Consider the following 72,089-nt stretch of genomic DNA (forward strand, 5'->3'; position numbering starts at 1 on the left):
TAACCATGACCATGATCCATTGAACAGCATATGTACCTGGGTTAGGAAAGCTACAATCTATCAAATCTTCCGTTATGATAACTCCAAATGAGAGGGCCATGGTAATGTTGCTTCGCAGACCGTCACACACAAGAGCAATACACTTGGCACCCGTTTTGTGAATTTTGATTAAACACTCAGTTACGAGATTTTTCAGGAGTGTACTAGGTGTTCCATGGAGGAGGAAATAGCCAACGTGCACTTTCCAGTGACCATTTATAGCTGTTGCTATAAAGGCCAGGGCTGATCTAGCGATTTGGTCCGAGTCTGGGTATTATGGCCTAAACCCAAGTTTACATATCCGAAAAATTGCTTTGTAGTCCACTCGGTGTGCTTTTTAATCGACATTTCATCGAAAGACAGTGCTAATAAAAGCGGGTGTTCCAATTTTTTGACCTCGTCTATAATAAAAGAGAAGCTTTCGGCAGTAAAGCTAGACTGACCGTCAATTTGATTCATTCACTTGCGTAGTGTGTTTGAGTGAGGAAGACACAAAAAGAGAGTGTTTGAAACATCCTCAATCACAGGCTTTAGATTTAAAATTAATAAATTACATTTTTGACATTGTATTTACTAAGTTCGTTTTTTTTTTAAATTTTTTGGGGTACATATTTACTTCGGTGTTTTCATTATCAGTTGTCATTACTTTTAGTTCAGCACCATAAAAATATTCGTCCTGGATGGGGAATGCAACCGACGCGGGTTGATTGAAAATGTTGGAACTAGCTGATGTTTCTAATTTGCTATAAGACCGTTTTTATGTACCAACAACGCTAAACTTTAATAAAATTTTATTGTATCGTACTTTTGTCCTGGTTTTATTTAATTCTGAGAGAGCGGTAGTTCTCTTAGATAGATTTCATAATGCCCTTAATTTATAAGGGTGGTTTTTTCATTGGACGTAACTTTTTTTGTATTAGATTTACTGTTTTGAAAATATTCCACAGATTTACAATTTGGGTCTTTAATGTGTGGTTAAAATTTCTAAAAGATCCATTCATTAGATTATTTTATAAAAATTAAAGTTTCTAAGAATGGGTTTCATTTCCATAAAATTAATCACACCTTTTTATGAAAAACAGGAATTTTTCCCATAGAAATAACATGGGAAAGTTTTTGAAAAAAACAATCCGGTTATTCGGATTTTAGAAAAACTATCCGTTTGTTAGTTTTGGGAACGGTCTTAAAAGAAAGGTACAGTATTTCTCATTCCGCTAAGCGATTTCCATGGACAATAATTAAGTTTAAGTATTAATTTTGATAATATTTACACCATAACTCGATTTGCTATATTATACCATGGATACACTAGTTTACTAGAAAAAAATTCGCTAGCTCCGCAAAGTTTTAAGTTAAATATTCAAAAGGACGATTTAAATGCAATTGTTTAGTTATTTGGAATAGAGAGCTTTCAGTTGGAGGAGGAGCATAGTCTCGTGACATAATTTACGCTGCCATATTGGTGGATTTAAAGCAGGAATGAAGGTGAGGCCAACCAATATGGCTACCAGAACAGCGGTACGACTTGGGAGGGTGTGACGTGCTACTATCCCATCTGAAAGCTCTCTATAATGACAATTGGGCCTAAACATGTTACGAAATAAAAGTCGGACAAAATCTGAAAAAGTCAGGGAATTTGAATCTTAAAATTTCGTGGTAACCCTGAAGAAGTCCAATTTCTAAAGTACCTGACTTTTAAAATAATTAAAAAATCTAAGGTAGTTAACCATAAAAATTTCACGTTAAATAATTTAGTTGCTACACTATTAACTACTCGTCCAAAGTTGATTAACTATTGATTATATTTTTATAAATATGTTTAAAAGTTCGTCTACTCTCGAGTATAAAATACTTCCTGTTAAACTCCAATAATTTGTAATTTTAAACGTACAAAATTTACATAACATATGTTTGAACCTATAAATTGAAAATTTTGGACCTATAAATATCCTATAATTTTGGCGTTTCAGACCTATAATATCTATTTTTTTTGTGCACTAAGCGCTGGGAGCCCTGATATGTGCCTTCACTTTTTCTTTTACGCTACAAACCTATAAAGATCGTTTTGTTTGAAAGTACCATTGCTTTAAAAATAAATATCAGATTGCCCACTGCTTTTGCTAAGTGCAGAATTGTAAATCTTAACACCTTCTCAACAAACTTAATGAAAATGAAGACTGAAGGAACAGATATTAATAAAAAAAACTGTCAGTGGTCAAAGACTATAAAAAGTAAACGATAAAAGAAGAAAATGGAATGACCGAAGTCGGTTACCGCTACCGTTATCGCACACCGCAACGCCGGTACCAGAAGAGTACGTGTTTGCAGTTCAAGATCTCACCAACAATAGTCCTTTCACCTCTCTCGAGCTCGATGCAGCCACTAAACAAGATATTACCGGAGCCTCCGAAATGAACTAGGCCCATTCATGTAAAATTTTATGTGGGGAATATCCAGTTTGTTAAGGAAAATATTTTCACCATAGATGGCGCATAATTGACCGTTGTGACAGGGGTCTTCCTTAAATTATCGTTGATATTTTAGGGGTCAGTTATAAAATTTTTATGATAGAGCAAAGTTTCATTCTAAAATTAACGTAAATGTTTTTAGTGCTATTAATTTTTTATTGCATCTTTGGTTAGATTGTATGGATGACAACAAAATTAAGTATTTTATTTTAGAATTGCTATTTTTAATAAAACGAAACTTGTTGAAGTTGAAAAATCAGTTTTATTTTCATACTTTCACAACCTTTCTACATAAAGGTTTACCTTTTGTTTTTTAACCTTTTCTTTTCGATCTGTTACATCTTTAGCATGGTTGTTTAATAAGGGTCTTAGGAACTTTTCTAAGATGACTTTGGGTAATTTAGGATTTAGACATTCATTTCATTTTAATGAATTTGAAAAACACGGATATATAATATCCATGTAAGTTTGTAAAGTTTTATGACGAGGGACTAGATTTCGGGATAGTTCAACAAAATCTAAAACTAGCCCCATCAAACAAACTAAAAAATGACTAGGGTATTGTAGACCACCCCGATCTTGCGCTTCGATAAGGGCGTGAAGATTTGATTTGCGCTCACAATCATCCAAAACTAATTTTCCCAAACATTCATGGCAGGTTGTATTTTCCTGGGCAATCTTTACTAAATAACCATTAACTTGAGCAAGAGTGCAGTTTCTTATCGATAATGGAAATTTATCTGTAGGAATACTCATTCCATTATGAAGTAGAATTACGTCATTTACAGTATTTATAGTACTATTTGTGGACAAGCGTTCTATACGGTTTAGAATTCTTTTCGAAAAACCTGGCAGGGCGATAGTGTTTTGAATAACTGATGGACTTCTGGATAATGTTCCAAGCCTTTGTTGGCGACTAGGAGCTGTCAAAGAACACATATACCGCTCATTATTTAAACACTTCTACCTGTACTTAAAACTTGAAGTCCTTCACAATCACCATCTTTTCCCACGCTTACGTTTGAGTTTCCTGAAGCTTTTATAATCCCTATTTTTAGCGAATGTTCAATGGCTAGAATACAGGATCGTATATACAGGATAGTTATATCCACCTAAACCTCTCATGTGACTAAATGTGGCCTCAACAATATCGCTAGAGAACTTCCTCGTTAGAACGTAGTGAAAACCCATGTTTAAGAGATGTTTGATGCAATCAACGGTTGACCTAGTGGTAATTCGGAGAGCGTTGTACGTTTCAAGCGTAAAGCAATCAGTTATATTTGTAGCATTAGTTTGAATTAATTCTATGAACGGCAGGAATTCTTTTCGACTGTGTATTTCCGATGTTTGATTTGAAATGGCATGAATTTCGTACCATTTATGAATCATTTCCATGAAATATTTAGTAGCCATGAGATTTTCAATGTCGTCGGTGTCACACATGTTCAAAGTTACAATGGTTTTTAAAGCTGCTTTCACTTCAAGAGAAAAGACATATACCGCTCTCAAAACATTCATCTTTTCAAAACTAGTAGGGAACAGGTGTTTTCTGGTCAAGAACCTTACTGGCTTAATCAAGTTTCCTTTCTGGAGATCGTACAACTTTTTTATGTATTTACTAGATATAACCAAAGCTATATATTTCATTCCCCGACTAAGGAATTGCGATCTAAGATTTTTAATGATGTGACTTTGGTCAAAAGCTACAAATAGTGTTCACGATTGATCTTGTGGATGGTTAACCACGTGCTCCAAATTTGCGAAAGGCAGCTGTGTTTATTTGGGCATTATCCGACACCAATCTGGAATTTGGCTCTATGGATGTGCGTCGCTGTGAGGTGGATCCTCCCGTGGCCATAGACGCCGTGTATTCGCATGGGACTTTCGCGAGTAGACTAGATTCAGGCGCTGATGCATGTTTTATCAGCTTATATCAGTGGCGAGAGAGTAGTACGCCAGTATAGCGTACGACAATGGCGGCTACTGTTAATGCGGGGGAGCCGAGTTTTTATGTTCTCTCTTCTTTTTTTGGAGGAACACCCCCCCCCCACCTGTCAATATTTGACTGATTTTGTATGCTTACTGTTTATAAAGACCAGAATATAAAGTAAAAAGTTATTTTCTTTAAAAGTGTATGTTCTAATATTAAAGATAAGTTTTCATAATATTAAAGATAAGTTTTCAATTTGCAGGCTTATAAATGAGGACCATAATATAAAGACAAAAAGTTATTTATTTTCTTTAAAAGTATAGGTTCTTATATTAAAAATACTTTTTCAATTTTCATTTTAAAATGCATTTGATTTATTCTAAAATAATTTCTTCTGTCTTCGTAAGGAAGAAGATAAATTTTAACGTAAGTCATTAAGTTTTTCTTTGATATACAAAGCGTTAAGTTGTTTCCAGGCGTAGAGTTCCAGGACTAATCTTTCGAGATCTTTAGTTTTGACTTTAAAGGTATGATAAAGTTCTTCGGTGTTTTTTAGGGGTTTTTCTGATGTTTTTTCCTCGTTCTTGATTTCGTTATTTATATTTTTGGTGTACGTCTCTGTTTCATCAAAACTGATGGGTATATTTTTTGCATTTAGGGAAATGATTTAAATGTTCTTTGTAGGGATTATCGGTAGGTTTCCATGCTAAAAAAATTCCCTCGCATTCGAAGCATTGTACTAGATCGTCGGTATGTTAGGAATAAAATCCCGCTCTGCTTAAAGATTTTTTATAGTGTCCATCTTGAGACCAGGAGTATAAAGTACGATATCTTTGCAGCTCTGAGAAATATCAGATTTATATATCCGCCAAACTTTCCTACCCCCCGCCTCCACATTCCTTAACATATGAAATAAAAGAAAACAGTATTAAGAAAAGGCGACACATTTTTTTTAAAAAATACAAAAGAGATTGCAAAGAGTATTTCTTAACAAAAGGATTAAGTCAGTCTTTACGGGCGCGTTTCAACATGTTTGTAAGAATGATGTCATTTTTCAAACCATCTCGTCCAAACTGCTTCATGAATGATTTGTGTCTCTTTCTTTTTGTTCTCTGTATTATATAAGCAATACAATATAGTCCGCATGTCGAACTTGACAAGTTTTGTAGTCTTCTATTGTTAAACAACCATTTTCTTGAATTTATTTTAACAAATTCTTTAATCGAGGGGAGAAAGTTTCCTAAAGCCATTGAGTCAAAGTAATAACCCCTTCTGTTTCCATCAAAGTAATCGCAAACCCAGTGCGAGCCGTCTTTATGGCGTTCATTATTTTTTAACAAACGATTGACACGTTTCTATTTTTATCTATTTGTAACAAAGCCTGGAATTCGGCTAATACGACACAACTAAGAAGAGTGGGTGTGGGTTTTTCAAATCCCAATTCTAATCTTAATTGCCTTTGCTTCGTGGGACTCCAATGATTGGAATTACTCGCGTAACCGTCAGGTGTCAAGTCTAAACAGTATATGGCGTAACCCAAGGCAAAGTAATCCATAGAGATATTGTTCCCCTTTTCTTTGTAGTGGCAGTTTGACCCCGAAAATAAAGTGTAATAGCTTCGGACAAATTGATTTCTACTGTAGTGGGGTTTTAAGGCTTTGAATGGGTATTGTTGGGAATAGACGAAAGCTCCTAGATAATTAAGATTAGAATGTTCAAAGACGAAGGGGTTACTATCCAAAGCTCCATTTTAAGCGGTATGCTTTACAAGAGCTACTGTAATTCTTGAGGGCTGGGTACCCAAGTAGATGTTTTCGATTGATTTGTTTAAGATATTAGGCGAAATTTTAAATATTTTAGTTTCCGTTCTAGTGTAAATATATTGGGCTGGTTTATTACTTAAAGCTTGTTGATGAGAAATTAGAATTTTAGGGGCTAATTGCAGCTTTAAGACCTATGAAAGGCTTCCACGATGACTGGTTTATAACCATTGCCTGACGTGGAAAGCTTACCCATAAGACAAAAACTAGCTTTGTTCCTTTGTAATTTTAATTTCATAGAAACGCCGTTTGTCAGGTATCGAGGGATATTAAACATGTCTACGTAAAGGCTGGAATACATTTCATTTTCCTCGGATAATGCTGTGAGTTTCTGTCGTTTAACAAAACCCATATTTCCTGTAAGCGATTCCATGCTTCTGCTTGTATCTTTGTAAAACAAAGAAGCCCCAAATGATATTCTTTAGCTGCAAGACCGTATGACGTCAGGGCCGAGAGCAAAGCCGTGTATGCGTAGTTACTAGCAGCGGGTGTTGTTGCGCAATCGCTCAACTCAAATCAACACGCTCAAATTGACTGAGTTAGAAATTATTTATGGGTCCAACCTTTTCAGTGGCTGTTAAAGGGATTCCATAATCATTTACAATTTTAGTTCTGGTGTACAGCTTTGTTAAGGCTGTATCCACGTTACTTCAAATTCAAGAGGTTGGTCGCCTTTAAAGGAGATCAAAGGTTGACACGGAACCCACTTGGAATTTTCGATGGCTGTTTGAAGGGGAGGGCCGACGAAAATATCGAAACCAGTACTGCAAGCTTCAGTCATTGTTTAGGGAGAGAAAATATCGCGAACCGTTTTGAACGAAAGTTTACGTTTATCTGATTTAAATTTGTTTGTGTTGTTTTGTTTTATAGATTTCTTTCTCTTTGGTATTTTTTTTCTTTTTAGCTAGTCTTTTCTTTTGTTTGGCACCCCCTCTACCGTATTGTTGTTGCACGTCATCCAACGTTTCGATGAACCTTCTTTTAGCGGAAGTTTTCAGATCCTTTCCAGAGGCGACATCGTTTATAATCTCTGAAGACATGCCCAGAAGCTGTATACCAAGTAACTTTGTCCCTTTAATTAAGAAAGGTGATACGTATCTTCCGAAAGATTTCAGGAAGGAACCATTTCCGTGACCGTTTTGTCGTTGGCCGTGTTGTCCTTGTTTCCCGACATAAAATGTTAGACCACCCGGCCCTGACTGGGCTTGTTGGGTATAATAATCCGTGTAGACACATCTTTTGCTATCTAACGCGTTGGACTTGCGCATCTTAAATGAACTATACAGTGCAACAGTCCAAACTGAAATAAAGCCGATTCACCCATGTGATCCTTTATATAAATGCCAACCTCGCTAATATAATGTTTTGAAAAAGGGATGTAATGTGGCGGAACAAACGTAAGGCACAAGGTATTCCCGTGTTTCTTTTCTTCGATAGGTATAATACGTAAGAGGGGGGGGCGTGGATGTTACCGACAATTTGCCCTTCGACCAGGTCGCAATGAATATATAATTTAGATGGTACGTGATAGTTTAACCTGGCTTGTCTATCGCTCAACCCTTGTATATTGAGATGGTCTTTGTACCCCAAAATAGCGGCTAATGATTCGTGTGTTGAAGATAATTTTGGTATCTCCAGAAGCATCGGTTTTTAGTTTTACATGCCCCGTCGTTTCATTAATATGAAAAAAACAAGTTGTTTTTTTTCGCATACTTTGGAAGTATTGATAGTTTCCACAATGGGGTTTAGTGATTTGTAAGAAAGACTTCCTAGAGAGGAGCTGTGTTAAGAAAGGGGGAAAAATTTAACCCCTATCCATGGAGCTAGAAGGAGTTTTTATCCCAGCAGAGACGTACGCTATACCAGCCATTGTAATTGTTCACTTCCTAGGCTAATTTAATGGACTTCTGATTATGATTATTTATCTGTTAACCTAATCAATTTCTAGTGGATTGAAGAGGATTTTTTAAAGTATCTTGATGATTGGGAGACAGAAGTGCGAAAACGAGTGGGAACGTACTCCGATGCAGATAGAACAAGCTGCCCCAGCAGAAAGGACACTCGTGCGGGATATGTAAGATAATAAAAATTTAAACAATAGGGGCTAAAAAAGCGAGAATTAGATAAAAAATTCTTTGCTAGACGCCATACCTCCAGTTGTGAACTTGTGAGAGTCTAATAAATATTAACAGTAGAACTCGCAGCAGACAACTCCTTCTAAAGACTTAAGCTATCCACTAGCACCATCGCGCGCCACCATCCTTAACCCACCGCACCAACGCGTGCTTCGGAGGAGGCGGAGTCTATTTATCCTTTTTTGCGGTTTCAGCTAGAGTGCGTTCTGGTGGAGTCACCAAATAAGTGTTTACTTTAAAAAATCCAAATCGCAATGATGAGGATGAAAAGCCCGAACACACGGTATTCCTGTCGCCATGCATTGCCAAAGCTACGGTAGAGAGACCTTGAAAACCGGGACCAATACCTCGTGTGAGGGGGATTCTCCCCCGCACGATTAAAAATGATGCTATTAAGCGCAGAGACTCTAGAAGGTCTGCGATTGACAAGTGAGTCTTAAGGAAAAGTGAAAGGCATCCCATAGAAATAACTCTTAATTTTAAAAAATAATTAGGTCGGTCAGTTGTGAGCATCATCAAGTTTATGCTAAATAAAGGAGCAAAATATATATTTACTATCCATCTCAACCAGGATTTTCTAGAACAGCATTTCAGTAAAATTCCAGGGATTCTAGATGCTTTAGAGGGATTCGAAGGGAGAGGGAAATTGTGGAAGCGTTATCGGCGTGTCATGCGCAGTACGGTCTACCGGATTTTTTAGTTTTTAGTTCCATTCAAGGCCAAATATTAGGTCGTCTGCTTACGTGCTCAAGTCACGAACCAAAGGATTGAAAGTATGTTTCAGAGAGAGAATTTCCATTAAGATGGCTCGAGTTTTAAATTCGGAAAAAGTTAAAACAGTTGCATATTTATTGTCGATCAGTTTGATCTACTAGGGTACTTCCATTTTTTGGTTCTTTTATCAAGAAATCAATTCTTTTAATTTTATCAACCCCTAACCCAAATTGGAATGAATTAGGAGCTTCATTGCTACCAAAAGCCCGTATTTGCTTTCCAAATTCTTGTTCAAGGCAGTCTTGGTTTAGACGATTGGTTAAAACAAATTTAGCTCCTTTACTTAACAAAAATCTCACTATATCAGGTATAGATTTGGCGGTCGTTAAAAGGCCTTCTACCGTTTCACGGCTTAACTTCATCATATTTCTTTGGGCTGTCGTGAAATTTCCAGGTTTCTTGGCTACTTCTTCTTCCCAATCCAAAAAGTAATTCACAAAATCTTTCTCAAGCCACTATTAAATACAATTTATTGTGATATTAAGGTTGGAGAGATCTTAAAATAGTTTTACCTGTAATCTTGGATCGTTAACAGATCTGTAAGGATTCAGATTTGGGTTGCGTTTGTAAATGCCCTCATTTAGATTTCGTGTGATCATCAAATCAAAGAATTTGTTCATCAGCCTGATGAATTTAACAGTTTCTGGGTAATCGTTTCCAAACTCTTCCTCAAGAGCATTAGCAACAGTGGAACTAAAAATCTGGGAAGCCAGACGAACCCGCATTCGTGAAAATGAATTGAGATTAATATGGTCGCTGGAAATTTTTGGCATCAATTTTATCACTTTGTTGAAATCCCGTTCAAAAAGTGTTACTAGCTGAGTCCAGAGAATATGGTGACCATTCTTCCACAAGTACCGCGTCTTTGAGTGAAAGTTACTATTTGAGAAGCAATTTCTCGCTGTCTTGATTAGATCTGGTGGATCACACACAAAATACACATAACGTTCTTCATCCATAGCGTAAATATTTTTCCATTTAAAGCCATTTTCTCCAGTAAAGTTTTTCATAACTTTTCTATTAGTACTGGCGCCATCGAATACGACAGATAATATTTTGATACCATTCATTTCCAGTTTGCTTATTGATTCGGAAATTATACTGTGTAGGGAATCACTGGACATGTTAAGGCATGGAAAATATGCTACGGTGTATTTCATTTCACCTGTTATACTCCTTATCATTACTTGCAGTACGTGAGTAGCCACACGAGCCTCACTTTGACGAATCCTCATTTCTTCTATTTCATTTCCTATGTTGTTTAAGTTAATGTAACCTACCAGTTCCCCCGTATTGGATTTGTATACTATGTCCTCCTTAATTTTCATCTCATCAAACATTAGGCTAAAATATTTCTGATGATTCTGTTTGCATGCAGTTTCTAATTTTCCTCGTAAATCCTTGAAAACTTCGGGGCTGAATCCTGGTGTACTGCCAATATGTGAAGCGTAGTTGTACAAGGTACGCTTTGACGGCAAATGAAATGCACCTGATGTTAGTAAAATATCATAAGCTGCAGTCGATTTCTGTTTTAAATGCAGGCACTACTGTATTATTTTTGGATGCCATCTACGATTGCATTTGTTCTTCACTTTGAGCGCCGCTAACTGCTGCTCGACAAACAAACTAGCGAAAGATTCTTTGGGCAGACAATCCTTGTTTTTCTTTAAAATGTCCATCAGATATGCGCCATCTACATCACTCATATTTTGGCCCATTTTCACCAAATCAGCTGAAAACTTTAGTCGCATCCGTTTCAATTTCTTAGTCAAGTCTTGATACTTGGATTTTCTTGATTTTATTTTCATTTGAAGTTCGGCACGTGACAAATAGTGGTTTCTTTTTTCCTTGATCTTGGATTTGGTTCTTCGGTATATTTGTTTTTGAAGCGCTACTTTAAATCTGGAACATTTTCCACATATTTGTTTCCCTCGTTTTAGCTTTTTCTTGATAAAATCACATCTTGTTGAGTGAACGTTATGTGTGAAAAATGATATATTTCCATTTTTCTTATTAAACTCTTTGGCTTCAAAAAGGGTTTTGTGTTGGACAGTTTCAATTCCACGGCACAGGGACCAATGATTAAAAGTTTTAACTGCTTCATGAATGGCGTTGACACAAGTAAAGTCTGGTAACTCTTTAACAATTTGATGATTATCGGGAAGAGATTGTCCATATACCTTCACCACTGGTTTTAAACTTTCTTGGGAAACCGTTAAGGAGATTATTATTGAAGACGTTTGCATATCACATGTAAAAACTGTAACATTATTCTTTTTTAATTAAAAACTTCCACTTGTTAGGCAGATTTATTTGTGCGGTAATAAAAGCTAATTTTAAATCTTCCAAATCAAAGAGTTGTTCTTGATTTATAGTTTGAGTAAATTTAGACTCTGCATCAGTCTTAGTCGATTCAAAATCAGATACATCCATCATGTGAATTTCATGAATTTCAGTTTGAGTAAACTTAGAGTTAGTTTCCAAATCAAAGAGTTGTTCTTGATTTATAGTTTGAGTAAATTTAGACTCTGCATCAGTCTTAGTCGGTTCAAAATGAGATACGTCCATCGTGTGAATTTCATGAATTTCGGTTTGAGGTAACTTAGAGTGTGTTTCCAAATGAGCAAGGTTGGAAGCTGATTCTTCCTTCGTTGTCTCCAAAAAAGTATTTTCCTATTATACACGAAGGAAAATAAATATTTTGAAGCTGTTCTGCATGAATATCACTTACAATTGACGATAAATCGCTAAAATTCGATGCGTGAGAACTGTTTTTATTGACTGTTTCCATAAAACTGCTTTCCTGCATATGAGGCAAAAACATTATAAATAATATATAAACAATTTTGACTTTACTTTACCAGGCATAGCGAGTGATCTCCACTGTTTGAAATAGAGTCAAAACTATTGTAACCCTGTTAATATTTATTACATTAAAGAGCTTATTAGCAATAAACTGGCCGTCAAGTTGCCGCCTAAAATCCAAAATTCCAAATATTACTAACCATCAGCTTCAGCGAGTCAGATGTTTCTTTAAATGGTATTGGGTCTGGTTGAATATCTATTGGTCCCTTTCCTCCAACAAAATGTGAAGAACAAATGTACAAAGTACATTTTTCTAGTTTTTTTAGCAATAAATCCGAATCGTAACGTCCGCAAGCTGCTATCCATTTTTTGCACTTTTGCAAGTCTTTTCTAGGCCTTGGAAACGTAACGAAGAAAATCTCGCCCCTATCTCTATCATAACTTTCGGCACTATTCGTGCATAATGAATACATACAACGCTTATTTTTACCCATTTTTGGTTGAATTATCAATAACAAAGTAATATGACTTCCTAATTTTATATTACTGAACCAGGGATAAAATTCTAACTTGCCTTGAAGCCGAGCGCCATTTCTAAATAAGCAGACTACTAATTCAATTTGTCCTTGAAAGGGGAAAAACAAGACGGCGCGCGTTTCAGACTCCCGTTAAAATAACCCTCTGCCGCAGGCGAGTAAGGTTGTACGTGAAAAGGCTAGCGCTGCTCATCCCTCTTAAAGCATCTAGAATCCCTGAAAATTCGAAGTATGGGAGGTGCAAGCTTTAATCCAAATACCCAAGAGTATGGAGAGCGAAATAGGAAAATTCATGATTTGCGTCAATACATCAAACCTCCAATTAATGGAAACTCTGGCTCTCTTGTGTCACCAGAACCAAACTGGAGTCCAAAAAAAATTACAAGACGGAGCGCAAAAAGTTACATGGCCCCCAAAATACTATTTTAAATTTCTAATAATTATATTAAAACAAGGCATAAATTATGAAACTTAAAAAATGAATGTTTTTATTAAATGACTAATACTTACAATTATTGCACCTTTCAGTATCACAAATTAGGTTTTCATATAAAGACTAGTGGATGTTATTTTTCTGAGAATTCATCGATGATAATTTGGATCGGAGTTTCTTTTCTTTTGTTAATTTCTTAGTTTCAATTTGTAGTTTTTGCATTAAGAAAGTCCTCAAACCATTTGCTTGAGTATTAAGGAACTTATCTATCACAATTTTTAAGCTTGAATACTTTTTCTCAGTTGGCAAATCTTTCCAAATATTATCCCATTGCTTTAAAACCTCTTAATTTTTTGTAATTTCTTGCGTTATTTTCTGTTTTGTCCCCGAGGGAAAACGACGATTTTTTGGAGAAATATACTTATCCGAGATGGATAAAAGAAGTGTGAAAAAATTTGTAACGGTGTCATTTACATCTATTAGCCCTCCTCTGTTTTTAATTCTCGTCCAGTCTCCATATCTAGACTTCGTTACGGTGGATTCCATCTTTTCTTTCACAATTTTCTTAATTTCCAAGGGAAGCGACTTTATTAATCCATGTATCACCGATCCAGCAACATAATGAACAGCCTCGGGATCATAATTTTCTCGTAAGTCTGGACCGTAAGGGTCAGAAGTTAACTCATCATGCTCCACTTCGTATATGTCGTTGTCTTCTTTGGTGGCAGAAGCTAGAATTTCCTCTAGTATTCGAATTAAAATAGATTGAGCCAAATGCCTCACATTATATTTTGTAGTGGATTGCGGAACAATACCCTATCAAAATATTTTCATCTCAAATTCCATTTACAAAACCCATTTTCCAGATATCATACCTGAATAATACCAATTAGAATTTGTTCGATATCATTCCCATTCAGTATTGTCTTAGTTTCTGTTCTATAGTTGTTTTTTGTAAGATTGGTGAGAAGAGAAAAATGTTCAGATAGCTTGCACTTAGCCGGAAGGAATAAGTCAAAATTTGGGGTAAACACCAAATCTTTAAGGACTGAAGCCATTACAGCGTCATAGTTTATTTCTGTAAGCTTTCTCAAATGGAAGAGACCATTCTTAACAATATTTAAATATTTGGATTCATTTGATATTGTATAAATTAAAATTTTTTTTAGTAAAACAAGCAAAAAAGCTTAGTAGAATTTTTCGCTACCTTCAACAATTTCCCAAAAACATTTGTTTGGCCTAATAGGCGCAATGAGAGTCTCCTTTTCTATTCTATAATTTATTAAACACATTATAATAAATCACAAATAAGCCACCCTCCCCAAAGAAAAGGAAACTAGCATGAGCTTAAATAATAAGAAACAATTTTTGGCAAATGCTTAATATTATATTCGTCTTATAAAGTAACCCAGAGTTATATTTCCTAAACTATTTTAAATATGACGTTTATAAATCATTAATGAGATGAACTAAAAATAAACGAATGATAAAGGTTTACTCTTTTAGTCACATTTATAAAATTTTTGGCCACTGTTCTCGACGGAGCAGGAAAGAATTAATATTTTTCACGACACGTGAGTCTGTTTGAGGAGATGAATTTCCAGTAGCCGCCACCGCGGCGCTTTAGTCACGCGTTACACTTTCCTAACCTAGCTCCCTATCCGCATGCCTGTCCATGGGTAAGTGGTCTGAGGTATATGTATAGTGTACGAAACGAACAAACATTTTTATTCTATATTTCAAATATTGTAATTTTTAAACTTCTTTCATAAACATTTTTATTCTATATTTCAAATATTGTAATTTTTAAACTTCTTTCATAAATAAAGTACAACCAGGGATAGATGTAGTTTTAGAAGTAGGAATGGAGAATGGTTAGTATTTTCTTCAGTCCGACTCATAGCCCAGTATAGAGCCCCTCTCTCCAACACGTATCGAAAAGTTTAAATTATCTTATTGGCTGCTCACTTAAACTACGTTTGATGGCGTTGCTGACAGAGACGACGAAAAACACGTAATTTCTTTTTACCTCTGACGCTATGACCCGCCTCTTCTTTCATACCACTCCGTCCCGGGGAGGGGGGTCCGGGACTTTGACGCGCGCCCTCATTACTCTGTTCTCCATTCCTACTTTTAAAATTAATCTATCCTTGGTACAACATTATATGCTTATCGAAATCTATGTTTTTTATATAAGTTAAATGTAACTAACAATACATAAGTACTTCTTTCAACCCCAGATGTATGACGGTAAAACAAACATAAACAAACATAAAATTATCCAAATTTTAATTACATTAAGACTGAAGTTACAGATAGTATATAAAAACGTCTTGATTTTGGACCAAGGCTGAAAAAACAAACGATATGTGTAAGGTTTATCAATTGACTGAAGTTCAGATATTGGAATTTTTTTTAGTTATTTTTATCCATTTAATCCTTAATCAGTATTAAATTCAATCCACTGATTTTACTGTTAATCGATCTATTCCCTCTAAATTAATTTAAAAAAATTACATATCTACGCTTTTTCAAGAACAATTACATTTTCCGAAAACATTTTATCATGAAATTAATTATTTTGAAGGGATTTCGTGTAAGCCCCTTGACGGACATAGTTTTAATTGTTGCTGGCTTGACAAAGTTTCTAGTTTGCACCATAAGAAGTTTAGATCTGTTGTAAGTTGCTGAGAAGACTGATGTTCAAGAAAACACGACAAGGAATTTACCCCCCCCCCCTTTCTCCATTTTCTCAATATATGAAAATTTACAATCACCAGTGGTTCCAGTGTATGGGTCATCTGAGCCGCCGCAACACACCCAGCCAATATTACCCTATAGGTCGAAACCTTTTCACATTAGTGAACGATACATGACTATCCGGACTTCCCGCCAACCTTAATAACCTAAAACTATAAAACATTCGTGTACATACATGAATGATTATGGTTGTGGCTTGACACTGGACTAATCGCTCAGTGTAATCGGTGTACATTTGTAAGTGGGTAGACCATTGTAGAAATCGCATACACAGAATTAAAACACAGGTGTGATGCAGCCATTGGGGTCTTCTGTCTCGCCTAGAAGAACCGCGCTATAGGTAGTGCGAGTCGACTAGCTTCCTCAGCCCTCCTGCCTGTAGTCAACTTTGTTACCGTTTGGCGGTGACCCTTGGTGGAAGGGAGAATACTGAATAGTGCGTTTTCCGAAAAGGTCTTTACGAGTGCTAAAATGATTACACTTAAAATTTTACCGTTGTACAAGTAACGCCAACAATGTAGAAAGGGGTGGTGACGTTTCAAATGAAGACTGAGATATGACCAAGAAATTCTAAAGTACGAACAAGGAAATTGCAGTGCAACTTTCCTTCATAGTCGCGACATTAGAAATGTAGCATTTCGATATACGAAATTAAATATATGAACTCCACTTTTAAATATTTACATTTTCCTTTCGAATTATGTCAAAGTTCGCTTGGTCTTTTTAGACAGAGTATTTCAAAAATACATTATTGATTCCTTAGCACGTACTCCCTTCAAAATAATTAATTTCATGTTAAAATGTTTTCAGAAAATGTTATTGTTCTTGGAAAAGCGTAGATATGTAATTTTTTCAATTAATTTAGAGGGAATAGATCGACTAACAGTAAAATCAGTTGATTGAATTTAATATTTCCAGAAGTGAGATGAGATTAGAAGTAAAGTGCTCTAGCATTGGTAATAGATCCTGGCACTAGTGAACAAATTTGAGGATTTTATGCCGCTTCCCACGCGCTTACACTACTGAGAAAAAAATTGGTCGAGTTCCAAAAACATTTCCTATCCCCTTCCCCTCAACCTAAAGCGGCCGAACACGGACGCGGCTCCTTGAATCTAGTTCGGCCGTCTACCACCGCTTGCGTCTCACGTTTTGGAGGGAAAATTCAGAAACCGCTACTAGAGGGCCAACCGTTTTTGTGTTATCAAGAATATTCACTTTCGCCGAGTGAAGAATTTGGTTAGCTCAGTACTTCTGGTCTCATTTCACTTCTGATATTTCTTAAGGATTAAATGGATAAAATAACTAAAAAAATAGCAATATCTGAACTTCAGCCAATTGATAAACCTCACACATATCGTTTGTTTTTTCGGTCTTGGTCTAAACCAAGGCGTATTTTTATAATTAATTATGGCACAGATAGCTAACGACATATCTATTGCTGTTGTTTTCGATGACGAGCAATATCTCCGACCAAGGCGTAATGCGTTCTTGTTACCTGAGGAGTTATTTCATTCACAGTATCGTTTTGATATTATAAAAGTGCGCGCCTTATGCCTAGCTCTTAGGCCGCAATTGGAAAAAGACCACGACCGTGGTGTGGATGTTATTGGGGTGGAGAATCAAGTGCTCGTAACACTGCTGTTTTATGGCTCGGGGACCTTTCAGCACGCTCTGGCCAGCAACTACGAACACGGCATGTGTCAGGCGTCAGTCAGTCGTAGCATTGAACGGGTCACTTAAAAAACCGGGATAAGGGATATCTCAAAGCTTGTTCAAAAAATAAAGATAAGAATACATTTTGAACCTTTGCCCTTTCTCTCCTGCCCTAAATCATTTAAATAGAGAAGGCTGAATGATACGCAATTCGTTCAGATCTCTCTAGCTTCGCTGCAAACTCAATTAAAAAATCACTCTAACATGCTTAAGGGTATTGATCTCTAAAAGATTCAACACTCAATTGATATCTTAACGACTATCTCTGTCTCTTGCACTACTCGCCTTGAAGCCTTAGAATCGAACAATATCCCTTCTCACTTTCTTCATTCAAATGATAAACTTGACAGAATTTCCCCCAAGATATCTGACCTTGACAAGCGTTTGTCAACGCTTGAGAAGGCTGACCTCCTACCTCACTCCACTCAGCTGCCACTATAACAAACGATTCCTCCCAGTCAAAGTTCCCTCCGGAGAGTAACACACAAGTGCATTCAAACATTTCTACTTCAAGAGAAATTAAAAGCACTCGTGGCCAAACTATAGACACATATAGTGTGGATTACCGCAAATATAACGTTAAGGTCCCTGACAAAAGCTCTAAATGTACTGATCAATCTTTAAATTATAACTTGCTCCAGCAACTCGACTTCTCCCTTGCTGACTGCAATAACGTGTTTTTGACCGGATAGGCCAATTTCATCAAGACGCTACTCCCCCGCGGCCGCTTAGGCTAAGATTCCGTTCAGTCTCCGATCGCTTTTTTTTCGTGAAGCGGCTACCCTCCGTCGCCAACAAGATTCAGACTTCTCCTACCCTGTCTCTCCTGACCGTTCACACCAGCAAAGACACCACCACCGTCATTTGATCCGAGAGCTTGAAGCGCCTAAAGAAGCTGGTGAATCCAACATATTCGTCAGACAGGGAAAAAGAGTTCACTTAAAGGCCTCTGCCATACCAACCTGCTCTTTGAGGCTGAACTCACAACCAGTTCTGCCCACACCATTTCCTGCCCCACCTTTCTCTCCTGTTCCTTTTGTAACGAATATATACTTATATTCTTAATCAAATATATGTTGTTTGAAACTATCTGAAAATATAAAATAGCGCATATTCTCGTGGCCAAAAGTGTCCTATTATTGTTTATTTTTCATTTACGATAGGGTAAGGGAAATAGTAGCTCTACGAGTTCTAGGGCGCGGGAAAGCGTCATTCTTTAACTCTTTTTAAGATTTCGTAAAGAAAACCTTGATGGGTAAAGGTGCGGCGACCTGCTGGTTGGGGGTCGCGTCTAAGCCCATTAGGCGGCGACGAGTGTTCTTTTTATGAGACTGAACTCGTATCTTAGAGGGGCACTTAAGGGCACGAGGGATTGCAATAAGGGTAACTGTGTTGTCAAGCCAATGCTAATTTTAGTTATATACCAATACCAATACCAATACCAATACCAGAGTCTTAAATCTCTTAATGTATAATTGTGACACTTTTATTGAACCTTGACCGTGAACTATGTATAACCATAGTAGGTATCTTTTAAGAAAACCTTTCTTATTGAACCTTTGCTTCACTTTTCAAGTAGAAGCAACCCGCTAATTAAACCCAGGTGTGCGCGATGGCCACTCGGCCATAAAAGTTTAAAGCTTGTGCGCGATGGAAATCGTGGGCATTAAAATCTAATTAAGCCCAAAGGTGCGCGGTGGTGACTTTACCATGTAGGATGTGCGGATCCAACGGGGTGCATGGGAAACTTGAATACATCCAATCATGGATGGCTTTGGGTCACGTGACCAGCGATAGCATGACCCTCGTGATCATGCTAGAACCATGCCCCTTGAATTCTATTGGGCCTATCTTTGGTATCCACAAGAGGTCAGGTATAAAACCAAAGGACAAGGACCTAAGAGTTATACATTTCTTGATTCCTGACCGACTGATCAGACTTGGAGCCACCACTGAAGTTGGAGAAAAACCGCTAACCTTCAAGAGTTCCTGAACTCTGGCATCCCGCTCTCTTCAAGACCGACTCACGGTAATGTGAAAACTTTAACTATCGGAACTTGCTAACGCGGCTCGAAATGAACGCGCTCTCAAACCTTAAAGGCCTTATGAGCCAATTTAATATCTAAAGGCCTCATGCGCCTGTTTAATTTTTAAAGGCCTTATGCGCCTGTTTAATTTTTAAAGGCCTTATGCGCCTGTTTAATTAATAAAGGCCTAATGCGCCTATTATTTTAACAGGCCTAATGCGCCTAATTATTATCAAAGGCCTAATGTGCCTACTAATTTCAAAGGCCTAATGCGCCTATTATTTCCAAAGGCCTAATGCGCCTATTATTTTCAAAGGCCTAATGTGCCAATTATTTTACACGGCCTAATGTGCCTATTATTTTATACGGCCTAATGTGCCTGTTATTTTATTATTGTCATATCAATTTGTTGGTTCAAATCATTTAATAATATTGACTCTGGTAATTAAATATATTGGTTAATTGGCAACACAATTTTAGTTCCCTTGTCTTAACCTAAGCTTACACATCTAATGCATGAAAACCCCTAGACAACTGCCGTTACTTGTTTTAGTTTTTTATCTCGCTCAACCCAATAGTGCAATTGATGCGAGCTACCCGGACCACCTAGTTTAACATTAAACGTAGCACCCGTTAAACTAAGCTTAAATATAAAGCTGAAGTAATATTGTTATTTAAAGTAAATTAAACTTAATTAAATTCGCTACACCTTGCCACATTTTACCTCCTCATCTCGCGGCTTTTTCTTATCATCCCGCTTCCCATCCTAATTCTGGGTCTCTGGCCCTACAACCCTTCCACCCATCAAATAAGTATTTCCATAAGCCTATAAATTTTACCGTAAGTTAGAAACGAGAGTCGTTTTAGCGTTAACCAAATGAATGGTCAAAATTGCGATTCAAATCCCTCTAGTGGCGATACCTTGCATATTCGCGAAAAGCATGCTGGAACTAACTACGTCATTGATTGCAAGTATAGATAGGTTACACATTTGTGTATTCTAGGTCATTACTACCATTAATACTTGTGATCGTCTGCGACGTTGTAATTTGTATTTTGTAACGGCAATGGGCATGGTAAGAGTAAGTTATGTTTGTTCCTTTTTACATAATTAGCATAGAGTTTTAAGAATTGTATCAAATTATTAAATAGTATTTATTTATTTAGTCTAAGATAAAAAAAATTGGAATGTGCGATATATTAAGGAATTACTAGACAATGATTCATAATAATATTGGTTGCTAAGCCTTGTGCTTGTCCCAGGCTTAGTTACACCCTGTATTATTATACTATATTAGATTAGACTATATTAGGATTAGACTTGTTATTTTTATAAAGTCTGGGGCTCTAGGAATAAATTAACACTGGGAATTAATATGGTCTGGGGCATACAAAGCAATTCAATTTGCAATAAATAGGTTCTAAACCCACAGAGCTACAAACAACGACAAACATGGCAGAGGAAGTTACGGTGGAGCATGTAAATGAGTCTTACTTGAGAAAATTATCCACATTCATTCAAGAAAAATCAAAGGAGGAGGAACATCTTCAAAAACATGCTGAACGAAGTGAATACTTATCAAGTATATGCAAATCAGGCATGCTCCAAAATTATCTTAGAGAACTGCTGTCATATTACATTTCATCTGCCAATGAAGAATTGGACAAAGCTACTAAACTTCAAGACAGTAAAAGAAAAAAAATGGACTGCGCTTTACCAAAAGAAATGACAGAACACATCATTGATTCCATAGAAAGTGTAATTAGAGATAGTGTCTTAAGATTCGAAGAAGAAGGTGGCCCTATATTTAGAAAGGATAGAACTGAATCCATGAAAGTAAAGCATCTACCACCGCTAATATCCCACGCAACCATGCTCAACTTTAAATTGGAATTTTTAAATTACGCTAAAGGACTCAAATCCAAACTCATTGAAAATAATGCGGCATCTTCATTGGCATTTGGAGAGGTAGAGAAGGTTTTCAATTTTTTGGCGAGAACTACATATGAATTTGGAAATTTACTTTTAAGTGGTAAAATTCAAGATCAGGAATTTGAAGCCCAAAGCTCTCTTGATGAAAAATTTAATGAGATGATAAATGAGTTTGAAAATTTTGATTTTCCAATCCCTTCTGAAGAAGAACTTTTAGATAAAGCGATACCTTTGAAAAAACCTGAATTTACAGATGAAAATTTATTTTCCCTCGATTTTGAAATTATGAAAGAAGAAACTCCAAGCATGCTTTATAGAATTGGTGGAGGGACAATGAGACAAATAGTAAACGTTTCTAAGATAGCAAAAGATAACAACCACTATCCCATAGAAAGGAGAATTAAAGAAAGAAATTTATATATTTTGGGTATAAAGTTGAGTTGCCATGGTAAAGAAAAAATGACACTGCCAATTGATTTAAGAATCCGAGACAATGGAAATATGTCTTTCCCTAAAACGTGCTTTTTAGAGTTTCTTAGAAGGGTGAACAATGAAGTAAGAAAATATGCCTGTGAAAATGGTTTCCGCAAGTTTGGCTCTAATATGATAAAGGAATGCAAAAAGAACATCTTACAACAAATGCCAAAAATTTGGTGGTTGTTTTGCAAATGTTTACCCGCCGAACATAACCAGGAAGATCCAGCAGTCAAAGAATTCTTCAAAATATGGGTTCGTAAGTTGATAAATTCCCGGATCCAAGAGTTTCTTTCAAACCACAACGATTTAATTTCAAAAGAAATGAAACAGCTAACCAAAGGAGGCCAAACACTCCGTGACGAGTTGTATGCCAGAGTGTCCAAAACAAATAAAACTCAAGACCAAGGGAAGGGAGAAAAGGGAAAAATGTATGATAGTGATTTTCTGCCGAAGGAGTTTGAAAGTAAAAAACACCCTCATGTTCAAAACATTACCGAGTCTAATGTTCCTAAAGCTCCAAAGAGGTGCAAGCTTCAAAAGAGTAATTTATTAATTCCTGGTCCCTCTACTGGGTGTATTAACATAAATTGTAGCCCGACTAGGGCTGTCAAAATAAGGCCAAAGATCCTAATACTTGAAGAGGAGAAAAAAAAAATTCCTAGTCAAACTCTGGATTGTGATAACCTTACAACGATGTCATCAAAATCCAAACCCCAAAAAAATGAAACCCGAGGAAAGGGACCAAAGCGAAGCCTATGTGATAGTGAAATATTGCCAAAGAAGGTTGAAATCAAAGAAATTAAAGTTCAAAAACACTGTGATGTTCAAAAAAATACTTATGAGTCTAGTTTTGAAATAAATGTTCCTAATGACATTTTAAAGAAGCCCAAAAACAAATCACCCGGACTTCTGAGAAGAAGTGATAGAAAAAGAGTTCCTAAAATAAAAAAAGACTATCAGTATTAATTGCAATAAAATATTTGTTGTGTAAAACCATTTTTAAATTTTACGTAAAGTGTTTCTATTGTTAATAGTAGAATTGATGAATTCAAAGTTTTGAATAAACAATGGCTACTTTATTAATGAGTTACATATTTATTGTACAATAAGTGGTCTGGTCTTTAATCTTTTATTATCTTAACAATAGCTACAAAAGAGTGTAACTAAATTTACAATGAAAAACATTTAAATACCATCTCTTATATAAAGAAACGTGTCCCGGTAATTACGGTTAGTTGGGTTCTTTCCATGAATGTTAGCTCTAGCAATAATTGCTTTTCGTGCAGTAGAGAAATTTATACTAGAAAGTTTGCTTCCAGTTGCAAATTTCATTTGTGAGAATACACTGTTATTGAAAAAGGTTCAATTGAGGTTCAAATATGTACCAGAAGAGGTTCAATGTTCAAAAAGGTTTAAAAATTAACCCATAAAGGTTCATTTTTTAAAGAAGGTTCAATGATGCTTCAATAATGAACCATCGGAGGTTCATTTTTTTAAGAAGGTTCAATGATGGTTCTATAATAAACCATCGGTGGTTCATTTCTTTAAGAAGGTTCAATGATGGTTCTATAATAAACCATCGGTGGTTCATTTTTTTAAGAAGGTTCAATGATGGTTCTAAAATAAACCATCGGTGGTTCATTTTTTTAAGAAGGTTCAATGATGGTTCTAAAATAAACCATCGGTGGTTCATTTTTTTAAGAAGGTTCAATGATGGTTCTAAAATAAACCATCGGTGTTTCATTTCTTTAAGAAGGTTCAATGATGGTTCTATAATAAACCATCGGTGGTTCATTTTTTTAAGAAGGTTCAATGATGGTTCTATAATAAACCATCGGTGGTTCATTTCTTTAAGAAGGTTCAATGATGGTTCTATAATAAACCATCGGTGGTTCATTTTTTTAAGAAGGTTCAATGATGGTTCTATAATAAACCATCGTTGGTTAATTTTTTTAAGAAGGTTCAATGATGGTTCTATAATAAACCATCGGTGGTTCATTTTTTTTAAGAAGGTTCAATGATGGTTCTATAATAAACCATCGGTGGTTCATTTTTTTAAGAAGGTTCAATGATGGTTCTAAAATAAACCATCGGTGGTTCATTTCTTTAAGAAGGTTCAATGATGGTTCTATAATAAACCATCGGTGGTTCATTTCTTTAAGAAGGTTCAATGATGGTTCTATAATAAACCATCGGTGGTTCATTTTTTAAGAAGGTTCAATGATGTTTCAAGAATGAACCATCGGTGGTCCATTTTTCAGAGAACCTTCAATGATGGTTCTATTTCAAATAAAAAAGATATCAATTAAAAAGCCATTTATTTTTCATAAGTAGACTCATCAGTCTAGCTTCGCTACTAAAGTTCCGGTAAAGTTTGATAAATAACAACAAACTATATAGATTTTTTCCAGCATTGGTGACAAGGTCAAGGGAATACGTCCATTCAAAATCTTGAATTCCTTGACTCTCCCAATAGCCCTTTCAACGTGAATTCGTGCCATGGCAACACTACGGTTCTCAGAAAGTTGAGATGAAGTATACTGATCCTGTTGTTTCAGAAACTCGGGAATGATGAGTGTAATATTTTTAGAAGCCACATCAAAACCGCGGTCTACCATTACAGCGTCGCCTTCATCCAGCATGTCTAAAAGACCACAATGCATAAATAGCTTCTTGTCAGAAATTCTTCCTGCGTAGAGATTGGAACAGAAAGTTATGTGGCCCGAGGTTGCCATTCCAATGAGCGCCTTCGCTGTATTAACATGTTTATAAGCGCTAAACGATTCTCTTTGTGCTTCAGATGCTGAAGGCTTTTCTAGTTCGAATTCTGTACAATCGACGATAAGTCTCAATCCAGGATATTTTTCTTTCATTTTCTTAGTTGCCAGCTCATTTGTTCTTTCCAGCGATGGCCATACGGGTAAATGAGGAGCACACTCGAAAAGGAACAAAATCCACGTATTTACGATTTTAGAAACATAACCTTGTGATAGATTGTACAAATAGGCTAAATATTTCTTTGGGGTTCCTTGTCTCAGGCGTATAAGTGTCATGAAAAATTCCTCCATTGGATTTAGTTTCCTTGGTGGTCCCGGTTTCACAACTTGAATTAACTCTTTATCTGAAGTTTCAGTCACATAATTAAGTTTAGTACATTCGGGTAGCAAGAGTTGATAGAATGCCCAAAATACTTCGTACGAAGGAAAGCCAGTGAAATATTTGATAGCTTTATCGTCATTTACGAACTTTGTTAATGTAAAATTTTCTTTACTCCGAAGTGTAAGTAGTTCAATTTCTTTTCTTATAAGTTCAACTTTACGTGGTCTATTTTGAGTATTTGGGGATTTCAATGATATCCCACTGCTTGCTTGAGAGTGAGACGATGATGACGAGGGTAAATCAGATTGGCTCTGTTCCTCTACAAAATCTGGTAATGGATCTTCGGGATTCAGGTCTGCTGGATGAATAGGCAGTACGTTAAGCTCCTCTGGATTAACATGCAATGCTCCCATTTCTTCCATTTGTTCGATTCGCTCTTTCGGGCTCATTTGAGAAAAAGCACCTTTCGGAAGCGTTTGGCTGGTGTTAGATTCAATTATTTCATCAATCATTTCATCAGTCACTTTCGTGTTTTGAAATATGGAAGGTATTGCAAATGGTTTAAGGTGCTTGCGGTGTAATGCTCCAGTGGGTAAATAGTCGCTTTTTAAAAAGTGTTTGGAGCATATAAGTGAGATTTTGAGATCGGGTGGCTTATTTCCTATTGCCGTTATTATGACATGAAACCATTTTCGTTTCAGCTCCTTATCTTTCGGCAAAGTATGATAAGTAAGCGACGGATTGTTGTTTCGACAATTTTCTATAATGCAAGATCCTTTTCCCATGTCTGAAAATGTAAACAAATACGTTGTTGTAAAATTTTCATAATCAGAATACTTATATACTTTAATTAATAATTAAAATCATTTACTGAAAGATTATTTTCAATTTTAACCAAAGCAGCATGCCAAGGCTTAGCGAGTTGCACTACTTTAAAAGCATCAAAAACGTTATAAAATAAGTTCTTACCTTTAGGTAAGTGTTGAATATCGTCGATAAAGAAGTTTGGAGCCCGATTTAGTCCTATTTTATTATTTAATTCTAATAATAATGCTGAAATTAACTTCAACGAGCTTCAAACCGGGCTAATTTTTGGTCAGATTCCCGAGAGTCAATGACGGATAGACGTCACCAGATTTTAGCGACATTTGGTTGGCTCACCGATTACAGTAGTTCTCTAAGTCGCCGCTATGGAGGTGGCGCTGATCAGGAATAAGGCTAACTGCACCCTCGCCAACGCCCTGACAATTTTCAAAAAACAGTTTCTTCTCGTCACTCTCGTGTCCCATCATCCCTTTGTGTAGTTTTCGTACCGTAGTGGTTTTCCCCTACTTTTTTCGCGGATTCTCGAGTTTTCGATTGCAAGCAACGCGCGGTCGTGCATAGTAGGAGTCCGCCATTTTTGGTCCAATTGATTTGATACAAAATAGAAAAGCGCAATTGGAAATAAATACCCAAGATTTGGATAAATGGACATTTGAAGGTAACTAATCTTCCAGTTAAACAAATATGACAATAAATAGTAAATTATGGGACTAATATTAATTTTTTTCTCCAACATGTGGTACTGCATTGTAGAATCCCGCCATTTTTTGGTCCTCTAAAATTTCGCTAAGAAGAAAACAGCCGAACCGGAAAGAAACACGCAAGATTTGGAACCGGGGACATTTCAAGGTAGAAAAATTATAATAAATTATTTTAATTTTTTTAGGTAATATGAGAATAAGTAGTTAATTGTAGAGTTGTGCTTTGTATAGAGTGATTTCGGAAGAGAGGGAAAAAGACAGTTATCTCCCTCCCACTGGGCGGGTTTTTGTAAGAGGGAATGCTGTTTCCCCCGAGTAGCGGGAGGACGCTGAGCTAAGAGTTAAAAGCGTATGACGTTCTCACACGGGTAGACAAATGACTCTATAGTGTGTTACCACGAACTTTGTAGTGACGTCACATGCTTTTATCTTCTTACCTTATTTTCAGGCGACCATATTGGCAGTCGCGAGACGTCGTCAGCTTGGGCAATACAAATTCGGGACCCAATATTAACGTCACAGTTTCCTCCCCCCCCCAGCTTCGCGGTAGCACACTATAGGGAGAGGGTGTTTGTAAGGGAGGGAAACATCGGGGAGCGTTTGTAGGCGCGATACTGAAATTCCCTCGTTTTGGGAGATGACACCGAAGTAAGAGATATAAGCCTGCGACGTGCCAAAAAAGGGTCTGCCCTCTCCTTCGAGGGGCAGTTCACATCCTTGTTTAGGTTGCACCCTGGCCTGATTAAATCTGCTTTCCACAGTACATTGATTTAAAAATGAATAAATATTTCGATTAATTAAATCTTGTTTAACGAAGCACCCTGCAGTGAAGTGAATTGTCCCTCGCTCTCACTATTGGAAGCTAACAACTGCCTAGGGGGAAGAGATAGTCTGGCGTCACGCAGCCCCACTCTGGTTGGCATTTTTGCGTGTAGAATACAGTTTCCAACCGTTAAGGGGGATGAAACTCTAGTAAGAGATAGAAGGGTGTGACGTTTCAGGGTCAGAACTGTTAGCTCCCTATTGTGGTATGTGTAGTTAGATCTTAATTTAAATAAATTCCTGGTTTGAAGTTGGTTAGGCTTTAGCAAGTAGGGGTCTTTCCCTATCCTTTGCTGTTTTATGTAATTGCTAATTTGTTGAGAGGCTATTATACCATAGATACTTTTCGTTATTGGGTGTTTAATAGTTGTTTATTCTGCTTAAACGTGTGGTGGACGTAAATCCCTCTGCATCCTTCACTAATTATGGAACAGACCATATTCAAATGCTCAAAGTGTGGAAGCAAAAGATCTTCACTTCAAACATTTTTATCCCACATAAGAAATCTTCATAGCCATGAAGCCAACTTAAGAATACAGTGTTGCATGTCCAATACAAATTGCCCTAATGTTTACAAAACGTATTCTGGTTTGAAAACGCATATATATAGTGTTCACAAAAATGAGTTTAGAAAGAGAAACGCTCTATGTTTAGAACATAGGCAAGATATGCTGCAAGGTGGTGGTGATTGTGAAAATCACGATCCAGAATATGAATTTCCATTGTCCAAGGAAGAGCTATATGCGAGGGGTTAGTCATTCTCCAAAATTTTGTACACCTGATTTCTGATTTATGAATTTTTATGTGAATTCCGTTGATTACTGAATGAATTTCTTGATTTCCGTGATTACGATTATTTTAGGTGATTTCCATAATCTTTACAATGATTTCCCGTTATTGCCGCAGATTACTCGTGATTACTATTTGAATTCCACTGATTACTCGTGATTACTATTTGAATTCCACTGATTACTCGTGATTACTATTTGAATTCCACTGATTACTCGTGATTACTATTTGAATTCCACTGATTACTCGTGATTACAATTTGAATTCCACTGATTACTCGTGATTACTATTTGAATTCCACTGATTACTCGTGATTACTATTTGAATTCCACTGATTACTCGTGATTACAATTTGAATTCCACTGATTACTCGTGATTACTATTTGAATTCCACTGATTACTCGTGATTACTATTTGAATTCCACTGATTACTCCATTTCAACTGATTACGATTTTTATTTTGGATTTTTGAATTCCTCGATTGATTATGCGTGATTATTTGACGAAATATGTGATTACCGAGATGATTACAAAAGATTACTAGGAAATCATGTGATTATTTCTGATTATCTCAATATTCCATGTGATTTCCAGTGATTATCGGAGATTACTGATTACTCACAAAATTGATTATGATTACTTATGATTTTCTTAGAATTCTAGAAATCAAGTAATCGATTTCGGCGGTTTTGTACACCTGATTACTCAAGTGACTAGCCCCTCGGCTATATGCAAACACATGTGCATCGTTAAATCAATTAAGCAATAACGCGCTTCGATTTTTGCTAGAAGTGCGGGAACTGCACAAGTTGCCCATTACTGTTGCGCAACAAATTTCGACTGGGGTTGCTAACCTTTTATCACAAGCCCTTGAAATAAAAACTACAAACGCCAGTGATTCAAGTGTTGTTGTTGAAAGCTTTACCAAAAGCATTAGAAATCCTGAAGCATTACGGAAATATTGCACAACTAATCTACATATGCTAGAACCAGTGGAGTATAAGCTTGGATTTTCGAAGTATGTTGGGCGAAGTGGCTTACAAAAAATGGAGACTTTTCAATATGTACCACTTCTGGAACTTTTAAAATTATTGCTAAGCAAAGATGACATAAGAAATGATGTAACACGGGAACGGACTTATGAGGACAAGGAATATTTTTCAGATGTAACAGATTGTTCTAATTTTAAAAATCACTCGCTTTTTTCGAAGATGCCAAATGCACTACAATTGCATCTCTACACAGATGAAATCGAGGTGGCAAACCCGTTGGGTGCCAAGAAAGGTGTTCATAAGCTTAGCATGACGTACATGACGTTAGGGAACATGAGTTCCAAGTATCGTAGTAAGCTCTCGAGTATATATTTGTTAGTAGCTGTTTTAAATACCTCCCTTGGCGAACATGGAGGTTATCATAGGGTGTATCAACCTTTATTGGATGATATTGTTAAGCTCGAGACTGAAGGCATAATTGTAGGAAATGAAACCTATTATGGAAGCGTTCTGACAATAGCCGGGGACAATTTATCTAGCCACGCTTTAGCTGGTTTTATGAAATCATTTTCTAGAGGGCGCGTTTGTAGATTTTGCATGGCATCTCACGAAGAAATAGGAAGAAAATTAAGGGAATCTGACTTTTATTAAGAACTGAAAAGGTTATAGATTATCACGTTATAAACGTTGAAAACAATCCTCGAAATTCGTCCCTATATGGAGTTAAAAACAAATGCTGTTTTAAGCAACTATCTTATTTTGAAGTATCGAAATCCTTTCCACCAGATTGCATGCATGACCTATTTGAAGGTATCGGTCCAAAATTTCTGCGCGCTCTTTTAATGAAACTAGCAAATGATGGACTTCTTACTTTAGATGTAATTAATCAAAGAATTAAATCTTTCAAGTATGGTCCTATCACTAAAACGAAAATTCCGAGTCTTCTCTCGGAGACGGTTATTCATGGGAAATCTAACATTAGCGGATCAGCTTCTCAAAAGCAGTGCTTTTTCCAGTTATTTCCTTTGATGTTTGGAGATCTTGTTGAGGAAAATAATAAAGATTGGCAGTGTTTTCTAATACTAAGCGAGATATTTGAAATAATTTGCTCTCCGGTGGTTGAAAAGGCATGGATTCCGCATCTAAAATTAATAATTGAAGACTTTCTTTTCCTTGCTGCTGAACTTGGCTTTGAAATTTTCATCCCTAAGCTACATTACCTTATCCACTATCCACGGCTAATGTCAGAATTTGGACCTCTTATTAAACTATGGTGCATGCGTTACGAAGCGAAGCACCAGTATTTTAAAGAAATCGTAAAGCGATGTAGGAATTTTATAAATGTTCCCAAAACTGCAGCGAACCGCCACCAGTTTTTGCAATGTTACGAGCTTAGTGGAACGAATGGATTAGTTGAAGATAGCATTGATGAAGGAAAGTCCAAATTAATTAGGATGTCGAATTTGCCCCTGGAACTTCTTAAAGAAATTAAGTCTTACATATTTCGCGTGAATTCTTTGCAAAAAGTGAAAAACATTTATCACACACCAGTACTTCAGTTAAATGGGGTTAAATACTTAATAGATACTGTAATTGTTCTTGATCTTCTACATGCTGAAGAAATACCTCTGTTTCTTAAAATCACGAACATAATACAATGTTGTAATACCTGGCTTCTTTGCGGTAGGATTTTAGTTGCACACAAATTTAGTAGTCACTACAACGCATATGAAGTGAATGACGCGAAATCATGGAAACTCATTAAACCTGGAGACGAAATAAATGGTTATTATGCTTTAGAAGCATATACTAAACAAGGCAAACTTTATGTTCCTATGCGGCATACTCTCAGCAAATGGAGTAATGTTTGAAAATGTTTAGATTGTAAATCAAAATGTTTACACATGCATTTAAAAGTATATACTGTCAGTAGTAATAAATATCTGATATTGTTTATTTCAGTTATTGTTTCTCTATTATACGTTATATAGGTCTATCATGACTATTACTTATCATGCAATTTTAGAATTAAAATAAGTAAGGATATTTAGGAAGATAAATAAAAAAATCGCCAGTTATGTAATGTTCAAGTTCGTAAATATCCTTAATTGTTTTAATACATATGATATTATAGGCATTATGCATTTATTTTCAAATAGTCGTGATTAAAAATACCATAGTGCACTCACTGCACTGTGCTTTTTCAAAATGAAAATTTTGCATGTTATGCCATTTTTTCACTTTATTTTTCTATTAAAAAATATATATTCAAATTCAGATGCCAGAATACCATATAACCTATGGACTGTTTAAAAAAACCCTCATTATCGAAGATAACGGAACTTTTAATGATTTATTAACGGGGGTGAAGGAACTCTTCAAGATTACATGTGATACTAAAAACTTGTTATTGCAATTTTTTGAAAAAAAAATATGATGACTGGATAGACATTAAGGACGAAGAACTGCCACAACATGAATCTAAGTTAAAGGTTACACTTAGAGTTGTTGATACATTTGTTAATGTTAGTGAAATATTAACCGAGACTACGGAGGGCAGCCATGATGATACTATTTTGGATTCAACTATTTCAACAAGGTTAAATTTTTTGACGGATACAAAATTAATATGCTTCCTGCAGTAATACGTTTTTTTTAATTAATTGCAGCTCTGCCACGCTAGGTAAACCAGTTTTTCCTCTAGTATATACTGTACCAAAGTTTGCAGCTGATATTGAGGAATTAATTGAAGAGAAAAATGAAATGGTACTTATGCGAAAGTACAGAAATCGAATTATCAACACCTTGTACGAGGATTTATCACGATACACCATGTAAACGTTTAAATCTATGTTTCTTAAAGGGATAGTGAAGTAGAACAAGTTATTTTAACCGATTAAGGCTGTTAATATATGCATAAAAACATTAGGATGATTCACCAAAACTTTAACATGAATGTATACTTAATTAATTAACAAAGTTGTGATTTAAGCTCGGTAAGCCTAACTCTTTTTTTCAAAAAAATTTCAATATTGTGTAATGCCGTTTTAGCTATTTCCAAGGATATCCCCACTCTAAGTATAAGTTTCTCTTAGTTTGGGGTCTCCTTAGAAATTATCGAGTTTTTCCCGTCATTAATCAGTGGCCGCTTTTGACGGTTAATTTAAAATTTATTGGTTATGTTATTTTTTGCAGAAAAAACTGCATACATTATAGAATTTTTGTTGAAAAAAATGAGTTGGGCTGAGCGAGCTTAAATTATAACTTAAAATTATTAATTATAAATTTACGTTAATGTTTTAGTGATTCATCCTAATATTTTAACAGCCTTAATCGATAAGAAATAATTTTTTGTTCTACTTCACTATCCCTTTAATAGCTTTCTTATTGAGAAACTTTTTAAGGTATCCAACACATGATCAGTATCAAGAGACTGTTAAAAGGCTTGTATTAAAGCATAAATTTCTAAGTGATAGGCAAGAAAATGGAGATTTTCACACAATTCCAAAATCCTATGTAAGTACAAATGTAAGATGTACTATGGTTTGTATGTTAAAGTCAATTATTTTTAGACTACTTGGTGGCAATCTTTAAAAAACAAATTTAAGCACCAAAGGATGCCTTTGACATCAGACCCTGAAGTAGCGAAAGCCAAATCTGCGCATGGTACGCTGGCTAAGGTGGCGTTAGCAAAGAGAAAAGCCACCGACTCTACTGACCAAATTGGCAACGCAGTCAGTATAAGCAGTACTTCTAATGCTTCCGTTCCGAAAAGGATTAAACGTGGGGTAAGTTAAACCTTGGAATTAATATAAATTTCCTTCGTCACTTAAACACTAAGTTACCTATTTCCAAAATAACAAAAAATTAAACGTCTTTTGACTTTTGTTTACGGAGAATCGCTTAGTTAGTAAAGACAAAGAACTTGTTAAATTGCTAATTGCGGCGTTTAATGCTTATTTTCTTTTGTTCGTTTCAAGAATTCAAAGAGTGGTGATTTTGGAGGTGAAGACGAAAAAAGTATTAAAGGCCACATCAATATTCTTCAAAAAGAGTGGGCAAAAGCGAAACCAGACCACGTCTTAATAGACGAAAAAATGAGCGTGACGCTCATCTACCGGGAAAATTTAGTTCAAGATGAAAACGTTCCAATATCCCAAATATTTGTAGAATTTCCTACATTTCATTGTGAAAAACAGGTACTACTTGTTCATAATAGTTAACGACTAAATATATTACAATTTAATTTTAGATCTTCAAAGAAATACAGAGAAGAACAACTTTATGCAGTGATGTTGAAAAACTGGTTTACCATTTCGCAGAACTTCACCATGAAAAAATTTTGTCATTCATTAACAAAAAGCCAAAGAGAAAATCATTTATTCATAAAGTGGAGATGGCTTCCGAGGCCATGAATGATGAAAGAATCAAACGTATATATTGAAGTTATATAATTTCCTAAAATGGAACTGGAACTAGCCTACTTGATAATAATTTTATGCACTTATTTATTTGCGATTTTAGAAATCAGAAGCACAGCAGCTTTGGTGGGGCTGCCATTTTTATTTAATGAAGAGTTAGAGGATTGGATATCGGATAAGGTATTTTTCCGAAAAAACTTTGGCATTTTTCCAAATGGTAATTCTAAAGATTGACCAAGAAAAAAAGCTAAGATCATCTTTTCAATCAATTTTAAATTACTTAAGCGCCAAAGTTTAACTCGTCTTTGTGAATGTTATTTTAAAAGTTCTGAACTTAAGTAATCAATAAAAAATTCTCTTACATTGACCAGTCATTAATGTGAAGTTTAAGATTTTTGAACTTAATGAATATAGGGTTAATAGTTAAGGATCATGTTTGACTTTATTCTAATTTGAACCTAAAAAAATTAAATGTGAACTATCCCATGATGGTGGTATTTGAACCTTGTAAAGTTGACTTTTAAATCTTAAAATGAGAGATATCTTGAGAGAGTGGTGGATATTTGAGCCTAAGAAAGTTCAAAATTGAACCTTACAATGATAAGGCCTTGAAATTGGGAGGTCGGTATTTGAACCCACTAAAGTCAAAATTGAACCATTCAATGATACAAAATGAGTAGCCGGTATTTGAACCAAATGAAGTTCAAAATTGAACCAAATGAAGTTCAAAATTGAACCAAATGAAGTTCAAAATTGAACCAAATGAAGTTCAAAATTGAACCAAATGAAGTTCAAAATTGAACCATTTAATGATACGAAAGTGAGGGGAGGAATTTGAACCCAGTAAAGTTCCAAATTGAACCATCCTATTATACGGCCTTGAAAGTGGAAGGTCTTTTTTTGAACCCATTAACGTTCAAAATTGAACCATTCAATTGTATGAAAGTGAGAGGTCGGTATTTGAACCCTTTAAAGGTTAAAACTGAACCATTCAATTGTATGAAAGTGAGAGGTCGGTTTTTGAACCCACTAAAGTTCAAAATTGAACCATTCAATTGTATGAAAGTGAGAGGTCGGTTTTTGAACCCACTAAAGTTCAAAATTGAACCATTCAATTGTATGAAAGAGAGAGTTCGATATTTGAACCCATAAAGGTTCAAAATTGCACCCTTTAATTGTATGAAAGTGAGAGGGCGGTATTTGAACCCTTTAAAGTTCAAAATTGACGAAAGTGAGAGGTCGGTATTTGAACACACTAAAGTTCAAAATTGAACCATTCAATGAGACGACTGTTACTGTTATGTATTTGAACCTTTAAAGGCTCATGTGTGAACTTCTCACATAAATGTAAATCGAAGGTGAATATTTGAACCCATTATAGTTAGAGTTTGAACCCTTTTCTAGGGTTCAAAACTGAACTAACCTAAGATGGTTCAATTTTAAACCAAAATGGGTGCTGCCTGGGTTTTTTGACTTTGAACCCTATAAGGTTCAAAGGTCAACTGATTTTTTTAACAGTGTAGACTCTCAACAGCACTACCGTTAATTCTCTGTGGGGAAAGAAAATAATCTGGGAACCTTTGCAAAAAATCTCTAGCCAAATTATTTATTCCGAAGATTGTAATTCTAAGAAGGTCCCATGTCTGCCAGCTTAGGAATTGTTTTTGGTGTGGTGAAATTAGGTTGATATCTGGATCTTCTAAAACTTCGTAGAACCAATTTTTGAAGTACTCAAATCCCCTGTTTATGTTGTCTAAGACTTCTGAGTCTGTAGCTTTAATGCAATTATGTGATAAAAGTCCATTTTCAAATATTAGGTTACATGCTCTCAAATATTTATAAGCAAGTTTGGCACTTTCCCTTTTTTCGGGAGTACTTTCAAAAGATTGGCTAAAACCGTAAAGTTCGCTTAGTACGTCTTCTTGTTGCATTATTTTGCTGGGAACAACATTTAGCCTTGTCCAAGAATCTCTCACTATATAGCTCGTAAGTAGTTTGGGAACGTGTCTTAAAAGCTTTTTTTGAGCTCTCTCCTCATCTCGTCTTTTCACACCTTGTATTTCTGCCCACCCAAATTTTCTACCATTCCGTGAGAAGCATTTGGTTCCTTTTGCTCTTGAACTGAACAAGGCTTGAATCAAACTTTTCAGTTCGTGTGAGGGGCAAATAACCCAATGTAATAGTCTGCCAATACAAAATGGGTTCTCAAAACTTGGATTTACAGAAATATCAATTTCTCCGACGTCATTTTCCTCGTAATTGAAAGGTCCTTTATGTCCCATAGTGGATTTTATTAGGGACAGGTTCTCGCTGGCACCATCGCAAACCAAACCCATAGTAGAAAACGAATAAGAATGCAGTAATTCCAAGGTATTAAATAAAGCTTCTCCAATGTACTGTTGATTAAAAGACACCGGGCTTGTAAAGTATGGACCTATTAAGTCAAATTCGGAGGTGAGATCTCGCCAAAGAAATTGAAGGACATATTGCGCAGGAGATGGTTCATTTCCTTCTTCAAAAATATCATTTAGATTTTTGAAATCGTCTTTTCCCATTGCAAATCCTATGAATTCGTTGCTTTTAGAATTCCAAATAACCTTTTCAATTACTTTGACTTCGTCAAATATCAACACTCCTTCGCCTAAGGGTTTTTTATCCCCACGCTGAATCTTCTCTTCTGTAAATTTTTGGTATTTATCTTCTTGTTCTGCTAAATAAGACTGGTCAATCCCCGGTTTATGATGAAACTTTTTAAGCATTGCTTGAAGAGTTCTATCACAAGGTAATTGTAAAATCTCAAAATTTCTCAGAGCATTGTAAGCTGCGTTGCTACGGCAATAAATGGCAAGAGCGATACGTAGAGTAATCGCGCTCCATTTATTAGATTTTTTCCCTGTTTTACATTTAATCTGGTCCTTTAAAAAGTCTTTTTTGTCTTGATTCTGCTTAATCTCCGAGTCTCTATCCCAAGCTCGACGAAGAGCTCTTCTTGTTGTGTGAGAAAGAGACTCTTCCGAAATGGTTTCTTCCAAGACATCGGGAAAATCTTTATTTATTTTCTCCATAATTTTTTCCATTTCTTCAGAATGGTTTTTAGCTAAAGTTACATCACGCTTTTTAAGATCATTTTCTAGCTTTGTGACTTTACGAACCAGATTTTTTCTCACATTGCATAAGCGCGATATCCTAATTTTCTTGCTAACAGGGGTTAATTTGCCTATACTATAGTTGCTCATAATCCGCTGGCGTTTATATTTTCGGTTTGGTGACTCTAGTAGTTTTCTTTTGCACGCTCTTGAATAATTAGCGCTTGCAATTGCGCAATCATTGCATTGTTTCACTCTTAAATTTTTGGGAAGCTTCTCAACCTCGTAATACACTAAACATTTGGTTGATTGGTACCTTTCAAAAGGATAATTTAAGTGTGTTACACTTGGGGTCTTAGCTAGTTCTCCACCTTGTTTTGGTAAGATTCCTGGACAAAAGACATGATTTCCAACAGACGAAAGTTTATCAAGTTGTAATTTTAAAAGTTTCTCGTTAACTTGGCTATTAGTCAATATTTGAAATTTCTCGCTGGGTTTGAACAAAATATGAAAAGTTAAAGTTCCGCTAATTTCAATTGTTAGAAAAGCCGGCTGAGTCATGATTGAACCGAGTAAACCGACACTTTTCTTCCTCGTAACCAACAAGTAATCTTTGTTTTGGTGAGAAAGTTTAGTCTAAGAAAAATAGAAACAGATAGATCAATAATTTAATAGACAGGTGCGTTACTTTTTAATACAACAAATCTTACCTCAAAAATCAAATCTTTGTAACTGGGATTTGAAGATAAAACTTGCTTCACTGAATATAAAATACAAAACCCCTTTGGTTGACTTTCATTTTCCGCTGATGATTGGGAGTCTCGGGAAAAGTTGATTTTCTGGGATAGCGTTGTTGCAGAATCGATATTTCTAGGCATATGACAGCATTGAGTTGTTACAGACCTAACTTGCACTGTTGGTGTTTTAATTTTGCTTTCTTCATCTTCTTTACCGCCTTGGATTTCCATAGATTCACTACCCAAAGGCTTAGCAATTGGCATTTGGCAATTTACACCTTTCTCTTTAGTTATTTTTCTATTTAATAAATACCAATTGTACTGCGTACTAACGTCTCGATTTAATTTTGACAACATAATTTCTTTGTAATTGGTACTAGGCCCTATAGTAATTTAAAAACACCAATAAAGCTGTTTAGTCGAACTCAAAGAAGAAAATGCGTTAATGATGAAAGGCGCCTTGAGATGTATGGAGGTATAGACAACAGCCCATTTTATCAAGTGGGCTGTGGTATGTATTAGCACTTTTTTTCCGCGAGGCGGCGTAGGGCTTCGAATTTCTATCTCCTTCTCTTGTCCAATGCCGATTAAACGTGGGCCTATCCTCTTTTCAAACTTACGGTAGGTGGGGTTTTATATGCTTATGGTATTTCCATTACCACTCTCCACTACTACTCCTAAATTAACAGCTTCGTTTAAACTAAACCCATCTGCTCTGCAATTTCTCCCTTCTCCGTCATCTTATTTACAACTCTTACCAACCTTATTGCCAGCACCATAATCACATTCTATTATCTCAAACTTAAAGTGTTAGTGACATAATTTTCGTCATCCTCAAACTTAAAATGCGAAAAAATCCTTGAAAAATCTAGTTTATTATGATATGTTTACTTTTTTATTTGGTTTCGTAGCAATTTATTAAATTGCAATCAAAGTTTTGTGTTTGGAAAAGGCCTAGTTGAGATTTTCTTTCGTTTGATGACGTAGTAAGGAGAAATTTTCACTCTAGATGTCGCTCACGTGACGCGCCTGTTAGTGTCGCCGCGCCGCGTTAAGCCTAATTTATTCTTGGAAGAGAGAAGTACTGGAATGGAAAATAGGATACCTCTAACATAAGCCGTACGTACCCAGGCGCGGGACAGGAGGGGGCGAATTTGGTTGAACGTCAGTCTGTAGCGGCACCTAGTGTTGAAATTTATTCTTATTTTGTGAAATTCGTCTGCTTTTTTCAGTTTCGAAAAAAATAAATTCAGTGACGGGCGGGAGGCAGGTTTAGGCTAACTTTTCTCTTCCAAAGTTTAGCAACGCGCAATTCGCAACGGTTTTTATTATTTTGACTCTGTTTAGTTATGGGGAAGTACTGCTGTTACATTAATTGTAAAAGTGACTTCCGATATCATAAAAATGTAAATAAAAGTTACTTCCCTCCATTGAGTTCAGAACATATATCTTTCTAGAGTTCTATTTGGATATCGGGTTTTCGCGCTCGCGCGACCATCGTTTTTGAAATTATGGGACGGACGGATAACTTTATCATTAGGTGGTGGCGCCATCTATTTCACATAAAAACACATATTTGTTACTATGGCGTCTGCTATAATTTCTTAATATAGATAGGAAATGTTTAGAAACCGCTATGATAATGGAAGTAAATTGCTAGATTCGAGTAAAAACAGAGAAGTAACTGCATTAACCGATAGTATATGTATTTTTGAGCTTTCGTGACAGTCAACTTGACAAAAATGATCACTGCAAATGTCTTTTTTGGAGTCCATTCAGTTCAATTAATGGCCTGACACCATTGTTTTGGTAATTCCGATTTTTTTGTAGGGAATCTTAATGGTACAGTTCATAAAGGGTTGAACTATCTAAATATTTATTAATTTTCTATACGTATATATACTTATGTCACAAAATATTTTTATTTCTACCAGTGTTGACACACTTTTCTACTGAGCATTTTCGACCCATTTTAAAATTTAATACATTTTTACATTATGTGTTACTTTAATAACTAATAACAGAAGAAAATAGGGGAAGTACGTATTCGTACCTTTAGCTAGTGCAAGTCGTCCTTCTCTCCCAGAAACAAGCTATCGCTTTAAATTGGCCAATCAGAGATAGGCAGAGAAGCGATAGAAATTTTTGAAGGTGCGCCACCATACCGTGAGAAACCGAACTACAGAGTATAGACGACGATTTCCGTCCTTCTTTCGCCCGGGTAGATTGACATTGAAAGTTTTCGTTCAATTAAGAGTTAAAAATGGATAGTTCTGTCCAGTGTAATTTAGTATATCGTGAAACTAGTGACAAGAAAAGCCAGACAAGTTTTAAAGGCAAAACTAAAGGTATTCAAGTAGAATTTTTGCGAAATTCGAGTGACTCGTTAAGCCTCGGCCATAGTAAACTCAAGAAGTCAGGTACCATAACAAAATCAGCATTCAGCTGGATAGCAGACGAACCTTCGAAGAAAATAGTTTCTTGTATTCATCCGCGGTTTCCCGCCAAAAAAAGCGGATATTCAGTGGCGCGAAAAAACCGATAAAGTGACGTCTCGCGAAATAGCTAAGAATACGTACTTCCCCTATTTTCTTCTGGTAACATGAAAAAGGAGTATCAAAAGCCAAAAGTTGATTGGGGTTCAATGAGGGCATTGTTGCGTCAAACATTTGCAAATCGGTCTGGATACTTAAAAAGCATGAAAAACCTTGATATGAAAGAATTATGTAGACAGTATCCATGCTTCGAAAATTCTAAAACAGTACAAGTTAAATATAAATCTGCGCTTCCAAATATTTGCTTCATTTCTTTGAATATTTTTTTTTCTTTTTATCATCTCTAGCTTCTGATTGAACTTCGTTTAACATTAGGAACAGCATTATATGAAAAAAGCTTCAAAAACCTGGATGTGTTTGTGAAAGTTTTGCTTGAAATCACCAAGTCGGATCTCAGCTCAAAGGTGCGTCTATTGAAAAATCCCATAATTTTGTCTATAGCATATGTCGACTGAATTATTTCTCACCTCTATTCGTCTTTAGTTGGACCGTAAGCCATTTGAAGCCTGGCAAATTTTTGAAAATAAGGTTGCGGTGACAAATACTAAACGACCGAAATCAATCCCAATTATCAAAGAAGTCTCGGTAAGAATAGCTTAATTTTCTGAACCATCATTTAATGTGATAATGGGCAGAAAAGTATAGCTTCAGGAACTCTTTATCTTCAATTCAAGAGAAAATTTCCTCAAGCTCTAAGTAACACAAATATAAAAATCATGTATATTACAGCCAGAAAAGTTTGAAGAAGAAGCATCTGATAAGAGCCAAGGGCAAGTAATGGCTCTTGTCAGTTTTGATTCTTTTGAAGGAAATATTCCGAAACAAGGTGCTATTGTGGTACTAGGAAACATCGTCCAAATTACGGAAAAATATGTTGAACTGAGAAACATTCTACACTTAATAATTGCATACCATTATGCTTTCGAAATTGACTACCCAAAGTAATTTGTACCGGCAATGGGCCTAATGGGAAAATTTGTTTTGTGTCATAATTTTTATAAGCTTGGTACCAAAGCCATTAAGTTGGAATTAGAAATTTCTAAAATTTGGAAAAATATTGAAAAATAAATGGTGTTTAAAATTGAGTCATTTTAAATATTTTAGTCCCATGACCCAAATAATTTTTAAAGTGTAACAGAAGCGTTCTTATGTGTGTGAGTGATCTAAAATTAAGACAAATGCGATCTTTGCGGTCACTTGCAGCACACTGTCACATCGCGCTCAGTTGATCACTTAGTAACGTAAAAAGAACACTTTTACGCTTCCGGATTGCTATTGATACACATATTATAAGTGATCCCAACACGATCTAGTGATCTCAAATTGTAACAGAATTGACTAATCCTATAGTGATCCTTTTGCGATCTCTTAGTGAAAATTTATTTTGCCGTGTACGTTCAGTATCTAAAATCTCTTGGAAATGGATGTTTTCTTGATGTTTGGTTGATGGGCGCCAGACGTCACAGTGACGTAAAAGGTTGTTGAACGGAAAAGTGATGTTTGGAAGTTAGCGCGGTTTTCGAAAATGGAGTTGGGAAAAGCCTTACTGGCCCTCAAAACGTTACGAAGCGCAAATGCCTCTTTTCAATTATTAACGAGCTTGCAAATAATGAAATTGTTTAAGCAAATTATGTTCATTTGAAAGGTAGAAGTAGTTTTGTAAAGAAATCTAATACAATTACTGTAGGAAAATATTATTGGAATTTAATTTTTAAATCCCGCGCCAATTATTCGTTTGTCTGGTGTTCAACAGCCAAGCGCTACGTCACGCCATCAAAAAAAACCATATATATATATATATCGTTTTTTTGATGGGCAAACCCTGAGCATCATGACGTCAAAACCGGAAACGCGAAAAAGCGTACAGTAGGGAAAATCTGGCATCGCTTAGTAAGCGCTGTCATCAAAGAGGGTTACTGAACGTACCCAATGTTTTTTAACTTTTGTATATAACGTCATACTATTTATGCGTTAAAGCAGTTCTATCACGGGTAACACTGCAGTAACATCTTGCAGCAAATAAAGTTTAATTAATTGATTTTATACTCGACGTGTTCATTTACATTCCGTCACATACTTTACTTAGTTCGCGATTATAGTCCCCTTTGTAATAGAAAGAGCCTGAATTCGTAGTCGGATAAATTGTCACGTGCTCTCCATCTAAAGCTCCTTTGCAGCGCGGATGCTGCGGTGGCGAAAGTGGGTGCTGGCTATCCGGTGGCAGGCAAATAATAATAATAATAAAAAGGCTTTATTGGATCAACCTTTAAGAAAAATTCTTATTTACAAAGGAGTCCGTGGAATATATTTTAATTTAAAATGTTTTTAATAGCAATTTTAAACAGTTTTGTAGATTCTATTGACTTTGTAGAGGCGTCCAGGTCATTCCAGGCCTTGATACCTCTGTATTTAGCGCTCTTTGGACGAAATTTTGAGTTGAAAGATTCAACATAGAAGTAATTTCTATAGTTCCTGGAAAAGCTAGATTGCCTAGGATCAGGGAACCAGTCAAGCATATATTGTGGGACATTTCTGTTTTTGATGTTATGCATCAAAACTAAGAGGTTGTAGTTATAATTTGTTTTCAACGAAGTTATTTGCGCTAGTTCTATGGCCTTAGTGGCAGAGGAATACTTTGTCATTTTAGTTATAAGTTTAGCACACATTTTATGTTGAGCTTCCAGTTTTGCAGTGTTATTTGACGTCGTATTATGGTAAAATATATCACCGTAGTCCAATACGGGTTTTATGCAAGCAATGTAGATTAAACGCAAGGTTGCTGTGTCCAAGCAGTTCTGTAGAGGCTTTAGTAGCCATATTCTGGATTTAACTTTATTTGCAACATAGTTGATTTGCTCTGCCCAAGATTCATCTAGCCAGATTCCTAGATATTTGAAGGTTTTAACTCGGACGATTGAGCCATTACAAAGAGTTTCTAAGTTTATTGAATTTTCTCTGGACTTCTTGTTCGGGGAGAATACCATGAATTTCGTTTTCTTATCATTAAGAAGTAATCCTTTGTCGTTTGGTCCTTTCTTTAGATTTCTAATGTCTTGTTCCGTAGCTGTTATCAGCTGGTCTAGATTTTTGTGTGCTCCTATTATAGCGCTATCGTCGGCGTATTCATTGGCCGTTGAATGTTTTAGAGTTTTGTGCAGTTCAGATGTATACAGGTTAAACAAGGGACCAGCACACTACCTTGTGGGACCCCATGTTTAACTGGCAGATTCTGAGAATATTTGTTGGCGTAGTGCACAGACTGATATCTGTCTTTTAAATAGGATGCAAACCATGATAGCGCTTTGTCTTCAATTCCAGCATTTAGTAAGTCACTCAAAAGGATATCATGTTGCACTGTATCAAAAGCTTTAGAGAGGTCTATAAATACTACGAGGACGTACATACGAAATGGAGTTGAATTGTGCGGGTAGTGATTTATCAATTTCGAATCGGGTTCGGGTAATCAAAAATATTGTTTTCGTGTATCGGGTACCCGCACACCCCTACCTCCATGTAACATCATTAGCAAATTGAAATAACAGAAGGGAGAGCATTTAATTTGCCTCTGAGCTGACGAAATAATTATTTACACTTAATACTTTTTTCTCAAGCGTATTTTTTAATAACAATTCTCGAGTGTAGGATTTTGGATATGTACAAAAGAAAGGGTTTACCATTGGAACATACAAACATTTTAAACTTCTTATATATACACTTAATATTTTACGAAATAAAAACACGTTTTTTTAAAAAAAATATTGTTGCTCTCTCGCGTTTAATTATATAATTTATTTTATAGGCCTATTTATTTATTAATTATATTTAAATTTAATTGAAATTAAAACCCCTTTTGATTTTCTTTGTTTCTCTCACAAATTTTTAAACTAATTTTTTTTTCTCAATCACGCTAAAAGTTTTCTTTTAAAAATTCAGGTACTTCCTATAATTGAAAAACCCCAAGCTAAACGAAATTAAAAGTCTAATATTGGCAAAGTCAAGTTGGGGTTTTCCATAGATGAATCGATACTCGTTTGTTTCAGGGGTCTTTGGCGTTATAGCTTCGAAAAATACCCATTCAGACTGAAACTGAAACCACCTTTTTTATTTAAGCCTTTCTAATTAACTACAATGATAATCAAATGGGAGGAGTAATAAAGGCCCTAGGAAAGGACAGGGTTGCCACAGTACCTGGAAATCCTGGAAAATCTGGAAAAGTCTGGGAATTTAAAAATGGGCCGAAAAGGTCAGGGAACAGTCAGGGAATTTTAAAAATGTCAGCAAAGTCAGGGAAAAGTCAGCGAATTTGATTTAGTGGGTAAAACTTCTGGGAATAAGTCTTTATTGAAAGAGTAATGAAAGTTTCTCCTCATGCTCTCTCAACACAGAAAACTCTAGATTAATCCTTAAAAATGTCTTGAATTGTTTTTGTAAAGTAAATGCTCTCTTAGACTGTTATTTATAGTTAAAATGTTTCTTAATCCTTTTGGTGAAACAAATACATGGGAAAACTTAGTGTAGAGAGTTTATTTAATTATAAGCACTTAAAACGTGCTGTAAACATTCACACTTTCGGCCTAAAAGGTCAGGGAAAATCTGAGAAAAAGGTTAGGGAAAACCTGGAAAAGTCAGGGAATTTGGTTCTGAAAATTCCGTGGCAAACCTGAAGGAGCTACCATTACGTAGGGCCTAAATTCATGCACCTAGATTAAAGTTTACGCAGATGTGATAAGTGATAATAGGATAATAGAATAATAGGATAATATAGTTAAAACAATACCCGAGTCAAAATGTTCAATAATTTGTTGAGAAGTCCTATTTATTTCGATACCTCGCATAACAGCTGTCTTGTTTTCTCGCTTTCCCGCCCAATAAGTAGTGGTAGCTACCGCCCTCTTACCGCTAAATTGATAAATTTACTAATGGCGCGAAATTGGGTCTATGATGTATTTTAAAGTTAATATTATCCGAACGTAGATTCCTTACACCACTTTTACTTTTTATTTTATAGTAAAATAGCTTAAAAAGGATTCTAATTAACCTTGAAACATTTGCAATTTTTACTTGGTTTTTTCCAACTCTATTTATAAAATTGAATTCCGAATCGAAACCACAGTTATTAATATCAATTTTCTAGCGAAAAACGTAATCTATCTAACGATTAAAGGTTTGTTATCGTGGGGTTATTGTAACTCTTGCTAAAGCTTATTCCCCGATGGTATTGTATTAAGCAACACCTAAAATTGGCTTCAACTTTAGTTGAATGCTATTTTATAAACAATAAAAAACCCGAAATTCTAAATTAGCTGGGGTCATCTTATAATGAATATAGTAATACTAATTCTTGTCACTAGACGTCGCACAAAAAGTATATGGCCGGAGCCATCTTGTTTGAATAATAAAAATAAAATAGGAATGCGCGTGGATGGGGTCTCACTAACCCGAAGAGATTAGCTACGCTTGCAAATTGTAAAGAATCGGGATGGGCATCATGGCCAGTGACGTTCCATTTAGAAAATAGAAAAATACCCGTTGATTGCAGGTGTGCGACCAGCGCTCACCTCGCCTTCTAGGGAATTTCTTAAAGGGATAATAACACTTACTAAAGGGATAGTGGCTTATCAAAATGTATCTTTACATAGTTATCTATTTTGTCAATGTCATTTTACCTATTTTTGTTAAATTATCACGCGAGTTATAATTAATAAGGGTAAAATGCTTATTTGACGAGCGAAAACCTTCGCTTTTCGTTCAAAGTTTAATGGCAACAAAGACTTCTCGCGCGTAACAACCGGATAAATGTTAAGGCCCTAGGTTAATCGAATTTAAACAATTCGTTTTTCTTTCGCAAGGGGTATACACTGCCATATTAGCTAATGTATAAAATGTAAATAATATTTAGCTCCAGGGAATTCAGTTCAATTCCGCGATTGCGGCAGAACAGTTAAGCTAGACATTTCTAAATTCGCGTCTCAATGAATTCAAACTATATCTTACCTCGAATAATGAAACCTTTTAGAGTTTCAGCGCTTCTGGTGGTATGTTATCGTACCCTGGAAGTAGAAAAGGACTTAACAGACTACTTTATAGGGATTTTTTAGCTCCGGCGTGCTGATTATATCTAACACGACTAAAGTAAAATAGATGATATAATACTTCAAGCCCAAAAACACTAACTGTTTACTTCGCCAGTAGCACTATAGAACAAGAGCCAGTGGTCTAGATCTTACCTCATAAAGTACAAAAGATCTGACCATTGGAATGAGTTTAGTTTTGATGCTCATTAATAGATTTTGCCGTCTTACGCGTCACAGCTGGGGCATTTGAGGGGGCGGGGTCATGTTTGACCCTAATGAGGTATGATTTCTTACCTCATGAGGTACATGAATAAAGAAGGTGGCAAATGATAGAACTGGAAATGGCGATTCCAAATATATGAAATCTGACGTCATCAAAGGGGGCCATCAATAAATCAGACGGGGGTTAAAATGGTCGAATGAGGTATGAATTCTTACCTCATGAGGTACATGTATGAATCCGCTGTTGTTTGATAGATCTGGTCGTGCTAAATAACAGAATATAAAATCTGACTGGAAAATACGTGGCTTAGGTTTAATCTGACGGCCTAATTCTTGCGTCAGACTATGACAACTTCGTGCCTCATAAAGCCACATTCCCACGCGACCGAAAAAAACCGGCGCAAATCACGCAGCATACGGAAGGAATTTTACCTTACGCCGTCACCCGGCTGTAGACTGTTCACACTACGACTGAATTTTGAGTTTGGCGGTAGATATTTTTTGGTCGCGTGACAGATTAGAGTGGTTTCCATAACATTTATTTCGCACTCTGAATCGGTATCTCTGCCCCATTGTCGTTTAGATCGTACAAGAAAGTATATTTCTAACCTCCTCAATAAAGACTTCCTTATTAACATCTTACCTATATATACTTCCATTAGATACACTTTTCTTTCTTCGTGGCATGTTTCCGACCAAAAAAAATACATGGTGGCTATCAATCTACCTAGCGTATGCGTGCACTCTTGAAATTTATGACGTAGTCAGTGGGATAATTTCATTGGCTAAGACACCGGCGTAACACCGAAAACGACCGAAAAATAGAACACCACTTGCGCCCGGCCGAGCGGAAATTCCGTTGGACTCGGCGTAAAGATTTTTCGGTAGAACCCCTTTCTGCCGGGTCTCCGTCGTGATTTCCGTCGAATGCGAGTCTAGCTTAAATGTAGCAGGTGATATATTGTAAACTTAACTTGTTTGAGCCAGTTGCCTCTGTTTCTATCGAGGTAATGTGGTGAAATATTTTTGACTGTCATAAATGAGATGAACTTAAATCTGCATCATTTAATAATAGAGCTATTTCAATTCGGGGGTACGGAGAGATTTTGAAGCGGGGTTTCGCCAGTCCCCGCCCAGGTGACTTATTGTGCGCGAAATTTAGCTAAGAGTTCTTCAGTGGCCCGCACGGAGGGAGGGTGAAAACCTGCTCCGTTTATTGGCGGGCCCAACTGTTTCCCCCTTCAACTGATATAGCTCTATGCTGGCACATTTTATTTCAAACTCATTCAATGAAACCTTCTAACGTTAAATTATTATTTAATGCAAATAAAGATACAAAAATGTTACATTTTAAACGTCATCTGGTTCATCATCCGAATCAGTCTGAAAATCAATATATACGGTATCATCGTCATAGTCACCCTCCCTCCGTGTGGGCCACTGGAAAAATCTATGCTAAATTTCGCGCACAATAAGGCATCTGGGCGGGGACTGACGAAACCCCGCCTCAAAAACTCTCCTTACCCCCTAATTGAAAGAGCTCTATTATTTAATGATGCCAATTTAATTTCATCTCATTTATCACAATCAAAAATATTTCACCACATTACCTCGATAGAAACAGAGGGAACTCGCTCAAACAAGTTAAATTTAATGTACTTGACAATAGTGGGGCTGGTTTTACAATATATCACCAGCTACATTTAAGCTAGACTCGCACTCGACGGAAATCATGACGGAGACCCGGCAGAAAGGGGTTCGACCGAAAAACCTTTAGGCCAGGGGCGGACTGGCAAGCTGCACAGCCATCTGCCACCGTTTTAAAAAGGGGCCGATCCCTAAAATGAGATGGGAGTAGGTCGTTATAATTCGCAGGGCCGTCGAGAGAGGGGCAGTTCGGTCCTTTTTCCCGGGCCCGTACCTCTCGGGGGCCCGGCCGGGCCTCGACCTTGGTTAATTCTAGTGGATAATAGTTGTAAAAAAATAAATATAAAACTTAAAAATAAATTTTTCTTCAACTAGAGCTTAAACAGTAAAATTCAAAAAGTGATGAAGAGTAGTAGTTTTAAAACTTTAGCCTTCTCTTAATGTGCTCTCAGTCCCTTGTTTTCCCCTTTTCTCACTAAGCATGAAAGTAAAACATAAACGGAGGTTTAAGTTTTGTGTCTCTTGCGATAGGCCACGGAAAAGCTTCAACATCTTCTTGGCCGTCGAGAGAGGGGGGCAATTTGGTCTATTTTCCCGGGGCCCGTACCTCTCGGGGGTGTTACTCGTATCAGCAATTCTCGGAAGAGCACTTCTCGAAATAGCAACCGCGATTCCAAAAAACAGCGGCGTTAATCAAAACTGCTCTTCAAGAAATATCAGCTGCTGTTTTAGAAATAGCGGCTACTATTTTGGGAAATAGCAGTGTTTGTCCTGAGTTTTGAGCATTTCTTAACAATACAGTTATGTTCGTTGGTTTTTAATGGACATCAAAAAGTGATGAAGAGTATAACTTGAGCCTTCTCTTAATGTGCTCTTAGTCCCTTATTTTCCCCTTTTCTCACTAAGCATGAAAGTAAAATATAAACCGATTTTATGTTTTGTTACTCGCGGGATAGGCCAAGGTATAAAAGTAGAGTCGAAAACCATAAGACTAAAAAACTATCTCTTTCCGCTTTATAAATTATTAAATGAACATTATCTTATGAGATGCCATTTACCAATGTCCGACTTATGGATACGTAACTATTTTGAGTTAGTGAAGGACCAATTTTGAAATATGAAAACCCCGAAAAGGAGGGCCCCCATTGACTGGGGTCCCACTGCCAGTGGCAGTTGGGGCCCTATGGCCAGTCCGCCCCTGCTTTAGGCCGAGCCCGACGGAATTTCCGCTCGGCCCGGCGCAAGTTGTGTTCTATTTTTCGGTCGTGTTCGGCGTTACGCCGGTGTCTCAGCCAATAAAATTATCCCACTGACTACGTCATAAATTTCAAGAGTGCACGCATACGCTAGATAGATTGATAGCCGCCATGTATTTTTTTTGGTCGGAAACATGCCACGAAAAAAGAAAAATGTATCTAATGGAAGTATATAGAGGTAAGATGTTAATAAGGAAGTCTTTGTTGAGGAGGTTAGAAAATATACTTTCTTGTACGATCTAAACGACAATGGGACAGAGATACCAATTCAGAGTGCGAAATAAATGATATGGAAACCACTCTAATCTGTCACGTGACCCAATAATATCTACCGCCAAACTCAAAATTCAGTCGTGGTGTGAACAGTCTAGAGCCGGGCGACGGCGTAAGGTAAAATTTCTACTGTATGCTGCGTGATTTGCGCCGGTTTTTTTCGGTCGAGTGGGAATCTGGCTTTATGAGGCACGAAGTTGTCATAGTCTGACGCAAGAATTAGGCCGTCAGATTAAACCTAAGCCGCGTATTTTCCAGTCAGATTTTATATTCTGTTATTTAGCACGACCAGATCTATCAAACAACACCGGATTCATACATGTACCTCATGAGGTAAGAATTCATACCTCATTCGACCATTTAAACACCCGTCTGATTTATTGATGGCCCCCTTTGATGACGTCAGATTTCATATATTTGGAATCGCCATTTCCAGTTCTATCATTTGCCACCTTCTTTATTCATGTACCTCATGAGGTAAGAAATCATACCTCATTAGGGTCAAACATGACCCCGCCCCCTCAAATGCCCCAGCTGTGACGCGTCAGACGGCCAAATCTATTAATGAGCATGAAAACTGAACTTATTCCAGTGGTCAGACCTTTTGTACTTTATGAGGTAAGATCCAGGTCACTGGCTCTTGGTCTAAGATGAAATTGAATACGGGCCAACAAATTCAACGTGCATGTTGTCTTTATTACATCTTGATACTGTAACAAATGTAAATGGGGTTAGTTTCTTTAGATAGTGTTGGACAAAAATAACATTTGGTGTTAAAATTTTAATTTGTTGATATGAACTTTACACATGTAAGATGTTTTGCAAATACATGGATTTAAAAATATCAAATACCACGTGGAAATTAAATGTGAAAGCATGAGCTGTTTTAAAAATCTTCAAGTACCCGGTCTTGAGTGCAAATAAGGTTTTTAACGAGTTTAAAAATTATTGGAAATTTAACAGATGTTTTGAAGCCTCACCCTTTTATAGGTAAACAATTTTATACCGAAATACTAATCATCACAATAACCTTAAATACGTATAAACAGTTCACACCTATTTCTATTAATTTTAATAACAATAGATGTTACTCGACACACCCATATAATTTGATGTGTAAATCCGCAATTGACATGTTAATAGGAGTAACTTTTGTCCATTAATCAACGACTATATTGTGTTGGCAGTATTCTACATTTATAGATCAATGTTTTACAAGCAGTACCAAAGACAAATAGAAATAGCAGAAAGTGAGGCATTAAGGAGACTTACGCGACTTATGAATCAAGTGGCCAAGCGAATTGCATTTACCAGTTTTTCACTACGAAATATATAATCATAAAGAACAAAAATCATTCTAAAAAATCGAAGCTTTTTCGTAATAAAAAACCCCAATAATACGGTACAGTAGAGGACTGACTGGTCAACAGACTGAACTTGAAAGATCGCGAGACTTCACGTCGTTCACTTTCGGTTTTATTTATTTGTATTTGACAGTATTAAACCTTTGTCGAATAGGAACAAAATAAAGTTAATTTTTTGCGGACAATTCGTCAGATATAACCGTATTGTTAAGTTAACCTAATCAGAGTTACACTCGGTTGAAATAGTTCCAATACTTTGGTTTAAAGGTCGTTTAACCATGTGTTATCACAGTCAAATCCCTTTTAGAGAAGCGAGTGCCCTCGACAGATCAAAGAATATTCCTAAATGTGTCAAAAGATACAAACTGTTTAATTTCATATTCCAATGCTTGAATCTATTTGGAATATTAAGTATCAATGAGCAATTTACACTCAGAAAATGTATGACAATAATCGTAACAAATTTATTTTTATTGTGGCAATTTGGTGTGTACATTGACTGCTGTTATAGATATAGAAATGTGAAAAATAGCGTCATTTTGAACTCCTTCGTTAACGTCATTAGATTGTTTTCAATAACCTGCTTTACAAACCTCTGTATGTTTAGAAATAAATCCATTTGCGTTTGGTTAAAATCACTGAGATTTTGTGATGATGCTAAACCAAAAGCCTTGTATGTAATGAACTCGGTAGTTGCTATAACATTTTGTACGCTTTTAGGATTAATTATTGTAACACATTTAAACACATTTCCAAAAAGTGGATTGAAAACCTTCGTCGAATGGTTCTTGTTCAATTTGGAGTACTTAAAACCACCTTGGCTTGTGACATACTTAAGCGTGGAAATGAGTTTAATGCTTTGGTTCTATTCGACAATTTTATCCGTTCTAGCCCAAGTTTCACTGACTTTTACAATAGAGTGCCTCAAAATGACGGTTAAAGATCTGGCCGATGATATAGTTACAAACACAGACGTACAGGTCGTAGCGAAGAAACATACAGAGCTCTTCGTCATCGTACAAGAATTGAACCTAACTTTACAATTCATTTTGTCTTTATGGTCTGTAGAATGGATAAGTGTATTTTGTTTCTACGTTCCATTGGTAATGGATTTCCTGAGAGAACTAGATTTCGAAACAGGTAGTATTCTGTTTATGGAAACATTAGTTCCACTATGGTGCACGGGAGCCTTGTTCGCATCACTGTCTTTTATGAATAGCGCGAAAGACACTTTGCTATCAGCGTATCATTTAAGGGTGCTGAAAAATCAAAGTGATTTGTCGAATTCTAAACAAATTGGTGAAAATTATTTGTGGCTTAAATTGAGCACCGGAAACTTTAATTTTTCTTTATTTAAATTCGTAGAGATTAATCCGAACGCATTGGGAGCTGTTGTAACCACAGTCCTATCTTATTTAGTTTTCATTTTGTCAGTTTTACAAGCCCAAACAAACTCGTGCGAAGATAAATTTTCACATTTTCTTACGAAATATAACATTACTTTTTCAAAATAAATATAATCAAGAGATTTTTGTTAGCGTATTTACTAAATACCGTGCAATTAATTAAAAACTTTATAGCTTAGCGCTAGGCGTTTTGATGATCGTTTCTCAAAAGTGAAAGAATCGCCCTGCGAAATATCTCTTTTGAAATACTTTACACTTTCAAAGCTTTAACTTTGCATTCTACACCCTTCAGTTATAAATCTACTAAACGAAGAAGTTTTCCAGTCAACTGTAGAATCTCAAGTTCACAATACCAATCATAACTAAAGCATTAGATATATTTCAATAATCGAGATTATAGACAAGTCACAACTATATTTGAATAATGCGTTTGTCCCTCAACAAGTGGTGTTTTGTACTTCCAATTTGCGATGAGTTAGTCGAAATATAATACATTAAAGGGTCTTGCATGGTTCTTGGAAACATTTAATCCATTATAGGACATCGAATCAATTTTTAGGGCAGTACTCTTTCAATAGTGTAAAGACACTTTGTTGTTTGTTCGTCATCAAAGGGTAATTAAAAGTCATGAACACGAAAATTTCAAAAAATTATGAGATTGAATTCTTATCAATAAAAATGTGTACCGTTAAATCAATTTGTGAACAATACCATAATGTATTTCTTTTCCAGTGGATGGGATAATGTAAAACCAATTCCACACAATTTGTAATATTGAGGAACATTTCAAAATTCCAAATATTATGTTCGGCGTTGTTGAATTAAAAAATATTGCAAAACCTAATTCCCCAATTTATGTTTAATGAAAGTGTAACGATCTTCTATGTCAATAAAACGTGTTAAAAAGCAAATTTTTACATATAAGTAATAGTAAGCCTGAGCTAACGTAAATTTTCCTAGTTCATCAAAACCACAGTTCAATGAAAACTAATTGAAAAAGCGTTTATTGCATCTTATCGGTTGGTATGGTTTGACGCTCGCCTAAATAAAAAGCGGATTTAAGACATAAGTAAACCATGTAGCATTTCAAATTTACATTATTGCATTTTCATTCGTTTCTATAATTACTAAAGTTTATTAACTAATATACTTACTTGTTAGTGTGACCGTTTCCAAAACTAAAAAAAATTATAGGGCGAATTGTATGTCTAGCTGCAAAAACTAAAAAAAAATTTTTAACGAGTGAGACAGGAAAAGTGGAAGATAAAACTCAAGATCCCGACCCTACAACCAAGAACGCGTTCAGTAATGTGCAACTGAGTCATGAACGAAAAATAGAGGGAGAAAGTTGAAAAATACTTGATAGTTTGCTTTCTAGAGTAGCAAACCGGATAGTGAGGTCATATGAGGGCATCAACTTTCTAAAAAGGGACTTAAAAACACTGAGGAAGACATTAGCCACGTGACAAAAACGTCAATAATGACTGGCTCAACGGATTCACGCCGGTTTCAAATTTGAAAAACAGAAATGGATATTCGAAAAATTTATGGCTACTTCAAATGAAACAGAAATGGCAAGCCTCTCATTGTCCAAGGGTTAAATAATTTTATTAATTTCAACTTGAATCAATGTTTTTAAAGAATAAGTTTCTTATATTATTAATTAAAAATACATTGAATAACCTTTTAATTGTTATGATCAAAATATAGTATTATAACAACATACCCTTTGTTAAATATAATTGAAAAATTGCATAAAAAAGCTTTATTATTTTTTTTTGAAAGCAGCTGAGCTAACAACGATTTTTACCTCTCCGAGTAGAGGTGAGCGGGCCCTACAATACCCGTCGCCAAACAGCGGGCCTGCCCGATTAGACGCAGGCATATGTTTGCTAAGCAACGTCATTTAGTAGAGCAGAAGGCTTAAATCCCTATCAGAAATAATACGTCAGAGCAGGGGAAGGTAAACTGCTTAAGGTGTGAAACCGATGTTGGCATGCGTTATCGCGCCCGCGGGCAAAATATGAAACGATACCACAGCCTGCTATCGTTCGTGGATAGTGGATTGCCTATGTGGCGGGCACATTGGGCGGGTTCAATTATGAACTCGTTGCGTATGTTGTACTTAGGATTAAAAAAGATAAAGCCAACAGTCATGGGCAATAGTATCATGTTAAGTGCAGCAGCGTTAAACAATTTTGCCTTGGTAATTTGCTTTGAGTATATTTATTAGACTTCAAAAGGAGTTTCATGAAATTTTATTATATGGCAGCCTGGTATTCTTTTAAATATTACTACGTGGTGGCTGATTTCTAGCAGCTAATAGAAAACTGCATTAAATATAACATTTCTTTCACACGTTATATACCTCGATTATAAAATGCTTTTTCATTGGTTTTTAAAAACTGGGATGTCGATATCTACCTTTAGAAACTAACAATTTACCTTTGTGAGTCACGTACAAGGAGTTAGCAGGACGTCGTCTAAACATATTAACAGATACTAGTAACGATATCTGGTAATGAATGCGGGATACTAATATTTAATATTGACGTGGCAGAGGGAGTGAAAACAATCAATAGGGAGCCAGTGATTTCGCTACTTAACTGTTTTTGAAATTATTGAAATATAATAACTCTGCATTTGGGTCGTGTTTGCAAAATGTTGTCACGCATGAACTTCTATGTGTTTAGTACATAGCCACAACAACTACACGAACTTCATGTACTACTTACTCTATGGAAATATAAAAACGCTAATTGAGTAACGTTTGTAAAACTGGACTGCCATTTAAAAACGAAAACGTTATCTAATCGTCTAAAGTCCACAATCTTTCATTCTGTTTTATATAACCCTAGATTCTTGCCTAATTTTATATAGCATATTTTTTAAACCTATTAGATCCAATCTTGCTATATTCTACTTTTAAAGCGTCTACCATCTGCGTTATAATATTTATAAATAAAAATGCTTAATCTCTATAAAATTTCTTTGGAAATAATTATAAAACGGAGCTTCATTCATGCATTACTAGTCTCAAACCATCACGACAAAGCCAATATCCTTGCACAGATGCTTACGCATCACGGTATTGTTTCAAAAAATAGTGTCCTTTTATCGTGGTCGGTAGCCTGACGATTTTAGTTGTCTCTTTCACGTAGTATAACAATACACGCATGGTCTAACGAACGCCTGTATATTAGTTTATGTTCGACGATAGGCCTGCACATAAATTTTTGTTCAATGAGAGGCCTGCAAAGTCAAAAATCTATAGATTAACAACTAAAACGTCATCAAGCCTGCTCAATACAATCTTCAGGCGCCGTTGTGGAACTGTACATTGTATATCATGTAGTTACGGGACAATGCCCGCGTGCAACAGCGGGCACACATCGGTAACCAACAAACCTCGTGAAACTTAAATTCAGCCCTCGGAATAACGGTCGTTGCCCTTAGGGACACTGCCCGCGGTCGCTTGAGCCCGCTATATCTGGCATGCCCACTCACCTCTACTAGGCCCCGCATTGGCTAGATCCAGGCTTGCTCCTACGTTTAGGCTTAGCTATATCGATAGGTGAGTTTTCACCTGCGATTTCGCTATCCTGCGGAGAGTCTCCCGTCCAAGGTGGAGTGTACCGTTTCAGGTTTGAAACTTGAGAGATACCAGCGAATTTTCGCCTAGTTTTCTCCTCCAACGTCAACGGGGTAGTTCTTTCCTGCACTACGAATGGGCCGTCGTACTTTTTCGCGAGCGAAGCCGTGAAACCACGACTCGCATCGGAAAGTGGGTGCGTACGGCGCAAAACAAGGTCGCCACGTCGAAAATACACGTGTCTCCGACGCTTGTCGTAGTGCAGTTTCTGCTTCAGCTTCGAGTCCTGCAGGTTATGCCTTGCATGATCGATAACATCATGAAGTCTAACCTTCAGTCTCTCAGCATATAGATCTGGGTTTCGGTTCTGGTAAATATTTACCGGTTCCAATTCCCAATCTAACGGAGTGCAGAGCTCCCTACCGAAATTCATCGCCGCGGGCGTGAATCCATTCGAGCTGTTTTCAGCTGACCTAAAGGCGAAGCCCAACTCAGGAATACGAGCATCCCAATGTTTGTCAATATAAGAAATAATCATAGGCTTGATATTCCTATTCATGCGCTCAGTAATGTTTGCCTGAGCATGATAAGGAGATGTATTTTTCGGACGTATACCCAATCTTTTACATCTCTCCTTGAATTTCGGACTGGAAAACACAGAAGCATTATCAGTAATCAGTTCCTTTGGGAATCCAAATCGACAAAAAACTTCAAATAACTTCTCCCATATTTTCTCCTTAGTCATTTTTCGTAAGGGGTAGGTTTCTACCCACTTAGTGAAATGGTCTACGATGACGAGCAGGTATTGATTACCCTTGGATCTGCGAGTATAGGGACCCATGAGATCACAGGTCACTAATTCCCACGGCCTTTCGCTACGAACGGTTGATAGCAATCCGGGCTTTAATTGTGCAGATGGCTTCGATTTTTGACACATCTCACAACCCCGAACATACTTCAAAACGTCGCGCTTCATACCCGACCACGTGACTCAGGATTGTAAACGTTTATACGTTTTACAAACACCCTTGTTGGCCGGCAAGGGGCTCGTCGTGAAAATATTTGATTACCTCTAGTTTTAAGCTTCGAGGTATTACCACCTTCCCAGCTTTCTCTATGGCATCCTCATCCTCCTCGTCCCATGGTGTAAAGTATCTTAATAGCAACCCATCCTTATTCTGAGAGAGCGGTAGCTCTCTTAGATAAGACTTCATACTGCTCTTAATGTATAAGGAGGGTTATTTGTTTGGATGTAACTTGTTTCGTATTGTATTACCTGTTTTGAAATAATTCCACAGAACTGCAATTCGGGCCCTTAATATGTGGTTAAAATATCAAAGAGATCCATAAATTAGTTTATTTTATAAAAAATAAAGGTGCTAAGGGTGGTTTTCATTTCCATAAAATTAATCACACCTTTTGATGAAAAACAGGAATTTTTCCCATAGAAATAACATGGGAAATCGGTTACTTGTGATTTAGAAAAACTATACGTTGGTTAGTTTTGGGAACGGTCTTAAATTAAACTTTAAACTATAATCTAGGATCATTTTTCTTGTTATTAAGAAAAATTAATTTTAAGTATGTTTAATTTTAAATTTTAAAAACTACCCCAATTTGCGATATTTTAGCATGGATACACTGTTTTATTAGTAAATATCAGCGCGACCATTATTGGCCTTTTTTTACGTATAGTTGCCTCATAATAATCCGATTCTTTATTCTTAATGCCTTTTGCTTGAAATGGCCTATCGATAGTGAGATAAGACTGCTTTAATAGCTCTTTTCCCCTTTTTCACCCCGTTTGTGGCCGCCATTTTTTTAAGGGGAAACAAGTTGGGAAACCAAAATATTACCTCTCCGAGTCGGGGAAAAGACTAGTATACGACTCAATATCGAAATACTAGAGCAACATTTTTTCGCTTTGTTTTGTCTAACGAGGCTTAAGCCATTGAATAGTTTTCTCTACATTGTCAAAATATATAATCATCCGCTAATCCTAGGTTTCAAATCATTATTTACAAAGAGTATATAAGTTCTATCTTAAATTTTATTCTCTGATGCATACCACTAACTCGATAACGATTAGCCCTTTCACTGATCTAATTGCTACCATGATGCTTTCTTCTATTATAAAATCTAAATCTGATTATTTAAACGTGTATTTAACTATCGGCTCACTCTGAACCGTTAATGTCCCTTCATTACAGACACGATAATCAAAACCCAAAGTTAACTCCACCTCAGGTCTCAATTATTTACTCTTGGGTTCACTAAGCCTATTGCGGATCAAACTTGATTTACCCGACAGAATCCAGGCCTTAGTTTTCTTCTTGAAATAACTAAACCAAGGATTATTCTATATATATAGATGTAGTATAGCTTAAGTAATATATAAACAGGCATTTCAAATAATAATATTAACAAGTTGGGAAAACCAAAATATTACCTCTCCGTGTCAAGAAGATTATATAACCTTAAGCATCCAATGAAAACGTCGACCTTTTTGCCCTCATCCTTTCCCGCGCTTTGCGCTTCCGCATTTCATCCTTACTCTCAACATTATCTTCCTCCATTTTACAAACAAAAATCAAATACTCACAAAAAGAAGTGGCAAAAACCTGCTGGCTCTTTACAACCACCTAATTTGACTTAATATCCAATTTCCAACAACAATAATATACCGGTAGTTTAATTGACAACCTACTAGCATCGAAATTCTCATTAAGAATGACTCCCGCGGATAAAAAAGGGCAATTTTCAACTAGGTGGGCGTTATCTCATTAGATTTGAAAATATCATTTCTCTTTTTTACCAATGCCTAACCGTTTGGATTTTTTTAAAGCAATCTTAGCACCAAAAACTATTTTTTGATACAAAATAAATGTTTTATATTCTTATTAAGAATAGAACAAGAGGATAAAAAAGGTCTGTCCTCTCGTAATTTTTTAAGCTTTTATCATGATTACTCTATACAACAGTAACAAGGAGTATAAACCCATTAGTGGAAGCAGTATTTTTTTCCGAAACAATCTCGCTTATGTTTATCCTCTCTTGACTTCGCTAAAAACGTATTACTCCTACGTAAAATATTAATAAACAGGCAAGGATTCATACCATTAAAGGAGCACAATATTATCCATATTTTCATTTCATATACAGAGAAAAGAAATTATTATGTTTCTGAGAGGAGCTTCCCATTTTTGTTGTTGTTTTGTAAAATATATCGCAATGCACGGGCCTTGATATATATATAGGAGGCAATGAATGAAATATATCACAATGCACGTGCCTTGATAGATATAGGAGGCAATGAATGAAATATATCACAATGCACGGGCCTTGATAGATATAGGAGGCAATGAAGGAAATATATCGCATGCACGGGCCTTGGTAGATATAGGAGGCAATGATAATCTCTCTTTGCACGAGAGGTTTATCTTTAATATTTAAATAAATATAACTATTTTTAATTATTTTAATCTTCAATAATTAACATTAATAATAGTTAAATCGTTTAAAATAAAGTTATACCTATTATCTTCTCAAACTTTGCTAATATTGACGTTTAAAGTGAAGGGTACCCCTCTTCCCGCTTTCTTCAAATTTTGGGGTATATATACGATTCGTTTCCATTATAATAGTAAGGAAAAAGCGCAATTGCGAAAACCTTCGGTGGTCGATCCCACCTTAGGGAGGCTAGACGTTTCTCGTAACCCTAGCTGATCGCCGCGTATATCCTAAAACCAAACGATGATAATGGAGTAGAAGCCAATGATACAGATTGGTGTCTATGTGGAATAGACGGAAGACCAGTGGATGGTGGTGTTAGAAGCCAGTGTAAGTGCAGACGGGTGTCAATGTGGGATTGACAAAGAACAGAAGATGGTGGTGATTAGAAGGCAGTATGTACAGACTGGTGTCCACGTGGAATGGACGAAGACCAGAAGATGGTGGTGATTAGAAGCCAGTAAGAACAGACTAGTGTCCGTGTGGGATGGACAAAGACCAGAAGATGGTGGTGTGAGAACTCAAGTAGAGGAGCCATTTCCGTGACTGTGAAAGCAGTTCGGAAATGGCGAACACGTTTGCTCCGATACGCAAACTGCGAAAGCGGTCACGTGGGTGTAACAACGGACAGACAGACAGACACGGCCGTTACAGAACCTCTCCTGGACTACGTCACACGGAGAGGTAAAAAACATCCTTGGAATATCAAAATGAAACAGAGCTTTAAAGCTACAAAAGTACTAAATGCATCGTAATTACGAAAAAGATTTCCACATATTTACTTTATATTATGGAAAAAGTGAAAATTAAGGTTCTGTAGGATTTCTTAACACATCAAAACAAAGCGAACTGCTAACTTGGCGCACTAGTGTGACAACGGACAGACACACACAGACAAAAAATAGACTGCTTTTTAACTCTTTCCGTATTAATTTTGAATTGAGAAAAGAGATTATCTTAAATATTAAAATAAATATAATTAATATTTAAAATTTTCTTCGTTAGTTGTTCGCCTTATTGAGCGTTACATCGTTTTAAAAAAGAATAATTAAACAACCTTGAGAGACTTGACTAATATTGACGTTTGAATTGAAGGATATGACTGTTGTTTCGCCTACTCAAATAGGTAGTATATAAAGGATTCGAATCGCAGCTGTAGATAAGAACATCGCAATTGCGTGAACCTTGGAGGAAGACCCCTCCATTGGAAGGCTAGACGTTTCTCGTAACCCTAGCCGATCGCCGCGTATGTCTTAACATTAAGGATGATGGTGGTGTTAGAAGCCAGGTGTACAGACTGGTGTCCATGTGGGATGAACCAAAACAAAGACCAGAAGATGGTGGTGTTAGAAGCCAGGTGTACAGACTGGTGTCCATGTGGGATGAACCAAAACAAAGACCAGAAGATGGTGGTGTTAGAAGCCAGGTGTACAGACTGGTGTCCATGTGGGATGGACAAAAACAAAGACCAGAATTTGGTGGTGTAAGAAGCCAGGTGTACAGACTGGTGTCCATGTGGAATGGACAAAGACTAGAAGATGGTGGTGTTTAGAAGCCAGTAAGTTCAGACTGGTGTCCATGTGGGGTGAACAAATGAACAGAGTTGTTAGACAGGCAATGGAGTAATAGCCTGTAAGTGGAATACAATTTCCGGGACTGTAAATGCGGTCTGGAAATTCAATACACGTTTGCTCCGATTTGCAAACTGCGAACGCGGTCACGTGGGTGTAACAACGGACAGACAGACACACAGACACACAGACACGTCGAAATTAGAACCTCTCCGTGACATACGTCACTCGGAGAGGTAATTAGAACCTCTCCGTGACATACGTCACTCGGAGAGGTAAAAATTTGAGTGGGTCCTTTTTCGTTGTCATTTTCATATGTTTTGAGGATTTGCTCATGGATGGATTTTAAATATAATATAAAGTAGGTTTCAAGCTTTAATATAATATAATAATATAATAATAATAATAATAATAATAATAATATAATAATAATAATAATAATAATAATATAATAATAATATAATAATAAGCTTTATATAATTCACCCCTCCAAATGCATGTCACAGACGAAGGAAGAGTCCGACACTTTCCCCTATTTATTTTTGCTTCTATGCATTGTAAAGGGACCCACCTGTAAATAAGCCACAGGCTTAGGGTGGAAAATACAAACGATGTAATGGGGGAGGAAAGCGGAGATGGATGGCATTTTTTCCCTCCCGCGTTTCTGCGCGCGCCCCATGTGAAACGTCATTTTTTTAAATCGCCTATTATACAGGCTCCTTGGACTCCGGCCTTCTATCACGGTCAGGGCCGGAAATAAGAAAAATTTCTTATAGGACATGTGTCCAGTGATCCCCTGTTTGACTGGAAAATTATAGGACATTGTCCACTGATCCCCAGTTTGACTGGAAAATTTATAGGACATTGTCCACTGATCCCCTGTTTGACTGGAAAATTTATAGGACATTGTCCACTGGAGTGTTCAAAAATAGTACCCATCTTCATAGTCAAGCTATCAAAACTTGGGAAACATTTATTGGTCAAACAGTCCAGTGACCCCCTTAGTTTTTAACAAAATTATGGGACATTTTAAAATTTTATTGGACAATGTCCAGTGTCCTGTGTTTATTTCTGGCCCTGATTATTGACGGTAGTAATGGCATGCGCGTGAGGAAATTTGTTTTCACGCTATAGGATAGGCAACACCCTATCTCGGACGGCAGCTTATTCTGTATATACTTAAGGCTCATTTACATGTGCGCGAGAATTAAGCTTAAAGCGGAGAGTAGAAGTTGAAAGTCGAATCTTTTTCTCGCGCCTAAAAAAGTCGCGTCTGCCAAAAGCGTTTGTTCCCGCTGCTCCACCCGCTCCTTCGTTTACATACGAGCTGGGCGGAAGCATGAGCCTAGATTGCAGAGCTGCCTTTCAGTCGGAAGTAAAAAACTAAAATGGCGTCGACTGTCGTTAGTTTGCTTCTGGTTAAAAAGAAACTATTGCTTTTGAAATACATTCAACATTTATAACAAAAATAGAATGGAACGTCGTTAGTGGGTACATCCTAAATGAAGATATAGAAACAAAGAAGGCTATTTTCGCCTTTTGGATTAACCTTATTTGATATAATTTATACAGGGTGTTTCTGGAAAGTCTGGCACAAATTAACAGCCATGTTCCTTGGGTCAAAAGGAGTCCGAAAGGTCCTATGACGTTTTAGGGTAAAGCGCTTCGTTGCGGCGTTAGGGGCTCTCAAAAGTAGGCCGAAAAACAAGGGGATTTTGCAGAATTATAGCACTAGTATTGTGGTTTTGACCCAATTGTTTTCGATTATTGAGCATAAGGCAATGATCGAAATAAGTTCAAACCTAGTGGAAGACCGTGAACGTGTTAAACGGCCAAAAGCGTTAATCCCTTGGTTTTTATTAATGATTGTAATTAAAGGTAAGGAAAGTAGCTCAGATATCGGTTACTTGTTTGTTCAGATGTACTGGTAACTGACCAGTCTTTTATTCTTTTTTTTCAATTAGACACATTACTTTTACAATTATTCGAATGAACCCCTTAAATTTTACAATAATTCGAATGAACCCCTTAAATTTTACAATGATTCGAATGAACCCCTTAAATTTTACAATAATTCGAATGAACCCCTTAAATTTTACAATAATTCGAATGAACCCCTTAAATTTTACAATAATTCGAATGAACCCCTTAAATTTTACAATAATTCGAATGAACCCCTTAAATTTTACAATAATTCGAATGAACCCCTTAAATTTTACAATAAATCGAATCGATTCCATTAATTTTACAATAATTTGAATCGAACCCATTACATTTACAATAATTCGAATCGAACCCCATTACTTTTACAATAAATCGAAAGAACCCCCTAAATTTTACAATAAATCGAATCGAACCCAATTACATTGTTCTACAAAAATTGTTCAAAATGGGCACCATCAACGTTTAAGAAAACTTGCGCGCGTCGTTTGAAAGATTCACGAACACGTTCGAAGATTCCTGGCGTGTTACGGATGCTATCACATCCATCAATTATCCTTTGTCGTAAGTCTTCGACATCGCGAACTTCACTTCGGTATACCAAGTCCTTGAGATGGCCCCAGAGAAAAAAATCGCATGGGTTGAGATCGGGAGATCTTGCTGGCTTAGCATCAGTTCCGCCTCGACCTATCCACCTCCGTTAAAAACCAATTATGCTGTGTTGGTCTAAACATTAGGGTAGTTTTCAACGTCAGAAGTTGTAGGTTTTTTACAGACGGCTTAAATGTGTCTACCTTAACGTGCTTCATGGCGTACGTGCACATTTGGAAGCTTATCTGGAACTAATCATGGTCTACTTCACGAATGCAAAGTACTCAGATATCCATCTTATGTATGGACTGGCTCGGGGAAATGCGGTGGAAGCTCGGCGCTTTTACCAGGAGCACTTTCCTCAACGACAAGTTCCCAATCGACAAACATTTACGGCAGTCGACAGACGCTTGAGAGAAACCGGGAAACTTCAACCGTCGAGACCTGAACCTCGTGCGGCGATTGTTCCCGAGGATGTAGAGGACACCGTTTTTTACAATTTTCGAAGATGACCAACAACCAGTACCAGGAACGTCGGGCGGCAATTGTGCGTTAACCATGTAATCGTCTGGAAAATCCTTCGAGGACATCAGTTCCACCCATACCATTTGCAAAAGGTACAAGCTTTAAACGAAGCTGATTATCCGAGACGGGTCGATTTCTGCCAGTGGTTTGTGGCACGGGTAAATGACTTAGACTTTCCTCGTACTTTGCTATTTTCCAACGAGGCCAATTTCTCGCGTCACGGGATACTTAATTTGCATAACTATCACGAGTGGAAGCAACAAAACCCGCACGCGACCTCTGTCATGAAACATCAAGTTCAGTTTAGTTTGAACGTCTGGTGCGGAATTGTAGCAGATCATTTAATTGGGCCTAACTTTTTGCAACCGAGGCTAAATGGGGAGGCGTACTTGACCTTTCTGCGTGACAATTTACCGGAGCTTTTAGAAGACGTACCGTTACGACTGCGACAAATAATGTGGTTCATGCAAGATGGCGCATCGCCCCAATTTAGTCTTCAAGTTAGAGCATATCTTGATGTCACGTTTCCCCGGAGGTGGATAGGTCGAGGCGAAACTGTTGCGTGGCCAGCAAGATCTCCCGATCTCAACCCATGCGATTTTTTTCTTTGGGGCCATCTCAAGGACTTGGTATACCGAAGTGAAGTTCGCGATGTCGAAGACTTACGACAAAGGATAATTGATGGATGTGATAGCATCCATAGCATCCGTAACACGCCAGGAATCTTCGAACGTGTTCGTGAATCTTTCAAACGACAAGGGCAAGTTTGCTTAAACGTTGATGGTGCCCATTTTGAACAATTTTTGTAGAACAATGTAATTGGGTTCGATTCGAATTATTGTAAAAGTAATGGGGTTCGATTCGAATTATTGTAAATGTAATGAGTTCGATTCAAATTATTGTAATATTAATGGAATCGATTCCATTTATTGTAAAATTTAAGGGGTTCATTCGAATTATTGTAAAAGTAATGTGTCTAATTGAAAAAAGAATAAAAGACTGGTCAGTTACCAGTCTATCTGAACAAACAAGTAACCGATATCTGAGCTACTTCCCTTACCTTTAATTACAATCATTAATAAAAACAAAGGGATTAACGCTTTTGGCCGTTTAACACGTTCACGGTCTTCCACTAGGTTTGAACTTATTTCGATCATTGCCTTATGCTCAATAATCGAAAACAATTGGGTCAAAACCACAATACTTGTGCTATAATTCTGCAAAATCTCCTTGTTTTTCGGCCTACTTTTGAGAGCCCATAACGTCGCAACGGAGCGCTTTACCCCAAAACGTCATAGGACCTTTCGGACTCCTTTTGACCCAAGGAACATGCCTGTTAATTTGTGCCAGACTTTCCAGAAACACCCTGTATATATTTTCTCAACTTGTGCTTGAGAATAATGTTGTTTTAATAATTGTCTAGCTTAAATGATGAGGCAATGTGATTACACGTATTTCAAAAATTTTATCTTGTTCTTTTAAAGACATCCTCAATGGTGGTGCCCAGGCCTATTTCGCGAGATAAACAAACGCAAAAATATCAAACGATATTCGGTCCTTGGCTATTATTGGCTTGGAAAATCACGTGACTCTTTGCGAGAAGCAAACATGAGCTGAAAAATCTACCACGGCAGATCGGAGCTTATTCGGAACACCCGCTTCATCTATGAGCAACAAGCGCGACTTATAAAACCCCAATACGCCTCATCTCTCAGCTTTACGCTTCGACTTTTTCCATTTCTCGCGCACATGTAAACGAGCCTTTATACTCTGTTACAACATCGGTTGTCAGCACGCGCAAACCTAGGTCTCTATGCAACCTTGGTTTATGCGTAATGACAATAGACAAAAAACTTGAGGATCTTCAGGATTTAAAATATCCGCGAGTTTTTTTTAGCTCGGGTGCACGGACCTCTAGGCCTTAGTTTCAAATACGTGTAATAGCCTGTAGGCAATTTCAGCACGTACAAAGCTACGTCACATAGAGACGCGTGCTGAGAACCGATGTTGTAAAAGAGAAGTTACAGAATAAGCTGTCATCAGAGATAGGGAGTTGCCTATCCTGTAGAGTGAAAACAATTTTCCTCACGCGCATAATTTATCCATGGTAATAGTTTCAAAAACAGGGCTAAAAAAATTGGGAATTTAATTTTTGTTAAAAGGCGTCTTTTCATGAACTCCTTCAGCGGAAGGGTAAGAACACCCTTCATCTGTACCCCACCGCAAAATATTCTCTTCGCGGGAGGGACGATCACCCTTCGGCCACGCTTTCCTCCCCAGCAACATAGGGATTTTATGTAGAGGCCAATTTCAAAAAAGTACCTGCAGACTAAGCCCCCCTCCCATCATTTTTTGACGGCCACGCTTTTGATGGAATCTGATGGGGTAGAACTACAATATTTTTGGTCTCAGGCTCTAAACGCAGTAACACACTGAGACATATCGTGAATTTCAAGGTCGTCCGCCAAACACCAATGTATCACTTGTGTCTAAAATGCATATGCTTTTTGGCTTGAAAATTTTCAGTCTGCAAGTGGCTTTACGAATTTATAGCGTATATTTATTTAGAATATATATAATGTAGAAAAACACTATGTTCAAGATGCCTTTGCCTTTTACAAATGTAAAAGTGAAAAATAATTTTGAGATAACTTTAACATTATTGAAATTAATAATACTTTTATTTTAAATCGCTATATATGAAACATTTTTTTTCAAAATATTAAATTTTTTTTATCAGAATATCAAACTTCTTTTTTAAAATATCAAATTTTTTAAAAATATCAAACGTTTTTTCAAAATATCAATTTCTTTTCAAAATATGAAACCATTTTTTTAAAATATGAAACATTTTTATCAAAATATGAAACCCTTTTTTTTCAAAATATGAAACCCTTTTTTTTTCAAAATATGAAACCCTTTTTTTTAAACTATGGAACCCCTTTTTTTCAAAATATGAAATTTTTTTTCAAAATATGAAACATTTTTTTCATAATATGAAACATTTTTTCAAGAAACTTTTTTTATAAATATGACGTACTTTTTAATTTTATTTTCTTATTAAAATTTATATTTTAATAAGAAAATAAATTTAAAGTGTTTCTAAATATGTTTTTTTTTTCCAATATGAAACTGGTTTTTAATTTCCTTTCTCATTAAATGTAACCATGTTTTTGAATATGAAACATTTTTTAAATATGAAAAGAGTTAAATTTCACTTCTTACTCATTACGAAATGCAAAACGTCCTAAAAATAGTGTTTAGACAGGGATAAAGGAGGTGAGATGGAATGGAAATGATGAAGGACGACATGAGGCACCGTATCTCTCCCAGTGTACCTCGCGCACGCCCCTACCCTTCGGTAGGCGATTGCCAAGTGCTGCCGCGTAGCGCCATTTTATATGTACGAGAACTAGCTTCTAATTTTTAGATAGAGCAAGCGTCCTTTACATTTTCGTCCGGTACGACCCTAACCGCTGAGGATGCTGGGAAGACAACGGTGCCGTAGGTGGGGCTACAGAGGCAACGCTATAGGTATGGGGGTTTCCACTCCCTTCCTCTCTCCTTCAAGGTTTAGAGACCTCTTTTACATCACCGTAATTAATACGTAATACTTGGCTTTAAATATTGCCTTTCAATTCCTCATTCTCATTGAGATGTTTGAAAAAGTTTGAAAAAGTTTGATAAATCACTTTCAATATTATAGAAAATCTGCGAGCCCTCGCTCTCAGATTTAGAAAAAAACACCAAAATTGTTAAATACGTTTTTGGGATCGAGTTTGCGATCTACGTTGTAAGTCATATCCAGTAGGTTTTTACTAAAGTTTGATTGGGAATCGCGCAACCTTTCGATAGCTTTATCAACATTTTTAACCAATCCCGACATTATTATTTCGTAATTAACTTCGTTCACGAGAATTTCAACTTGAAGCTTTTCTTTCAAAAGGCGTAAATTTTTCTCATACTTTCCACAGACAAAGTAAAATGATTTGTTCGCGAGACTGTTTTTTTCCATAATTTGTTCGGGTTCAATAGAGGGGATTATAGCTCTAGTTGTCTGGTAGGTTTACGCCTTCGGCCACCTTTTTAAAAAAATGTCGTAATTAGATTTGAAGACACGGAGCTAAGACTAAAGCTCTAATTGTTAATAATAATAATAATTAAAGCTTTTTCTACGAAGGGATGTGCACACTAAGCCTAAGGCTTATTTACAGGTGGGTCCCTTTAAAATGTATAGAGGGGTGCTGGCTACCCCCTATGCCACAGCTAACTGACATCGCCCTACACTATTTATTAACATTAACCTCAAGAAGTTTCGATGGAATGGAGAAACCGGGTTAGGCATCGGAGGAAAACTACTTTAATAAGTGCGGAGAGAACTTGCAAACTCAACGCAGAAGGGCTTGTCCCCTGTGTTTTCACCCACTGCCACTGTCCGGGACCGAACCCAGGGGACCCTTTTGATGCGAGGCGAAAGCGCCAACCGCTACGCCATCCCACTATATGGGGATTAATGACGCTGAGCTTAGCCTAATGCTCTAATTGTTGGAGATTCAAGATGCTGAGCTATGCCTAACGCTCTATTTGTTGAAGATTAATGACGCTGAGCCAAGACTAACGCTCTATTTGTTGAAGATTGATACCTTACGCTCTAATTGTTGGTGATCAACAATGCAGAGCTAAGCCTAACGCTCGATTTCTTGGGGAATCACAAGTCTAAGGCTCGAGAACATTCATAAAGTATTTTCTAAGGTTGCTGTACAAATGATTAGAGGAAAAATCGTACTTTGTTTATAATGTGATCCACGAACGACGTTTGAGACGACGGATTTTGTCTGAAGTAAATATTCGAATTAATTCCCTCGAGGATGAGGTTGAGATCTGAGGAAATAAATTCGATTTTAAAACGTAGACTTTCACCTTTGTTCGATCGGTCAAAATTGTTGGAAAAGTTAAGGGTTTCAGCCTTAACAACTAAATTTAGTTGGGACTCGATAAACGTTTTAGCGACTTCAAACTCTTCGCCACCGCCAGTTAGCGTCACACCGTTCTTTTAAAGTAAATTTTACATTGTCGACATTGGAATTAAGGTCGTCTAGTGAGAGATAATTTTGCAAGGACTCTTCGATTTCGATAAACGCCTCTTGAAAGGTGGAGACCTAAAATAAAGCGTTTATTTAAGTGTTAAATTATAAATAAATGTTAAGGAAAAGCTTCAATACCAAGACGGAGAATTGTTTTGTGATTAAGTTTTAAGCGTTGTATTTTAAAGCAACGAGGGTAGTAGAGAACAGTCGCTCTTTCTCTATCTCAACATAAACACCGTATTTCTTCCTTTTTGAAAGACAAAGTTCAGGGTTCCGGATGGAGACATGATTTGAAGGATTTTCTCGCTAAGTGAATATGGAATAGTCGCTAAATGGCCAGGCTGAAAAAACATGATTCGAGGTTATGAGAAAGTTGCGAAAAAAAGAAAAAATCAAACTTACGAAACCACAAAGCTGATTCCTTTCGTTACCATATCACTTTCTTCCTTAGGAACAACGGTGTATCGCGTGTAATAGCCTGAAATAATTTATCCAGCCGCGACCCTTGTGTATATTAATATATTAATTAAATTGACATAATGAAATTTTGCGCAATTTAACACTCATTTTTTTAAAAACTTAAACGCAATATATTCTACCTTTTCAAGAATGGATTCCACGAAAGACTTTTCAGGGGACGCACTTTGGTATTGTTTAGTGTTATGTTCTTCGAGAAAAAGGTTGTATTCTAATAAACGGAAACGTTTCGAAGTTATAAACAAATTCATAGAGCTATAAAAGTTATACTTGCCCTATTTTGATCTATCCAAGTTTTCCGCAAACTTGAGGGTTTCATCCTTAACAATAATAACTTGAGATTCCATATACTTGGACGCGAAGTTGACTTATTCCGCGGGACCTTCCAGAACGACTCCGGTAGAATACTTGCAAATTTGATCTTTGACATTTTGAGTTTCAATTCATCCAAGCACAGATATTTTTGTAAAGATTCTTCGATTTCAACAAAGGACTCTTGGTACGTTGAAATCTAAATTAGAGAGAAAAAAGGAAACAAAGTTGAGAATGAGTAAATTACAATCTGGAAAAGTTAAATAATAAGCCAGTTTACCAAAGTGGAAAGTTCCTTAGTAATTGATTGGAACTGGTTGTACTTTGAAGCAAAAAGCTGCGTATTTTTCAACATTGATTCGTCAATTTTGACGTAAACGCCGTACTTTTTCCACATCTCCCAAACAAGGTCTAATGTAGATTTTTCAGTCAATACCTTAAATGATTTTTCGTTTAGCGGAAATGGACGTTTAGGAAGATTACCATCCTGGAAAGATTAATCGAAATAGTGAAATTATAGGCAATACGTGACGGGGAAAAATTATTTACCACGGCCAGTTTTGTTTCACAATGACTAATTTGATCTCTCGTGCCACAAATGCGATTAATGGGACTGGTAATAACGACTACATTAGAATCATTAACGTAACCCCAAGATACAGACTCAGATGATGCCTTCCTCTTGAACTTCTCTTTCGACGAATGTTTGAATATGTTTGTCCATTCTTACCGTCATGGAATCGACACAATTAATGTGCGGTGTCTCAACCTCGGATACTTCTTTTTCTTTTATCAAGCGCCTCGTTTCTGTGAAGACTAAAATGGACATTTAAAAAATAGTTAACTTAAATTATTTGGGAGTTAATACCAAACAATTGAGAACCACTTTTCATGGCTTTCGATAAAGAATATATTTGGGATGTATCGTAGCTAGGTTTTTCCAAAGTCTTGTCTGTATGAATGGATTTTATCAAATCTGAGCATTTTTGACGCATTTCGCATAAATTTGAATAGGGTGGCATGTTTAAAGTAAGGTGTGGATCTTCGGTTCCGGTATATATAAGTAAATTTTGTCTGATTGGTGTTAATGATTAAAAAGTACGTTAAAATAAGGGTTTCCACTTGGACGCGAAGCAAATAAATGAATAGTAGTATTTACATTAGTTTTGGCTTCGTCTCTGTCTCGACGTGCCCCTTTGAAGTAGATGGTTTACTAAACTTTCATTTTTTGTCCGTCTTTGTCCCTTCGTGCTCCTTTGAAGTAGATGGTTTAGAGACGTAATCTTCAATGTTGGTGTGTTTAGAAGTTGGAGCCTCACTTTCTGAAAATTAAATTTAATTGAAATCACTAATTCTCCAAAGAAACATAATTCCAAATAATAACAACCGTCTAAATTTATCAGAGTTAAATATAATAATTAAAAAATACTAGAGTACGTTCCTTTCCTGGATTTTTCTTTAAGACCCGCTAGTCCCTTTTCTTCTTGGCTCATTTTCCCTTCGGGTATTGCAGCGCTTTCTGCACCTTAAAAATTGAAATTAATGTGCGCAAAAGAAGCTTTCTTTTGAAACGTGAAAATAATATAAACACATACTATAGGGCATTCCTTTCGTGGATCTTCCTTCTTTTTCGTCTTTTGGTGCGCCTTCCGCTTCTTGTAAAGATAAAAAAGAAATTTCTTAAATTATGGTAATAAAAAGACACACCCCTACCTTTCTGAAAAGAAACTGCTAAATCAAACTTAACGTAACGATACCAAAAACAACAACTAACGAAAAGCAATATAAATAAACCGTAACTGGCGCTAACGTAAAACGCGTTAATACAGTTGGGGGTCTTTCACTGGTCTCAACCGAAAAAAATCAAAGGTAAATTCTAATTCATAAAAATTATAAGATAAAGAGACATACCTGCGGGGATTTGTTTTTCCAATTTTTCTATTGCTGCCAATATTTTTGGTTTAAACTGTTATGTTCCCCTCGTCCAAAGTGATAATTTCGTCCTATTACGGAAATACTTCTTAATACTGTCGTATACAGTTTGACCTAATAAAAAAAATTAAAATCCACAAATGTTTAAAACTATTACATTCTTTAGTAATTTTTCAATACACTTACCAAAAACGTACTCATTACCTTCCTGGTATTTTTCAACAAGCAATTTTATTAATAGATCATCTTCGTCTTTAGAGTAAGCTTTTTTCGTTTTCGTTCGGGAAAATCTTCATCGGAAGGAAACGTTTTTCGTTTTCGTTCGGGTAAATCTTCATCGGAAGGAAAAACGTTATTTCTACTTTTAGCAGAAATATATAACCTTACACGAAGTTCACTTCAATAATGGTTAGTACCGTGGACATCATCTAT

The 72,089-nt window shown here is 36.4% G+C and overlaps 4 protein-coding genes and 1 long non-coding RNA gene across 14 annotated transcripts; 2 read left to right on the forward strand and 3 right to left on the reverse strand.

Moving 5' to 3' along the window:
- Positions 1-20,259: 20,259 nt before the first annotated feature.
- On the forward strand, positions 20,260-22,959 carry LOC149653524 (uncharacterized). 10 transcript variants are annotated; one of them, XM_089848997.1, is made up of 4 exons: positions 20,266-20,522; positions 20,874-21,277; positions 21,354-21,409; positions 21,472-22,959. In XM_089848997.1, the coding sequence occupies exons 2-4, from the start codon at positions 20,894-20,896 to the stop codon at positions 22,814-22,816; spliced, it is 1,785 nt and encodes a 594-aa protein (XP_089705123.1). In that variant the 5' UTR covers positions 20,266-20,522; positions 20,874-20,893; the 3' UTR covers positions 22,817-22,959. The 10 variants fall into 10 exon arrangements, with proteins under 10 accessions (XP_089705115.1, XP_089705123.1, XP_089705117.1 ...); XM_089848989.1 differs by having other exon boundaries at positions 20,260-20,280; positions 20,353-20,522; positions 20,874-22,959; XM_089848991.1 differs by having other exon boundaries at positions 20,874-22,374; positions 22,444-22,959.
- Positions 22,960-24,152: 1,193 nt separating this feature from the next.
- LOC149653525 (uncharacterized) lies at positions 24,153-26,055 on the reverse strand. The gene is made up of 3 exons (XM_089849000.1): positions 25,919-26,055; positions 25,413-25,736; positions 24,153-25,337 (listed from the first exon to the last, which is right to left on the reverse strand). The coding sequence occupies exons 2-3, from the start codon at positions 25,732-25,734 to the stop codon at positions 24,190-24,192; spliced, it is 1,470 nt and encodes a 489-aa protein (XP_089705126.1). The 5' UTR covers positions 25,735-25,736; positions 25,919-26,055; the 3' UTR covers positions 24,153-24,189.
- A 169-nt stretch (positions 26,056-26,224) lies between these two features.
- Positions 26,225-33,919, forward strand: LOC149653526 (sterile alpha motif domain-containing protein 3-like). The gene is made up of 9 exons (XM_089847006.1): positions 26,225-26,623; positions 31,527-31,677; positions 31,748-31,912; positions 32,483-32,594; positions 32,651-32,866; positions 33,059-33,277; positions 33,331-33,511; positions 33,603-33,679; positions 33,914-33,919. Exons 3-9 carry the CDS (start codon positions 31,842-31,844, stop codon positions 33,917-33,919), a joined length of 882 nt encoding a protein of 293 aa, XP_089703132.1. The 5' UTR covers positions 26,225-26,623; positions 31,527-31,677; positions 31,748-31,841.
- Positions 33,920-35,010: 1,091 nt separating this feature from the next.
- LOC149653527 (uncharacterized) lies at positions 35,011-37,950 on the reverse strand. The gene is made up of 2 exons (XM_089847007.1): positions 37,296-37,950; positions 35,011-37,221 (listed from the first exon to the last, which is right to left on the reverse strand). The coding sequence occupies exons 1-2, from the start codon at positions 37,677-37,679 to the stop codon at positions 35,011-35,013; spliced, it is 2,595 nt and encodes an 864-aa protein (XP_089703133.1). The 5' UTR covers positions 37,680-37,950.
- Positions 37,951-68,823: 30,873 nt separating this feature from the next.
- On the reverse strand, positions 68,824-69,657 carry LOC149653528 (uncharacterized). The gene is made up of 4 exons (XR_016370903.1): positions 69,536-69,657; positions 69,339-69,440; positions 69,072-69,277; positions 68,824-69,008 (listed from the first exon to the last, which is right to left on the reverse strand). It is a non-coding gene; the product is annotated as an uncharacterized LOC149653528 (long non-coding RNA).
- Between the last annotated feature and the right edge of the window lie 2,432 nt (positions 69,658-72,089).

The sequence above is a fragment of the Phalangium opilio genome, unplaced genomic scaffold, assembly GCF_054372755.1.
Source record: "Phalangium opilio isolate 3A_F unplaced genomic scaffold, DU_Popi_V2 ptg000082l_1, whole genome shotgun sequence".
In the NCBI taxonomy this organism is placed as follows: domain Eukaryota; kingdom Metazoa; phylum Arthropoda; class Arachnida; order Opiliones; family Phalangiidae; genus Phalangium; species Phalangium opilio.

Bases quoted from the DNA above. Each gene is read 5' to 3' on its own strand.
- LOC149653524 (XM_089848989.1), top strand. From the start codon at position 20,894: ATGGCAGAGGAAGTTACGGTGGAGCATGTAAATGAGTCTTACTTGAGA.
- LOC149653525 (XM_089849000.1), bottom strand. From the start codon at position 25,734: ATGGGAAAAGGATCTTGCATTATAGAAAATTGTCGAAACAACAATCCG. The intron at 25,338-25,412 runs GTGCTTTTTCTC...ATGTTAATCCAG, and splicing joins CAGCCAAACGCTTCCGAAAG to AGGAGCTTAACGTACTGCCT.
- LOC149653526 (XM_089847006.1), top strand. From the start codon at position 31,842: ATGGTACTTATGCGAAAGTACAGAAATCGAATTATCAACACCTTGTAC. The intron at 32,867-33,058 runs GTAAGTTAAACC...GTTCGTTTCAAG, and splicing joins CGAAAAGGATTAAACGTGGG to AATTCAAAGAGTGGTGATTT. The intron at 33,278-33,330 runs GTACTACTTGTT...ATTTAATTTTAG, and splicing joins CATTTCATTGTGAAAAACAG to ATCTTCAAAGAAATACAGAG.
- LOC149653527 (XM_089847007.1), bottom strand. From the start codon at position 37,679: ATGTTGTCAAAATTAAATCGAGACGTTAGTACGCAGTACAATTGGTAT. The intron at 37,222-37,295 runs GTAAGATTTGTT...TATTTTTCTTAG, and splicing joins ACAAAGATTTGATTTTTGAG to ACTAAACTTTCTCACCAAAA.